The following is a 56,950-nucleotide window of genomic DNA, read 5'->3' as shown; positions in this document are numbered from 1 at the left end:
AGGAATGTCAAACTCGAACATAACCTACCTTTCAGTAGACCAACAAAAATATGCTCTTGTGATGGACCCCTTTGTGTTATGTCAGCCTTTGTGTTGTGTAGTATTTATCACCCTCTCATTGTTCTGTCACTCCATTTCTTTCTCTAGATGTATGCAAAACGGGCCACGCTATGCCCACAAAACCAATTTTGTTTATGAGTCATGCATTGTGTAGTGTTACATTCTGAGAGGAAGGACATTATGGGGATTGTTTTGCATGCGAGGATGTTGCTCCTACCTAACTCTTCTATGTTACATTTGAATTGTCTCCAGCAATGTTCCATCCCAAAAATGTAGGCACTGAGCAAATTTCATGTCTGCTGAGTGTACATTTGAATGTTGTGAAAAGTCTGTGCAACTTCCAGCGCTTCGTTTACTTTGAACACTGAGGCTTGTACCCACTTTATGTTACACTTTTTACAGTGGCCAAGTATTTGATCATAATGTGGGCCTACCAGAGTGGCCTACCATAAAAAACAATGCATCCCATAACATTTGAACATGGAAATAGCTGTTTTATCAGTCAGCCTACATTAGCAGCCAATGTGTGGTGTTCAATGTAGGCCTACATTCCATAAGATTTTTTTAAAAACATGCAGGGCTTGACATGGTCCACTTGTCCTTCAGACATGGTGACTGAACATTTTGTTGTGTTGTTCGATGCAAGAAACCATTTTACAAAACAAAATGCATTATTTCCATAGCATTATTACAGAGAATCAGACAAGTTATGCTACCCTCTGCCTATTGGCTACTTAGCTTATTCACGCCTGTCTCAAAATACAACACTGCCCCTTTAAGAAAAAGAAAAGCTCTTTACCTGACTCGCTTTTCAAAGATATCTAGAAATGCACATATTATGCTCTCGTAGGCAGCAATCTCTTCCCTATTGCTGACTACAAACGATCTATAACTGGGTTAATAACTCACTACCTAGCAAAGGATATGAAATAAATGTGCACACGTGGCTACATACAGTTTTTACTTTGATCTGAAAACAAGCACATCTTCTCACGACCGCTCATGCTATAAACACAGTCCAGTTCCAAGTAAATGGCACAGATCCATTGATAGAGGAATTCTAAATTCCTTTATGCTTTAATTGCCAAAATCAATTAGCACTCATTTCTAATTCATTAATGAATTGTAAGTTCATTAATTATGCATGAAGTAGATCGAGACCAGTCTTAAAAGCCAGGTAAAGAGTGTTTCATTCCAGAGAGTACTGAATGCTTACACACATTTCCACAGGTTATAAACTGAAAATGACGTCAGCGTTTTCCAAACGTTCCGTTTCACAAACAGAGGGCCCCTCTTAACTCTCAAGCCTCCACGTTATCAGCACGAAGTCAAGGCCAGTCAGCATAAATCAACATTCCCGACCATTTGGAGATGGCCCGTTCCCACCACCTGGAGATTTGTACAACTGAATGAACTAAGGAACAGACCTATATTGTTACTAACTCCTGACTACATTATATACAATTGGGAAAGGGAGCAAGAGGGAAAACTCACATGTACCGTACATTATAGCATTTGGACTAGTCAGTTTCTGATTGGAATGTATACATAATTAGTCATTTCAACCATATTTTCCTCTATCAATCCTCCCTTTGATCAAATATTATACATTCAAATCTACAAAATAAAAATATTATTATAAATGTTTACCCGACTCTTCACCCATCATTAATCAAATCTAACCTTAACTCCAACTGTTTTTAAAGCTACATCAGAATCATAACTCCTCTTTCAGGATTTTTTTTTCTTTTTACAATCTTTATTAAAAAACAGTTTAATCATTGAAACAAATTACAATCTAATTCCCCTTCATCTCAACACTATTCTCATCAAACATAAATTCCCCACAAATGACAGATCCAGATTCGTCCACTTCCTCTGTAGACATGCCTTCAGTCCTCCATGGGTCAGAACCTGGAATCGGCCCATAACGCACCATCTGTAGTGTCATTGATCTCTCCAGAGTCCTGGAAACAATAACTTTCATACATACATGCAATCAACCACGTACGTACAAGACTAACACAGTCACACCGGTTAAGGTGGCCCATAACACCACATTTTTCCATAAATACTGTCTACCCAATTTAGTTCAGAGAATTATCCACCCCAGAGTTTCTGCCAACCCGTGAGCCAGGGTGGTCAAACCAGCTGAGGCTTCGGGCACTGATTCGTCCGGAGCCGTGCTACCTGGGATGTAAGACATGGTCCTGATTACCACGCCCACTTCCTCCTTTTATCTAATGCAATTCTATTCTGTCAGGTCTTCCAGCTGATTGCTTCAGTCTGTTCTACAAACCCTTTAATAACCCTTCTGGTAACTATAATTAATCCAGTCTACATTCTTATTGAGAGTAGACCACTCTAATCCTGCCAGTATCTGATTTCTTGCCTTGAACTCATCCGGCACACCTCGTGGAACCCCAATGTTATCAATATATACTCTTTCGCCAAAAGACCTAGATGGAGCATCTCTTCTCTCTCGTTTTGGCTAACTTCATGTCTTGGTGTTGTATGAGTGTAAAAGGCATTCCTAACCAGTCCAATCAGTCGGCAATACTGCACAAACTCATTCCCCCGCACAACCACCAGATGTCGACACTGGCCCATTTTATTTGATTGAAGTCCCCAGAGTTCAACCAGCCTGTCAATTCAGACATGGTCTCGTCAGTGGTCATATTCTCTGTACCAACTTGGTTCCTGGGGATATAAATAGTGCAAATCAATACAACTGTCATTATTTGGCATTCCTGCTTTCATGAACAGCTTTACCATACATGCCATTCCCTTAGGGGAATTAATTCCGTTCAGTGGAAAAGGGATAGTTGTTAACTGGGGTTTAGCGTTCGCACAGGCATAACATTCTTCTTTAGCCACTGATCTGGCCGTATATTGAATCCATTCCAACCATAAGTTGGACTCCCCAAACCCAGTCTCCACCTCTATAACTTAACTGGTTGAAGCCCACATACCATAACCCGAGGTCCTGAGTATTGACCGCCTTAATGTTAATTCGCACCTTTATACAATACTTCCTTTGCTCGGGAACACAGTCCAAAACGCCAACCCTTACTATACTCCACCTGATCCCACATTGAGTGTATGGGTTTACGTAGCCATCCCTTTCAGTGTGAGCTATGACCTGTGTCCACGATCAATATGGGAACCTGCACTGATATCTCTTCTATTTTGGAACAAAATCCTCACTGTCTAAACCATGGGTCAAATTACCACTCTCCGCATCTCTAGTAGGGCGTGCTGTATCAGGAATACGTCACCCACGATAAGACAGCTCAGACGAACAGCTTCCATGTGAGCTTGATGCCTTGATAAGCTCCTTTCCTGAGGACGGCTCACCTCTCACAGTTCTGGGCGACTTTAACCTCCCCACGTCTACCTTTGACTCATTCCTCTCTGCCTCCTTCTTTCCACTCCTCTCCTCTTTTGACCTCTCCCTCTCACCTGCCCCCCCTACTCACAAGGCAGGCAATACGCTCGACCTCATCTTTACTAGATGCTGTTCTTCCACTAACCTCATTGCAACTCCCCTCCAAGTCTCCGACCACTACCTTGTATCCTTTTCCCTCTCGCTCTCATCCAACACTTCCCACACTGCCCCTACTCGGATGGTATCGCGCCGTCCCAACCTTTGCTCTCTCCCCCGCTACTCTCTCCTCTTCCATCCTATCATCTCTTCCCTCTGCTCAAACCTTCTCCAACCTATCTCCTGATTCTGCCTCCTCAACCCTCCTCTCCTCCCTTTCTGCATCCTTTGACTCTCTATGTCCCCTATCCTCCAGGCCGGCTCGGTCCTCCCCTCCCGCTCCGTGGCTCGACGACTCATTGCGAGCTCACAGAACAGGGTTCCGGGCAGCCGAGCGGAAATGGAGGAAAACTCGCCTCCCTGCGGACCTGGCCTTGGCATCCTTTCACTCCTCCTCTCTACATTTTCCTCTTCTGCCTCTAACCCTGCTCTTTGCCACTTTCTACCACTCTAAATTCCAAGCATCTGCCACCCCTTCTGCAAAAAACCATTTTACACTCGATCCCTTTGCGATGTCAACAACTACAGACCAGTATCCCTTCTTTCTTTTTTCTCTCCAGAAAACCCTTGAACGTGCCGTCCTTGGCCAGCTCTCCTCGCTCTACTCATCTCTCAGAATGACCTTCTTGATCCAAATCAGTCAGGTTTCAAGACTAGTCATTCAACTGAGACTGCTCTTCTCTGTATCACGGAGGCGCTCTGCACTGCTAAAGCTAACTCTCTCTCCTCTGCTCTCATCCTTCTAGACCTATCGGCTGCCTTCGATACTGTGAACCATCAAATCCTCCTCTCCACCCTCTCCGAGTTGGGCATCTCCGGCGCGGCCCACGCTTGGATTGCGTCCTACCTGACAGGTCGCTCCTACCAGGTGGCGTGGCGAGAATCCGTCTCCTCACCACGTGCTCTCACCACTGGTGTCCCCCAGGGCTCTGTTCTAGGCCCTCTCCTATTCTCGCTATACACCAAGTCACTTGGCTCTGTCATAACCTCACATGGTCTCTCCTATCATTGCTATGCAGACGACACACAATTAATCTTCTCCTTTCCCCCTTCTGATGACCAGGTGGCGAATCGCATCTCTGCATGTCTGGCAGACATATCAGTGTGGATGACGGATCACCACCTCAAGCTGAACCTCGGCAAGACGGAGCTGCTCTTCCTCCCGGGAAGGACTGCCCGTTCCATGATCTCGCCATCACGGTTGACAACTCCACTGTGTCCTCCTCCCAGAGCGCTAAGAACCTTGGCGTGATCCTGGACAACACCCTGTCGTTCTCAACTAACATCAAGGCGGTGGCCCGTTCCTGTAGGTTCATGCTCTACAACATCCGCAGAGTACGACCCTGCCTCACACAGGAAGCGGCGCAGGTCCTAATCCAGGCATTTGTCATCTCCCGTCTGGATTACTGCAACTCGCTGTTGGCTGGGCTCCCTGCCTGTGCCATTAAACCCCTACAACTCATCCAGAACGCCGCAGCCCGTCTGGTGTTCAACCTTCCCAAGTTCTCTCACGTCACCCCGCTCCTCCGTTCTCTCCACTGGCTTCCAGTTGAAGCTCGCATCCGCTACAAGACCATGGTGCTTGCCTACGGAGCTGTGAGGGGAACGGCACCTCAGTACCTCCAGGCTCTGATCAGGCCCTACACCCAAACAAGGGCACTGCGTTCATCCACCTCTGGCCTGCTCGCCTCCCTACCACTGAGGAAGTACAGTTCCCGCTCAGCCCAGTCAAAACTGTTCGCTGCTCTGGCCCCCAATGGTGGAACAAACTCCCTCACGACGCCAGGACAGCGGAGTCAATCACCACCTTCCGGAGACACCTGAAACCCCACCTCTTTAAGGAATACCTAGGATAGGATAAAGTAATCCCTCTCACCCCCCCTCCCCCTGAAAAGATTTAGATGCACTATTGTAAAGTGGCTGCTCCACTGGATGTCATAAGGTGAATGCACCAATTTGTAAGTCGCTCTGGATAAGAGCGTCTGCTAAATGACTTAAATGTAAATGTAAATGTAAACCCCACCCTTTCCCCGAGAACACATCACTTAGCAAGAGCCAGATACATCTTCACTTCTATGAACACAAACAGGGGTGATAGGACAGGGAGGGTTACTTCATTCGAGAGATGGCCCCCGGAATTCTGTTAATTCCAGTTCTCCTCCCGAACACTGTTTATTTGTTCGACAGTGATATGTATCTTACCCCCCCGCAGTGCGATATGAATCCGGGTGGCCCACGGGACTGGATTGAGTGTCTTCACCTGTAGTTCACCTGTAGTGCATAAACTCTTGGACATACAGGTTTGGTTAATAAAACAGTTTCTTATTCGTCAAACCAATTAACATTTTTTATTTTTTATTAGTTAATTATCCCGTAGGTCACATCCTATTCTAGAACACTATTTACCCATCCCCCTTGTGTTACCTGGCTCTGCCCAGGTAACAACCTTGCCTTATTCTTATACAATGACTTAGATAAGATTTAGTGAATTATCCTTATGTCTGAAATTCCATTTAGGAGTGTCCCTTTCATTTTCCACATGTCCAATTCTCACTTTTGTCTCCACTCAGTAACTTATCTACCCACTATGTTATCTTTGCTCGTCCTGGCCCCCCTTCTAAAACTTCTCTGCACTCCAACCTTCAAGGTCTCTGCAGTGCGGGGGAGGGCTCCTCTGTATGTTTCTCATGTTTTCCAAATTTGAACTACATGTCTCACTGTTTGGCTCCATCCAAACCCATGGACCCTCTTTTAGAAAAAAAAACATGTCTATGAGCGGCTTTTCTCCAAATTCCTTAATCAATCTATCTTAATCCTAACAATAATCCTAACTCCTCATAGATGTCCTATATTCCTGTTAAATATAATACTATTTAAAAACTTATAATCTAATAAATGCTAACCATATTAAAATCCTTCCTACACTAACAAGCCCTCTCCTTGGGGACCCTCAGTATTCTATCTGACAATAACATGGATTTAATGTGTTGCAAAGTGTGGAATAAAACTTTGGTCCTGTAAAACAGAGTAAAGCAGAACAAAGCATTCTTATAACCCATCTGGTCCTCTCAGCTATTCTTATCCAGCACCAGGTGGGCACCATGCCACCCTTCACGACAGGGAGAACAAACATACATGGGTCATCCTCAGTCAGTCTTATCCTCCCCTCAAAGCATGCTTCACCTCAGCCTCTCCAACTGGAGCATCAAGCAAAGGCATCATGCCTGAAGCCTTCACCACATCTGTAACAGACTTCTTAAAACACGGTATGATGCAAGCAGCACATCACATCAATAACAAATAATACAAGAATTAGGGTCAGAAATCCAGTAACCACCATACCAGTATACTTACCAAACCAGGCTCCCCACCAAGAGGACAGTCAGACTCCTCTACCCCCGCCATGGTCCTCATCTCAGCAGATCATCAAGCCCATTAAGGCCCTTAGATATACTACCGAACATCTTGCAGACTCCCCCCTGACTAGCAAGAAGCATCCCCTAAGCAAGTCTATTCTGTATAAGACAGCCACAATTTGTCCCTACCATCAAAACCAGTCTCCGTGCCTAATTGATCAATAGCTGAATAGTCTAACATTAATTACCTGAATGGGATTTTTAACACAGTGGTGGCAGGTTCGGTCCAGGGGTGGTAGAGGAGTGTGTCTGGCCCCCTGGCTCGTCTGAGACCTCTGTTTTTGGCAGTACCTTAATAGAAAACACACCCACCGTGTCTGTCCCGGTCCTTTGTAGTCCGGGGGTGTAAGTGCCTGCATCAGAGAACTTAATAGTTTTGATGGTTAGTAGGATTTCATCACCTTTACAAAGTTCAACAGTACTCCCAGGTTTCCCCCATATCATGGGAAACCTATCCACCTTGTGGGATTCCCTATGCCATAAGGATATCCTCTTCTCCAGTCCCAGAACTGTCCCAAGTTGGTTATCATGTAATCCCCATACGGACACCCTCCCCCATTACACAGGTAATGTCCCCCGTCTTTTGACACTCCTGTACACGGGTGTTAAAATCAAACAAAAATACCTCAATTCCTTCCCTGCCCTGTTGGCTCAAAATATGTTATCTTCCCCTATTTATTCTCAATGATGAATATGACTTTCTCTCTGTTACAATACCAACTCCCTAATAGCCCATTCAAAAAAAAACTTCACAGCTAATGTTATAAGACAGAATCCTGAACCACTTTCTCATTTGCGGTTCAAACAGTAATTCTAAACCCTCAACCAAAACTGCTTCATTTCTAATGAATTTACCTTAAAACTAGTAACTCAATATGACTCCATTCATTATACAAATGACTCTCCCCTGAGGCTGATCAGACCTCAGAAGCCAGTATAAGGTCAAAAGGCCATACCATATTAGACATAAAGATCCCTTTATCCTTACAATAGAAATAGTCACCTGTATGATTCAAACCCATAAAAAAACATCTCATAAGGTTCCATATGTGAGCGTGCCTCTTTAAAATCTCCTTGCACTAAAACAAATCGTTCTAACAGTTGTTTTATATATATAATTTGCAGACCTTTTTCAATTTGGTCGTTTAAAGCTGCACTCTCCCCCAAAATTATAATCCCAGGAGGCCTCTAAAAGTGAGCCACCACATCCCTAACTATCATTCACTAATGCTACCTCGAATCAGAAACTCAATAAGTGAACTATAACTAAAACCTAATGATAATTCCCCTTTGACTCAAATCAATAATCATAAGTTTTAAACATCGTCTACGGATATGTTTACTTAAATGACCATGCTACCTTTAGATACAATTCACCCGATAACATTATTATCCAATGCATTACTTTTTCTCTCTGCCGCAAATGTCGTACATTTCACAGTGTAAGGAATCCGTAATTTAATCCCCGATATTTAATAAATATGCATTCGCATTTCTCTCATGGCTCCTTTAATTTACTTATTTTGGTTAACTCTCATCCGTTCCGGAACAAAGAGTTCTACCTAAACCCGCCAGAACACACTGTTCAACTAAATTAAATCAAACCCTAAAATTGACTATAACCAATAAACAAATAAACAAAACACTTTTATCTCAACTTCTGAAAGGTTACTCGAAGCCTCGATACACACACTAACAGCCATACAGTTTGCTCCGTTATTCCCAGTCTCTGGTGACAAAAGTGTCTCGCTAGTGACGTCATCATCAAGCGCTCAACCTGCCAATTCGTAGCGACTTCAAATGGATTGTAAATAATTCTTGTTCGATTAACCAAACCTAATTTATCACATCTGTTCTAATCCTGAATTATAATTTACCACCCCAACCAACATCTCTAAATTCGCCAATTTTATAAAAGCTTTTCGATGGGCATAAATCATAATTGTCTCTTTGTTATCATTTAGAATCCATTTTGCTCTAAATACCTGTCTCGTCTTTGACTTAGTATTTTAATTACAACTCTATTCCCAATAATTCTGATGATCCCTTCACATCGTTCGTTTTAAATCTCTTGATGTATCATGTAACTTATTTTTCTATCTTCGAATTGTCGTCCCACAATATTTTTTTCCACTGTCATGCACTCAAACCACTGTGATTACCGTGCACTGTCCCTTTAAGATAAGACATTTTATTTGTTCCCCGCAATGAGGACGGAATTCAGATAATTTTTAGAATACGTTACTTTTTGTTCAAATTCACTGGTGTTACCTTAACCAAAAATCAATAATCAGAAAAACAATCACAACTTCTTACGATTAAACTATTCTTACCTAATTTATAGTCCAAAGCGTTGCACTATATAGCCCCATTGAGTGTCTAGCAATTCCGTTGCTTGGCTATAGACACAAATCTGCCCGCCTTTGTAAAACCACACGATCACTTTTCACTATCAAGAACACTGACTACTAAAAACCGGGAAAGACCCCCCCATACATACATCGCTCGATCTCCCGTCAGTTCTGGGGCTTCTTTCGAGGCATTTCTCCCCATTCTTAATCCTTACCGTTACTAGTAGCTATGGTCTTTAAACACTTATCTATGCCCTTCTATATAATTTTAAATTCTATGTGCGTGCAGTTCTATAAATTTGTAATTTACCGTTACTTAGTTACTTCTAGTTACTATTCTGTCTGACTACGTGTGTGTCCCTTTAAAAATAATCAGTATGTATTTCCCATCCTGTGAACCGCGTCCATAGAAGACTTTTGATCGGACATCACATTTTCCCCATAGGATATTCCTTCTAGGACTTTCAACGTTAAATGTCTCGAATCTCACTTCTCTAGACTAAGTTGACCTCTCCTGTGAACCACGTCTATAGAAGACTTTTGATCGGACATTCAATTTCACCCGTAGGATATTCCTTTTGGGACTTTCAACGTAAAATGTCTCAAATCTCACTACTCTAGACTAATCACGTATCATTTGATATTAATTTCTTTCAGCATTGTACAGGTTCATTTATTCTGTTCGCCTAGAATTACCCTGCCTTCTCACCAAGCCTAATTTATCCTCACCTGTTTTAACATATCTATCTGCTACTTTCCACAGTCAGTTTCCCATATACAGATAGACTATTAGGTAAAAACTTTATTTAGGTATGTTTATTGAATTATTGGCCATCCTATTTGTACGGAACAAGCGTCCTAATTCTCCAATGCGTACTATATCACTCCTTAATAATCCTTGGCTTGCAAAACCAGGCCGTATTAAGCTCTAGTTTATTTGTTGGTAGCGCACCTTACCTCAGGTCAATTTCGGACCTGCTTCCATTTTATCGATATCCTGGTTAATACCCCCGGTAGAAACCCATTTTATTTGTTCGGAATATTCAAGCACCTATTATTGATCAAATTCAACTCCTTCATAACATTTTAATCAATAAATATCCTAAATAATCCCTCCCAAATTCGAGAATAAAGGCTACTTTACCTGCTGCCGACTGGGATAAGCATTGTTCGTTTGAATCTAGTCACCCTCTCTGTCCTCTGTGATAATACGCAGGCCTGTTTCAATTTTAACCTCAATTCAGAGGTCAGGTCTTTAGTAAAACGAGTCAAAACTCGTCCGTGCACGATTTTCCAGCGTACTACCTACAGGCACAGAGAGGGATATTTTAGATCCGGCTCGAAGGACCAAATTGATAGAGGAATTCTAAATTCCTTTATGCTTTAATTGCCAAAATCAATTAGCACTCATTTCTAATTCATTAATGAATTGTAAGTTCATTAATTATGCATGAAGTAGATCGAGACCAGTCTTAAAAGCCAGGTAAAGAGCGTTTCATTCCAGAGAGTACTGAATGCTTACACACATTTCCACAGGTTATAAACTGAAAATGACGTCAGCGTTTTCCAAACGTTCCGTTTCACAAACAGAGGGCCCCTCTTAACTCTCAAGCCTCCACGTTATCAGCACGAAGTCAAGGCCAGTCAGCATAAATCAACATTCCCTACCATTTGGAGATGGCCCGTTCCCACCACCTGGAGATTTGTACAACTGAATGAACTAAGGAACAGACCTATATTGTTACTAACTCCTGACTACATTATATACAATTGGGAAAAGGAGCAAGAGGGAAAACTCACATGTACCGTACATTATAGCATTTGGACTAGTCAGTTTCTGATTGGAATGTATACATAATTAGTCATTTCAACCATATTTTCCTCTATCATCCATATATGGCAATGGTCTATTTGCCGATTGACCTACTGCAGCACTGATTGCTTATGCCACACCGGTCTGTGTAAAGTACGGGCTGAGTTGTACAGGCTGAGTCTTACATGTCAATTCAATGAAATCATACTCCGATGCGTTCTGCCTACAACAAAATCTCTTGCATTATTCGTTTTGTTTCGGTATGTTGCATTGAAAGTAACTAATATTACATTGATTCGATCCAAATTGCCATAGTAAAGAGAAACGTTGAGAGTGTTAACATTTGAGGTTGGCTATATGATCACACCGGTAATAGGTCCATTGTTGTATTATTGAGAGAGCATACATTTCAATCATTTACTTCTTATTTTACTGGGCTGATGGTGCCTGCATCTGATGGTCAGTCTTAGCTGATGGAGAGATCAGCAGACTGAGGGTCCGCCTCTCAACATCCCTCCTCTCGTCCTTTCCTCCACTGACACTGACCAAAAAGGGACACCGTCTTCCAGTTGATGGCGAAACTCGAGTCGCACCGCACTATTTCTGCCTCATGCACAAATTCGTGTTGTTACTCCTATGAACAGAGAAAGTGAAATATGCCTCGATATTAAAAAGGACCCAAGCTGCTAATAATAACAACAACGCAAGCCTATCGTTACACTTTGCTACTCATTCATTACTGCTGCAGTGCGTGTTGTAGTGCTGAGCAGGGACGGACTGGGAGTAAAAAACGGCCCTGGACTTTAATCCGGACCGGCCCACCAGAACCGGTCCCTGAATAATCCACCACGGCCCCCTGCTAAAGCACGCACGTACACACACGACCAGCCCCTAATACAACCAGCTAGCTGCATCACAACCATTGATCACTATTGCAGTACTACTTTAACAAGGCTGCAGAACAAACACACAAACACTGCACATTATTATAAAACATATACAGAACACACACGGAATATGTCATGATTGAACTACCTCATATCACCTGAAGCCTAGAGTGGGGAAAAAAAGATGATTAAATACCCACAATTCTCGCTGAGACACAGAACTGTCTAACTGCTGCTTAGGGTCAGCTGGCTGGCTTCGAGTCATGGGAGTACACCTTCTGAAAAACAATGGTTGAACACCTCTCCAAAAATAGAACGTAACCTGTGACTTAGAGCAGCACAAGCCATCATGAGTCATGATTCATCTACATCACCTGAAGCCTAGAGTAACAAAGAGATGCTACAATATCCACAGTAATATCCACAGTACTGTGCAGCCGTCTTCATCAACCTGGCCAAGGCTTTCGACTCTTGTCAATCACCCTATTCTTATTGGCAGACTCAACAGCCTTGGTTTCTCTAATGACTGCCTCGCCTGGTTCACTTACTACTTCACAGATAGAGTTCAGTGTGTCAAATCGGAGGGCCTGTTGTCCGGACCTCTGGCAGTCTCTATGGGGGTGCCCTCTACAGGGTTTTCTCTGTATATATCAATGATGTCGCTCTTGCTGCTGGTGATTCTTTGATCCACCTCTACGCAGACGACACCATTCTGTATACATCTGGCCATTCTTTGGACACTGTGTTAACTAACCTCCAAACAAGCTTCAATGCCATACAAACTCCTTCCGTGGCCTCCAACTGCTCTTAAATGCTAGTAAAACGAAATGCATGCTCTTAACCGATCACTCCCCGCACCCGCCTGCCCGACTAGCATCACTATTCTGGACGGCTTTGAATATGTGGACAACTATAAATACCTAGGTGTCTGGCTAGACTGTAAACTCTCCTTCCAGACTCATATTAATCCAATCCATATCATATCTCCAATCCGAAATTAAATCTAGAATCAGCTTCCTATTTCACAACAAAGCCTCCTTCACTTATGCTGCCAAACATACCCTCATAAAACTGACTATCCTACCGATCCTTGACTTTGGCGATGTCATTTACAAAATAGCCTCCAACACTCTACTCAGCAAATTAGATGCTGTCTTTCACAGTGCCATCCGTTTTGTCACCAAAGCCCCACCACTGCGACCTGTATGCTCTCGTTGGCTGGACCTCGCTACATATTCGTCGCCAAACCCACTGGCTCCAGGTCATCTATAAGTATTTGCTAGGTAAAGCTCACCATAGCAACACCCACACATAGGACGTGCTCCAGCAGGTATATTTCACTGGTCATCCCCAAAGCCAACACCTAATTTTGGCCGCCTTTCCTTCCAGTTCTCTGCTGCCAATGACTGGAACGAATTGCATAAATCACTGAAGTTGGAGACTTACTGTATATCTCCCTTACTAACTTTAAGCATCAGCTATCAGAGCAGCTTACCGACCGCTGCAGCTGTACACAGCCCATCTGTAAATAGCCCATCCAACCAACTACCTACCTCATCCCCATATTTGCTTTTGTTTTCTGCTCTTTTGCACACTAGTATTTCTACTTGCACATCCTCATCTGCACATCTATCACTCCAGTGTTAATTGCTCAATTGTAACTACTTCGCCAATATGGCCTATTTATTGTATGTTATTTGGGAGACGTTTCTAGGGTCCAGAAGGGCTAGGTCAGCATATAGAGTGCCATGAGACAGAAATCGCCTGTGGATACTATCTGTAACTGTATACATACTTTGAATGTGGACTTGAACTTTATAGGCACTCTCTGCCTCTGTCAAAGCTTCATCTTGAGCCATCTTTCCAGACATTATTTCCTTCTTTCTTGCCCTTTTCTGTGGCAGAGTGGCTTCCACCTCCTCCAACTCTGTATCCTCATCCTGTTCGTTGATGTTCTTATTTGCAAACTGAACAGATGTGTCTGTAAAGACCTTCTTCAAAGCACTATCCTTAGCCCACCAGCGTGTTTCTCCGATTGAAGATAGGCGTCTGCGTCGCGTCTGCGTCCTTTGGTAGAATTCACGGAGTAACACAGCAATGTCGTCAAGGAGAGCAAACAGTGACCCACTTGCCAAGACAATTTCAGTTGTGTCGAAACCAGATTAAGGACATAGTGCATAGTACCAATAATGCACTTGATTGGGGGACTTTGAGGATAACAGAGTAGAGGAGCCCTTATATTTGCCCTGTATTTTGGATGCTCCATGTCAAATTTTAGATTATCCACGACGTCTGTCTACAACTGGACAAATTACTGTCCAGTGGATGCCTTACACTTTTCGCAACAGCCACAAGCCTCTCTTGTACAACATCTGTCACATATCTCACAATGACAGAGCACTGGTCTTGAGAAGTTATGTCCTGCGTTGTGTCGATCTGGACAGAGAGCATTCCAGCTGGCTCAATTTCACTTGACAATATTCTCTTGGATAATGCTCTGAATTGTGTGAATGACGGTGTTGACAGAATTTTTTTGAGAGGAGTGTGATTAGAGAACCTCTGCCTCTTGCCCCAGACTGATGTAGGTCCTTGCTTTTCTCAATGCATTCCGTGAGATGTTTTTTTTTTCTCTCACTTTTATTTAACCAGGTAGGCTAGTTGAGAACAAGTTCTCATTTACAACTGCGACCTGGCCAAGATAAAGCAAAGCAGTACGACACAAACAACAACGCAGAGTTACACACCGAGTAAAGAAACATACGGTCAATAACACAATAGAAAAAAGTCTATATACAGTGTGTGCTAATGAGGTATGTTTTTTTTTCAAGCAGACGTCATACTTTCCCAGCAGTATTTATCATCTCCAAGAAATGACCGAGATCGATACTGGTGTCCTCTAATGTATACGCAGCCTCAGACTGCATCCCCCTGTAACTGAGAGCCCCCTCTTTGCCAATGACTTTCACTCTGTCTACGACACGTTCCAGCACCTGACTTCTCCTGCGTACCTGCTCTCTGTGGGCAGACACCTGACTTGCCACTGAGCAGACTTTGAATGTCTGCTTTGGAGGACCATAAAAAAGCAGGCCTCAGCACTACTTCTGTGCAGGTTGCTCTTCTCGTGCTCCTCTACCCTTTGGTGAACATTTTTTCCAATCCCGTCATTCCACTCCTAAAAATACGGCTGTCGGTGGGCTTCGCAAAATGCCAGACAAATTGAACAGTGTAACGCATGGCTTTCTTCATTGTATGACAGCCATTTCCGATTGGTGCCGCCTTTAAAACCGAAAACCTTCTGTACCATTTCTACAAAGGGTGGAAACAAAAAAAATGTTTTTAGGTCATCTGACTTGGGTCTCTTGAAATAGTCAAAAGTTGGTCTGGCATCCTGGCCTTCCCTGACTCTCTTCCACTGACACTGGACTGGACCTATCATCAACCTAGATATGAATCAAATATATGAATTAACTACTGTAATAAAGGCCCAATTTTGAAAAAACAACAAAAACCACGGCAACAGCCCCACTGTTTCATATCAAGTGAATGAATGACAACGTTTGACAACGTTTTTTTGTATGGCTGCTCTCGCCATTCTCACCGGACTGTTGGCCTAATGATGAGTTTCAATGCATTGTCTAGTAAGAGGCGAAATGGTAGGAACCGTGGCGATGAGGATCATAGCTAGCAAATCACTGTAGCCATATTCTCCCGCACAAAATATGAATTTGAGAGGGAAAGGACTTGATTGGTTTTACAATATGTATACTATTTGCAACCAATGGCTGTATAGACATAAAATAAAATTAGCTAATTAACGTTTGTATATGTCTAATGCAATTTAACGTTTAGAACGACAAGGAAAAAGCAATTTGAATCAAATGAAAATGCTTATTTTAGCTAAGTAAAATTATACAACAGGAAATCACTGATACTCAAGTGATTGCCATTTCCCACAAAATCCCCACAGGACGGCGAAATCTAGGCATTCAGAGCTTTGCTAGGCATCAAATTTGAGTTTTTCCGCGAGCCGGTTTGAACACCCAGTTACTGTACATCTTTACCTCAATTCTTTCTTTCTGGTACATTTACACAGCAGTAGCTGACCAATAGTATTTGCATTTCACTCATAAATTCTGATATAACATGTTGTATTTGTAACACATTTAGGCACATACAGTGTGCAAACCTGGTCAAGAACTACAGGAAACGTATGATCTCTGTAATTGCAAACAAAGGTTTCTGTACCAAATATTACGTTCTGATTTTCTGATGTATCAAATACTTATGTCATGCAATAAAATGCAAATGAATTACTTAAAAATCATACAATGTGATTTTCGGGATTTTTGTTTTACACAGTTGAAGTGTACCTATGATAAAAATTACAGACCTCTACGTGCTTTGTAAGTAGGAAAACCTGCAAAATCGGCAGTGTATCAAATACTTGTTCTCCCCACTGTATCTACCGCTTCGGCTGCACTATCTTTGGCTTCGATGTCCTCTCCGTCTACTCTTTTTCCTGTGAACCGGGTTGTGGTATCTTCCTCTTGACAGTCTAGCACTGGTACTAGTACTACTACTACTACCGAATAAGTCGTTTAGCTTTTTACATTTACTTGCATTTGAGTGAAGACTTTTGACTCTTTTGTCTATTAACTTTTCAGCCCCCACTTACATTTTTTACTCTGCTTTTCCATTTTCTATTGTAGCTAGTTTTCGAGCTGTCACTGTCAGTGTCAATGTGTGTGTGAGTGTGAGCGAGACAAAGGGGGCTTTAGTTTAGTTTATTCATTCGACCATTTAAAAAAACAAGCACACATAAAATGTAAAAGCCATACATGCACATGGGCGGGGCTAAGGGTTGCATAGACGTTCGTTTGGAATAGACCAACGGGCCTGGGGGAAAGGGGGGGTTGACCCGTGTCGCTCAACTTTTTGCCAACCTTTTTATTAGTAGTACAAAAAAATGCCGTCCCAGAGGTTGACCAGCCCACCTGGAATTCTCCCGCTGCTCCTGGTGGCCAGTCCGCTACTGGTGCTGAGTGGAAATAGGAAGAATGCACATTTTATAGTATATAAAGGTGTTGAGTTACAAGGTGTTGACCGTGTTGAGTAAGAACTTACACATGAACTCCCTCAAAGAAACAGCAGCTCTTTGCTGTATTCGTTGACAGTCTTTCTCTAGTTATGAACTGTGTTCGAATACCCATACTAATACATAGTATATTGCATACTTAATGAGTATATACTCCATACTATTAGTTTATTTTAGTATACTGTAAACAAACGGTATCCTTTCAGTTTTTTGTAATGATATGCTATGCGGTTCGTAAGGCTAGCATATCTAACAAATTGTCAGCCAGTCAGTGTGACGTAACTTATTTGAAAAGTAATTACTTTATTACATTGCTTAACATTTTTTAAATATTAGTCATATTTAGTTAAAGTAATGACTTTGCATCCTCTCTCATCGGACTTCGGCTGCACATTTTCCGCCATTTTCTTCAAATCTGAAAATGTTGTGAAGCCAAGCCCATTTACTTAAGAATTGCATTATGGGCCCTAAAAGCTTGCTTACTTCGTATTTTGGAAAATGTACTACGACATCCGGGAACTTTTGGCATACTAACTATATATCCATACTATGACCAATAAGCAGTGGTGTAAAGTACCTAAGTAAAAATACTTTCAAGTACTACATAAGTCATTTTATGGGGTATCTGTACTTGACTTTACTATTTATATTATTGACAATTTATATTTTGCTTTTACTTCACTACATTCCGAAATAAAATATTTTACTTTTTACTCCATACATTTTCCCTGACAACCCAAAGTACTCGTTACATTTTGAATTCTTAGCAGAACAGGAAAATTGTGAAATTCACGCACTTATTAAGCGAACACGTGGTCATCCCTACTGCCTATGGTCTGGCGGACTCACTAAGCATAAATGCATCTTTTATAAATAATATCTGAGTGTTGGAGTGTGCCCCTGGCTATCCGTACATTTTAAAAACAGGAACTTGGTGCCATCGGCTTTGCTTAATATAAGGAATTTGAAATTATTTATACTTGTATTTTTACTTTTGATACATTTTAGCAATTGAATGTACTTTTGATACCTAAGTATATTTAAAACCAAATACTTTTAGATTTTTACTCAAGTAGTATTTTACTGGGTGACTTTCACTTTTACTTGAGTAACTTTTTATTAAGGTATCTTTACTTTTACTCAAGTATGACAATTGGGTACTTTTCTCACCACTGCCAATAAGCATACTACATACTTAATTAATGTCACAAATAGTATGGTTAGTGCGGTAAGTATGAGTATTCGAACACAGCTATGGTTTTAAACGTTTTGAAATCTCGCAGTTTCAACTTTGCTGTAGCTTTCTTTTAAGCCTGCTACTTTACTGCAGACATGATAATCTGAGCCATCCGATTGGCCAGCAGTAGGCCTATAGCGCACTTGATTTGCTCTCCCGGCCTGCTGGGAAGGCAGAGTTTGTACCTTCAGATAAATAAAATGGTTGAAAATGGCAACATTTTGCCTACCCGGGGAGCAGAGCAGCTGAATCGGGTGCACCTACCGGCAACAGCCCGAGACGAATAAAAAAAATATAGGAACACAAGGGTTTATCGTTGTAAGTTTAACAGAAATGTTTGCCGATTGACTAGGAATGTCTGGTAGATCGACCAGTCGATCATGATTACCAGTCTCGTGCTTCTCTCCGTGGGCCGATATTTCTTCTGTATGGCAGTCCCAGTGGAGCTGGAGGCAGTCTCTGAGCTACTGCATGCCCACGGAGGCGCGCATCTTAGAGGGATTATTGGTCTCCGGTAGATGTCGACTGATTCATCGGAATGACCGATTAATTAGGGCCGATTTAAAGTTTTCATTACAATCGGTAATCGGCATTTCTGGCCACCGATTGTGGCCGATTACATTGCACTCCATGAGGAGACTGCGTGGCAGGCTGACTACCTGTTACGCGAGTGCAGCAAGACGCCAAGGTAGGTTGCTAGCTAGCCTTAAACTTATCTTATAAAAACAATCAATCTTAACATAATCACTAGTTAACTACACATGGTTGATGATATTACTAGTTTATCTAGCTTCTCCTGCGTTGCATATAATCAATGCGGTGCCTGTTAATTACTCATCGAATCACAGCCTACTTCACCAAACGGGTGATGATTTAATGTGTGTACCTAACCATAAACATCAATGCTTTTCTTTAGAATCAATAAACAAGTATATATTTTTAAAACTGCATATTTAGTTAATATTGCCTGCTAACATGAATTTATTTTAACTAGGGAAATTGTGTCACTTTTCTTGCGTTCCGTGCAAGCAGTCAGGGTATATGCAGCAGGTTGGGCCGTCTGGCTCGTTGCGAACTGTGTGAAGAACATTTATTCCTAACAAAGACCGTAATTAATTTGCCAGAATTGTACATAATGTAACAGCAATATTTAGACTTAGGGAAGCCACCCATTAGATAAAATATGGAACCATTACGTATTTCACTGAAAGAATAAACGTTTTGTTTTCGAAATGATAGTTTCCGGATTTAACCATATTAATGACCTAAGGCTCGTATTTCTGTGTGTTATTATGTTATAATTAAGTCTATGATTTGATATTTGAGCAGTCTGACTGAGCATTGGTAGGCAGCAGCAGGCTCGTAAGCATTCATTCAAACAGCACTTTCGTGCGTTTGCCAGCAGCTCTTCGCTGTGCTTCAAGCATTGAGCTGTTCATGACTTCAAGCCTATCAACTCCCGATGTGAAATGGCTAGCTAGATAGCGGGGTGCGTGCTAATAGCGTTTCAATCGGTGATGTCACTCGCTCTGAGACCTTGAAGTAGTTGTTCCCCTTGCTCTGCAAGGGCCGTGGCTTTTGTGGATCGATGGGTAACAATGCTTCGAGGGTGGCTGTTGTCGATGTGTTCCTGGTTCGAGCCCAGGTGGGGGCGAGGAGAGGGATGGAAGCTACACTGTTACACTGTTTTTGTTTCACTGTCTACTCTCCTCTACCTTCTGTTTTCAGTTCCTCTTCTGTTTGTACCACCATCCTCCCTTTTCTCATCCTCCCTGCGGTCGTCTTGCCTGACTGCTCACCCTGAATTTATTTCCGCTGCTCTGATTCAGAGGGGTTGGGTTAAATTTAGGTTGAATGCATTCAGTTGTGCAACTGACTAGATATCCCCTTTCCCTTTCCCTCTATCAATCACTACATACATCCAGTGTGAAACTGCCACCCTAGATGTCGATTGTGTGAAGTCAAAATGAGGTGCATTGTAGAAAACATTGGAATTAGCGATTGAATGGTCTCTAATAAATCGAACCAATCAGAGTATCAAAAGCTCTGGCCCAACCCATTGGTTTCTTGGACCAATCAGAACGGTGTTAATGTGTTTGCGTTCTCCAAATCGTCGGGGAGGGAGGCGAATCCAGAATCATTGTGGAGAAGAACGTCAGTTGGCCGGAGCAATGTGGATGGGTAGCCAGGCAAGTGGTTGTACCCTCTGTCTGTCTATCCCTCCACCTGTCCCGTTGTCTCTTGTTTCAGATGGGAGCGTTGATCCCTGTGACTCATTATCCTGCCTATCAGACCTTAGTTTGCACCCAAAATCCTCCAATAATCAAGCCAGTCCCCTCTGTCACACACACAAGCAGGCACACACACACTCACTCACTCACTCACTCACTCACACACACACACACACACACACACACACACACACACACACACACACACACACACACACACACACACATACACACACATACACACACACACTCTGTCCCCTGAACCCCCTATTCACTATATAAGCCCTAGTCAGTTCTGTGCTCTCCCGCTCTTCTCTCATCGCCAGTAAGCACCATTGTCTTTTCCATCTTTATTCTTGGGGCTGGTAAGACTTCTCACCATTTTCATTGTTCTCACCATGCTGTGTTTGAATGTTGCTTCTTGTCAGGCCATAGCAACTGTAGCTCTGTCGCTAGAAGTACCTGAGAGTAAGTTATTCCCACAAGAACAGTATACGTCTGAGAAATTTGTCTGGTGTCGTGATTTAATATGTGGTGTTGATGCCGGCAATTGTTTTTTGTGGTTGAGCGCGATGTCTTTCCTGAAGTTACTTGGCATGGAAGTAGTTGGATGAGCTAAACAAAATATTGTAGGCCTATTTATGGAATGTTCCTTCAACCTCTAGCATCAGACTGGAAGCACTGTATGTGTTTTCTATGTTTACCAGTTTGTTACATGTATGTGCACCTAAAACAAAGGCCGGGATTTATTAATGGGCGTGTTGCAACGATGTTTGAGCCCGACATCGGGAGCGTTTGCCATTAATGCAATCTCATCGAACGTTGGGGAAATTGCCTTTCAAAGGCACATTTCCAGTAATGCAGTGTGCAGCACTGCAACAAGCCTTTGCATGAAACCTGGCACGGGTGTTTTACTGTAATGACATTCAAACCACTGTTGCTCTAAATTAGGGATGGGCAATTCCAGTCCTCGGGGGCCAGATTAGGGTCACACTTTTGCCCCAGCCCCAGCTAACACATCTGACTCCAATAATCAACTAATCATGATCTTCAGATTAGAATGCAATTAGTTTAATCAGCTGTGCTTTTTAGGGATGGGGAAAAAGTGTGACACCAGTCCGACCTCCGAGGACTGCAGTTGGCCATCCCTGCTCTAAGTGATTATTCACCTGGCTCTGTCTGTCTGAATGTCTTTCCATCTGTCAGTTTGTCTGTCTGTCAGTCTGTGTGTCTTTAACCGACTTAACACACTGAAATAACGAAGCAATGTGATGTGATCCTTCCCCAATCCTCTGTCTGTCGTTCGTTCCAGCACCATGTTTGTTCTGTCACACATACTGATCCATTGAGGTCAGGGCTAAATGCCAACTATAGAGGGATAGAAATGACTCAACCGGCTTGATACCTTGATCTTCCAAGTTAATGCTCTCAAAGGAAGTTGGTCTAGGCAGCTCTCCAGTTGTTGACTGTGGGTAATCTGGGGATGGTGTCAAAAAATGCTCTCATTGTTCTGCTGTCTGGTCTGCATTGGTCTGGATGTTTATGAATCATTAAATCTGTATAGGCTAGGCCTATATGAATGTTAATCTAATTTTGAATCTGACTACATACAGGATCTCCTACAGTATATAAAGTAGACTTTACATTCAAACCTATTGAAATAACAAATAACTGGGATATGAATTGGCTTCCAAATTGTGTTTAAAAGGGAGGAAATGCATGTGATATACAGTCAGGTCCTAAATTATTGGCACCCTTGAAAAGAATTAGCGAAAAAGACTGTATACAACTTAATAATACAAAAACGGAGCTATATTGTATGCTCCAAAAAATTACAAAATTATATTATTTTATACTAATACAATTTCTCAGGAAAAATAGATTTTGTTTAACAAGTATTCATGTTTTGTTTCTCAAAAATATATTGGCACCCCTGTTTTCAATAACTTGCGAGGATAACAGCACTGAGCTTTTTCTCAATTGTTTTATGAGATGGCCAAAGAGCTCTAATTTCATGTCATACGACCAGAGCACTGGTTCCAATCTAAGTGCCAATGTCGTTTAGCAAACTTCAGGCGTTTACATTTATTGGATGACATGAAAATGCAGCTCTTTGGTCACGCACACCAGTGGTGGGTTTGGTGTCAACATGATAATACATATGCAGAAAAGAAACCCATACATACTGTAAAATATGGTTGGTGGGTCATTGATGGTCCTGGGGCCCTCTTTAAGGTGAACCGCATCATGAGCATTACACAGTACAAGGACACCATTTTAGCCCAAAAAAACCTGGCTGAAACTTGTGGATCTTCCAGCAAGACAATAACCTCAAGCACACATAAAAATCCACAAATACAGTGCCTTGCAAAAGTATTCATCTCTCTTGGCGTTTTTCCTATTTTGTTGCATTACAACCTGGATTTAAATTGATTTTTATTTGGATTTCATGTAATGGACATACACAAAATAGTCCAAATTGGTGAAGTGAAATGAAAAAACGAACTTGTTCCAAAGAATTATAAAAACGAAAAAACGAAAAGTGGTGTGTGTGTGTGTGTGTATGTATTCACCCCCTTTTCTCTGACTCCCCTAAATATGATCTGGTGCAACCAATTACCTTCAGAAGTCACATAATTAGTTAAATAAAGTCCACCTGTGTGCAATCTAAGTGTCACATGATCTGTCACATGATCTCAGTATATATACAGCTGTTCTGAAAGGCCCCAGATTCTGCAACACCACTAAGCAAGGGGCACCACCAAGCATGCGGCAGTATGAAGACCAAGGAGCTCTCCAAACAGGTCAGGGATAAAGTTGTGGAGAAGTACAGATCAGGGTTGGGTTATAAAAAAATATCAGAAACTTTGAACATCCCACAGAGCACAATTAAATGCATTATTAAAAAATGGAAAGAATATGGCACCACAACAAACCTGACAACAGAGGGCTGCCCACCAAAACTCACGGACCAGGCAAGGAGGACATTAATCAGAGAGGCAACAAAAAGACCAAAGATAACCCTGAAGGAGCTGCAAAGCTCCACAGCGGAGATTGGAGTATCTGTCCATAGGACCACATTAAGCCGTACACTCCACAGAGCTGGGCTTTATGGAAGTGGCCAGAAAGTGCCATTGCTTAAAGAATAAAACAAGGAAACACGTTTGGTGTTCACCAAAAGGCATGCAGGAGACTTCCCAAACACATGGAATAAGGTACTCTGGTCAGATGAGACTAAAATTGAGCTGTTTGGCCATCAAGGAAAACGCTATATCTGGCGCAAACACAACACCTCTCATCACCCCGAGAACACCATTCCCACAGGGAAGCATGGTGGTGGCAGCATCATGCTGTGGGGAAGTTTTTCATCAGCAGAGACTGGGAAACTGGTCAGAATTGAAGGAATGATGGATGGCACTAAATACAGGGAAATTCTTTAGGGAAACCTGTTTTAGTCTTCCAGAGAATAGTTAGGCACGCTCAAGTTTTCAGTTTTTTTGCCTTATATAAAACATATTTTGCATCTTCAAAGTGGTAGGCATGTTGTGTAAAATGTTTTAAAAAATGCCAAGGGGGGAGGAATAGTAAATGGTTAATTGACCACAAAATTAACATTTTGCAATAGCCATCTCAGTCTCCGGACTTTAACCCCATTGAAATCCTGTGCTTTGCATTGAAGAGGGCAGTCTATAGGTGCAGATGAATGATCTCAAGGATCTGGAAAGATTCTGTATGGAGGATAAGATCCCTCCCAATGTGTCAAGTGTTATTGAAGTGTTGTGGTTGCAGGTTCACTTGGCACGTCTAAAGGCTTTTCTTTTGGGGTGTTGCTATAGTCCACCAAGGGCTAACAGTCAGTATCTAAATAATATGTGTGAAATGCTTGATAGTGTACAGTATGTGATGTAAACAGAGAGGTCTACTTTCTTGGGGAGCTGAATATTGACTGGTTTTCATCAAGCTGTCCGCTCAAGAGGAAGCTTCTCACTGTAACCAGTACCTGTAATCTGGTTCAGAGTATTAATCAACCTACCAGGGTGTTTACAAACACTACAGGAAAAAGGTCATCAACATGTATCGGTCACATTTTTACTAATACTGAAGAACTTTGTTCTAAAGCTGTATCCGTACCCATTGGAGGCAGTGATCACAATGTGGTGGCTAAATACAGGAACGCCAAAGTTCCAAATGCTGGGCCTAAAATAGTATATAAGAGATCATACAAAATATTTTGCTGTGACTCTTATGTGGATGGTGTTAAAAATATTTGTTGGTCTGATGTGATTAATAAGGAGCAGCCAGACACTGCACTAAATAATCTGACTGTTAGAACTGTTAAGGCTCCATGGATTGATGAGGAATTGAAAAACTGTATGATTGAAAGAGATGGCTAATAAGTCTGGTTGCATATCTGACTGGCTGACCTACTGCAAATTGAGAAAAAGAAGAAGAAACTGTATTATGATGCCAAGATCAATGATATAAAGAATGATGTAAAAAAAACTTTGGAGTACTTTAAATTAAATTATGCGTAGAAAGACAAATTCAACTCCATCTTTCAACGAATCAGATGGCTTATTCATCACAAAACCATTTGATGTTGCCAATTATTTGAATGATTACTTCATTGGCAAAGTGGGCAAACTTAGGCAGGAAATGCCAACAACGAACAGTGAGCCATCATATTCATGCATAAAAAAAACAAATAATGAAAGAAAAGCATTGCAAGTTTGAACTGTGGGAGGGAGAGGTGTCAAAAGTATTGTTATCAATCAAATTATTGTTAATGACAAACCTCGCATTGACAACTTAGATGGAAAGCTACTGAGGATGGTCGCTGACTCTATAGCCACCCCTCTCTGTCATATCGTTAATCTGAGCCTAGAGGAAAGTCTTTGTCCTCAGGCCTGGAGGGAAGCCAAAGTAATTCCACTACCCAAGAGTGGTAAAGCGGCCTTTATTGGTTCTAACAGCAGACCTATAAGCTTGCTGCCAGCTCTTAGCAAACTGTTGGAAAGAATTGTGTTCGACCAAATGCAATGCTATTTCTCTGTAAACAAATTGACAACAGACTTTCAGCATGCTTATAGCATGCTTATAGAGAATGCTTATAGATGCTTATAGAGAAGATTATAGAGAAGATAGATCTATCTATCTATCTATCTATCTATCTATCTATCTATCTATCTATCTATCTATCTATCTATCTATCTATCTATCTATCTATCTATCTATAGCTCAGTATTTGTAGAATTCATTTTATACAGTCTTTTTTGCTCATCTTTATCGAGGGTGTAAATCATTTTGGACCTGACTGTATCATAGCAATACAGGTCTTGTTTACATTGTGACTTTATGTGTTTAAGCTATCTCCACAATCCAGCCCGGTGCAAGGCGATAAAGTTATCATAATTGACTTGGCTAGTGTAAATCGTGGCATGGGGCCCATCCAAATCTCTCCATCTTGCCGTCACTCTTGTAAATTAAATCAACTGAGTGGAAATTCAGCGGCTGATGCCCCTCTTATCCCGGGCAACTTGATACCGCCACAACCTCACCCTCTCTGTCCCCTTCTATTCCATTATTTACAGTGGTCTTTCCCTCATCTCGACCTCGCAATAAAAAACATCTTCCCACGTTTACCTGGCTACTCATTTCACCCACTGCTAAAACAGTTAATTCAGTCACTTTACAGTGAGGTCGTGATCCTTTGCTTAGTTAAATGCTTTAGTTTCTCCTAATGGTCATCTGAGGCTTGTACATTTTGTTTAATGTGTTTATGGTTTCTCTCTCTCTCTCTCTCTCTCTCTCTCTCTCCAGAGAAACTATGTCTGATGTAGAGGAAGAGAATGAGTGAGTAATCGTCAACTATTCTAATTCAAAGAACTGTTAGTGATATTCTATAACTACATTTTAATACTCTGTTGTGCATATGTATTTAAAACTGATAATGCATCTTTTCTCTTTTTTTTTAAGGGATCAGCGGGAGGGTAAGGGCATTTTCTGTCACGTGTCTTGTTTCGTTGTCTCAATGTCACCCATTCCTCTCTTATCTGTTATTTTCTTCTCACCTACTCGCTCCACAGAGGACGAGAAGGAAGGAGGTGAGTCACGACTTTATGTCAACGTGATCCTTGATATTACACATCCTCCCAATATTATTACTCCATTTAGACCCCCCGAAGCATGACAGTGAATGCCCTCAACCAATCTCTCTAGAAGGGACATATGATTGTGACTCTGCTTCTTGCTGCTGGCCCTGCCCATGGGAGGGGTGAACATAATAATCCTCCTTGAATATGTTAAAACAAAGGGCCTGCTCATACACTTTACCACCATGTTGAATCCACTATCTGGAAACTCAGAGACATAGTATTTTGCTCTGTCTGTCAACCTCATATTCAGGGACAGCGAATAATAGCACCCATCGATCGTGGAGGGTTAGTGAGTAATGAACTCAATGGTAGAGTTTCATGAACATTCCCCCACATAAGTTATTTTTGTGTCCCCTGGATTCGTTCATGGCTGCCCCCTGTTTCTCCCTCTCCCCCGTCTCTCCCTGGGCCTGGTGTTGATCCTGGGGAACAGAGCCAGAGCATTTAGAGTACAGAGAGTGTCAGGTATTGTACACCAGTAGTGGTGCGTGGGTAAAATCCCAGAGGAAGGGGGGGGGGATCAATATTACAACCTGCTGTATGTGTTGTGATCATTGTGTTGTTTGCTCTTCAACCTGTTAGTTCATATGCCTTTCCACCATGATATATTGGCCTAAGACTGAGACAATAAGAAGACACACCTTTTGTTTCAGAGCAAAATCTGTCCGGTGAAGTCCACAAAGCATATTGCATGTAGCAAACAGTTACATGACCTACAACATGGTCAAGAAAGTTCATGTTTATGACATTTTCGGACTATTAAAAGAATATGGATTTAGAACCACGGAGAGTTACCGCAAGTCCAGTCTGTGTCACAACCGGCCGTGATTGGGCGTCCCATAGGGCAGCGTCGCCTGGGTTTGCCCGGTGTAGGCCGTCATTGTAAATAAGAATTTGTTCTTAGCTGACTTGCCTAGTTAAAGGTTAAATTAAAAAATATATTTAAAAATTGCAAAGAAAACAGGCGCTGCCTCCATTATTCCAGCGCCCTTTCAACTTCAACATTTCCACATCATCTAATCACGTATGCTGCTTAGTCTAATACAATGACAACTAAAAGATACCAAAAACTATTTACTACAATCAATGTAAGCTAAATATGATGTGGCTGTCCATGTTATTGATTTCCGTGTGTGTGTGTGTCTGTGGTGTGTGTGTGTGATTGGAAGTAGAAAATCATGCTGACTGACCCTACTTGTAGAGAAACGCCAATGCCATCCACCTCTTTCATGTTCTCTAAACAGGCTATGACTCTGTCATACAGTACATGCTTTTAGTTTTTGTTGTGCTAGGCTATCTGGCTAAAATGCTTGCTCGCTAACCTAACTTCATTTCATGAGCAACGATGCGCCAGGCCAGCTAGTTAGTAACCGGAAGGTTGCAAGTTCAAACCCCCGAGCTGACAAGGTACAAATCTGTCGTTCTGCCCCTGAACAGGCAGTTAACCCACTGTTCCTAGGCCGTCATTGAAAATAAGAATTTGTTATTAACTGACTTGCCTAGTTAAATAAAGGTAAAATAAAAATAAATATCATTAGTCTACCATCTAGATACGTGTTGAACTGCCATCCTCTAAGGCCAGGGGCACAATGTATGAATTTATGGTTGGATCAGAATCGCCATTATAATCATTGGCCAGTATGTAGAATAAAGTAAAACCACAAGCTCAAATCATTATCTCCATCCATGGCTAATTTAAGAAAGGGACGATTTGAGCTCGCTAGCCACCGGAGGACATAGACACAACAAGACGCAACAATTCTAGTTTTTTTCTGTCAATGATGTTTGGCTTCAAACTGGTTTCCCTTGACTCCTTTTTTTTGGTGCGCCAGGACCATTCACACTCAGTTTAACTCATTGGCTGATTGGCTATTATTTTATACTTTTTTGCTCGCTGGCTTCCCTTGCATTCAATGCTACGGGCAGCAACAATGTCATACTATTTTTGACCAGAGAGCATCAGATAGATGGGCTACACATACTGAAACAGAGGGCCGCTCTTATGTTCGCTCGTATGCTTTCACCTGGTGCGAAACAGCCTCTTGTGAATTGAAGAACATTTATGAAACACATTGAGACGAAAGATAAGTTATTGTGTATGTTTTTTTTTATCTTGGTCAATTTTTTGGGGAAGCTAAGCTTCCCTTGGCACCCATGACTACACGCCACAGTTGTGCACAAACATACCTGCCTGACTTCAAGTATCTTCTAACGCTGTCGGACTTTCCCTTTCTCCCCTCCTACCTATTTTGTAATAGTTTGTTCACCATTGTAAACATGTTAATTATTGGTGTGTAATATCTGTTTCTCATTTATTTCTCATTTGAAAAAACGAATTTGAAGGATGATATCCCCAGTCCCACTCAACCCACTTACCTACAAGGAAGTTGAAATCGACCATCGCAAACTATTAGTTGTGTTTTGGTTCGATATTGATTTTCTCTGTCATTTCTTCCACTCCATGTACTAAGAAGAAGAGGAGCGTCCTAAATACAAGTATGCTTGTCTTCACAAATCAACAGTTGCTGCGAAATTTGTGAATTAAGTCGTGTTTCTTTTTCTTTTGAGGATTTGCTCTGTCATGACACAGAACACTTGGGGCCGGTTTCCCAGACAGATTAGGCCTAGTGCTGGACAACAAAAATATTCTCAATGGAGAATCTTCATTGAAAGCAACTTTTAGTACAGGACTAGGCCTCATTTGTATCTGGTAAAACCGTCTATTGAAGTTTGATTTCATATTGTACCTGAATACAAAGCATATAATTAAATAGAACAATTTGAATTGAATGTATCTTTACAGTACAAAGTACAACATGCACAGTTTATCAAAGGCAAATACTTTAGTAGCAATTTAAGTATATTTAGTAGTTTGGCATTTAGGTGGTCAGTGTGTTTAATCCTGATGTAACTCATTTACTTCATCTTGTTTTACAGGCCCATGGTCTCCCAGCTCGCTGCCCCCAAAAATCCTGAGGGGGATAGGGTGGACTTTGACGTGAGCCTACATGTGGGTTTTATCTCTGTGTTTTTGTTTTACTTTTCTGATCACACTTACGGACAGTTTCCCAGACCCAGATTAATCATAGTCCTGATCTAAAAAGCATTCTCCATAGTCTCCAATGAAAAAGCTTATTAGTCCGGGAGTTAACTTAACCCGGGTTGTGGAAAATGGTGCCTTATATGTGTATATATAGACCATTTAATTGATTTACTACTTGTATTCATTAACTCTGGTTTGTGACAGGACATCCACAGGAAAAGAATGGAGAAGGATCTTCTGGAGCTGCAGACCCTGATCGACGTCCATTTTGACCAGAGGAAGAAAGAAGAGGAAGAGCTCATTGGACTCAAGGACAGGATTGTAGGTCAATCATCCCATCCCATCGCTCTCTCTCACTAGCTCTCTCTCCTCTATCCTATATGTTTTGTTTAATGTTTCATTTAATGTGCTTGTTGCAGGCATCTCTCTCTCTCTAGTGTATACAGTATATACATTGATTCTCCATGGACAAGTCTATGTCTGAGAATAATGTATGTGTATGTGTTTAGGGAAAGGCTGATATGTGATTAGTGTAGTGGTATGTATAAATTAAGGAATTAATGGCTATTACGAGGCGAGTCTGCACTCGGTTTCTGTTCCAGGACAACCGCAGATCAGAGAGAGCGGAGCAGCAGCGCTTGCGAGCAGAAAAGGAACGGGACAGGCAGACGAGAATTGCGGTAGGCCTAAGTCGCAATACAGAGCAACTGCTTAAGCTAGCACTGTCGAGGCACCTGTTGTAAATGTGCATTGGCAGTCAAAAACAATTAGTCACAGAAATCAATTGAATACGTGTCGATATGATAAAACTATTGTAAAAAGATTCGACTTTTGTTACTCAGGAAGAGCGGCAGAGGAAAGAGGACGAGGAAGCCAAGAAAAGGGCGGATGACGAAGCCAAGAAGAAGAAAGTGCTCTCTAACATGGGGGCTCACTTTGGGGGTTTCTTGGCAAAGGTCAGAATGCTAATGATATTGCAGAGACAAAGTGGAATAGCTGTTAAGCATAATCTTTACCAATGCTTACACTTTGTTGGTTGTAAGCGTTTACAGTATACTGAAGGTGCTTTAGTTTGTGTGTGTGTGTGTATGTGTAAGAGGGAAAATGTGTGTGAAAAATGTGTAAACTGAATTAACCCTCGTAGTACTGGTTTATTCACTGATCAAGTTGTGGGTGATGATGTCTCTCCCCCCCCCCAGGCAGAGCAGAGGAGAGGGAAGAGGCAAACAGGGAGAGAGATCAAGAAGAAAACACTGGCGGAGAGGCGCAAACCCCTCGCCATTGACAACCTGAGAGAGGACGGCCTGAGGTCAGTGATGTTCTTTTCGGACTACTGAGCCGAGCCAAGCTGAGCCGAGCTGGACTGCGCTGGCCTGGTTACGCATCTGCCATAGGTCCTGGACCGTGCTGTTTAAGATTAAAATACAATTTGAAAAGAAAAGAACTGAGTTAGCCCAGTAGTTTGGGTTAGGATGATAGTATGAAAAGGGAATTCATGCCCTCTTAGAGATTAGAATGTATTATTTGTTGTTGAAGCAGTGAAAGGGGATACTTAAAATCGGAGTCAGAGCCTTCTGTCATGCCTGCTCCTGCTCCCCCTCCCTGGCACTTAAAGGTGCCAGGCTCCCCAGCATTATGCACTCCTGCCACCATCATTACGCACACCTGCCTTCCCCCGTCACGCGCATCAGCAATTATTGGACTCACCTGGACTCAATCACCCGTGTCATTACCTCCCCTATATCTGTCTGTTCCCAAACTCTGTTCCCTGCTTCCGGATTAATGTTCGTACGTCGTTACGGTACCCGGTGCTGACGCTGGTCAATGTCTGTGCTATATTAAATGTTGACTCCCTGTACCTGCTTCTCATCTCCAAGCGTTGGAATAGTAGGCTTCAATGAACTTCACTTGCATGATCTGATGATGAGTCCTTGTTCTCCTGAGTGAGCAGCGATTGAGAGTACAAGTCCCCCTTCTCTGACTCCTAATGCTCTGTGTCTTCTCAGGGAGAGAGCTAAAGAGATGTGGGAGTGGATTTACCAGCTTGAGTCAGACACATTTGACCTGACTGAAAAGACGAGACGACAGAAATACGAGGTGAGGAGACTGCGATTGTACACCACAGTTATTTACGTTAACGTTTCAGTGTAGTTTTCCCCCCTGGAATGTCTTCTTTAGTCTGGTTAGCCCTTAAAATATTTGGTATGTGTGTCGAAATGCCTTTTATATTATTTTTTGCAGATAAACGTTCTTCTGAATAGAATTTCTCATGCCCAGAAATTGTAAGTGTATTTCTCCAATTCTGTCTGCCTTAGCACTGAATGATTATAGCACTGAATGATTATATACATACATTAAAATCAGCTGCCAATAAGAAAACAAAATATTTTAGCGTTCTTTGCAGGTTATATGACAATTTGCATGCTGTGCCAACTCCTCAAACTTTGAATGTGTCCTCTAATACCTGAAAGCAGAATAGGGTTAGGACAGGAAATGTAGGTTATGTAAGGACATATAATGCAGTACCAGTAAAGTTTGGGCACATCTACTCATTCAAGGGTTTCTTTATTTTGACCATTTTCTACATTGTCGAATAATAGTGAAGACATCAAAACAATGAAATAACACATATCGAATCATGTAGTGACTAAAAAAGTGTTAAACAAGTCTATGTTTTTTGAGATTATTCAAAGTAGCCACCCTTTGCCTTGATGACAGCTTTGCACACTCTTGGCATTCTCTCAACCAGCTCCATGAGGTAGTCATCTGGAATGCAATTCAATTAACAGGTGTGCCTTGTGAAATTGCTTTCCTTAATGCTTTTGAGTCAATCAGTTGTGTTTTGACAAGGTAGGGGTGGTGTATAGAAGTTGGCCCTATTTGGTAAAAGACCAAGTCCATATTATGGCAAGAACAGCTCAAATAAGCAAAGAGAAACGACAGTCCATCATTATTTAAGACATGAAGGTCAGTCAATGCGGAACATTTCAAGAACTTGGAAGGTTTCTTCAAGTGCAGTCGCAAAAACCATCAAGAGCTATGATGAAACTAGCTCTCATGTGGATCGCCACAGGAAAGGAAGACCCAGAGTTACCTCTGCTGCAGAGGATAAGTTCATTAGAGTCACCAGCCTCAGAAATTGCATCTCAAGTAAATGCTACAGAATTCAAGTAACAGACACATCTCAACATCAACTGTTCAGAGGAAACTGCGTGCATTAGGCCTTCATGGTGAAATTGCTGCAAAGAAACCACTACTAAAGGACACCGATAAGAGACATGCCTGGGCCAAGAAACACGAGCAATGGACATTATACCGGTGGAAATCTGTCCTTTGGTCTGAGTCCAAATGTAAGATTTTTGGTTCCAACCGCCGTGTCTTTGTAAGATGCAGAGTAGGTGAACGGATGATCTCGTGTGTGGTTCCCACCTTGAAGCATCGAGGTGTGATGGTGCTTTGCTGGTGACACTGTCAGTGATTTTATTTAGAATTCAAGGCACACTTAACCAGCGTGGTGACCACAGCATTCTGCAGCGATACACCATCCCATCTGGTTGGCGCATAGTAGAACTATCATTTGTTTTTTAACAGGACAATGACCCAACACACCTCCAGGCGGTGTAAGGGCTATTTGAACAAGAAGGAGTGATAGTGCTGCATCCGATGACCTGGCCTCCACAATCACCCGACCTCAACCCAATTGAGATGGTTTGGGATAAGTTGGACCGCAGAGTGAAGGAAAAGCAGCCAGCAAGTGCTCAGCATATGTGGGAACTCCTTCAAGGCTGTTGGAAAAACATTCCAGGTGAAACTGCTTAAGATAATGTCAAGAGGGTGCAAAGCTGTCATCAAGGAAAAGGGTGGCTGCTTTTGAAGAATCTAAAATATATTTTGAATTGTTTATTAACACTTTTTTTTGGTTACTACATGATTCCATATGTTATAATATAGTTTTGATGTCTTCACTATTCTATAATGTAGAAAATAGTGCAAATAAAGAAACGCTTTAATGAGTAGGTGTGTCCAAACTTTTGACTGGTAGTGTATGTGTACTACCGTTCAAAAGTTTGGGGTCACAAAGAAATGTCCTTATTTTGAAAGAAAATCACATTCTTTTGTCCATTTAAAATAACATCAAATTGATCAGAAATAGTGTAGACATTGTTAATTTTGTAAATGACTATTGTAGCTGGAAACGGCAGATTTCTTAATGGAATATCTACATAGGTGTACAGAGGCCCATTATCAGCCCCCATCAATCCTGTGTTCCAATGGCACATTGTGTTAGCTAATCCAAGTTGATCATTTTAAAAGGCTAATTGATCATTAGAAAACCCTCTGCTTTTTTCACACCCAAGCTCCCTCTATCTCTGCAGTAAAAAGGTCCATGGTAAGGGAAAGGTTGGAGGTCGCTGGAAGTGAGCACACAGTGGAAGCAGTGAAGAAAGAAGACCATATATTCTGTTTCAGGAACGCTTTACAAGAACAATGTCTCAACACTTTTCCATTGAACCCATTGAGGTGACACGACTTACTGTGTGACATTAACTGAAACAGATTCTATGTATTACTGTACTCATTAAAACATGTCTATATTTAACAAAACACGTTACCTTTACTTCTTTAACACTAGAGGGAATTGGGTAGGCTACAAATGGGTACAACTCACCTACAGGTCCATGGAATCATTCGTGAAGCAGACATGCTCTCATTTAATAGGCAATTAACAGAATTAAGATCAAAACAGACGGACCAACAGGCCTAAAATGTGATTGAACTCTCACAAAATGCTACCTTTGTTTTCAATCAGCTATGAACAGAATTGTCTCGTCTGTACATATTTTCCGTATACAGCTCTGCCCCTCTTGCAGTACTGAAGACCGACCTAAAGTGTCAGAGGAGTAAAGCGTAGAGTGTCTGATGGAATAGAACACATTCACTCCTCCTGTAGCGCGAACGTGGCATAAACATCCCTCTTCTCCTCCTGTGAGGGCTCAAACCCCGCCTCTTTGGCGACGTCCCCGACTTTCTCAGCAAACCCCACCTCCTGCTCCTTGGTAAGATCCAAGAGGTACCTGAGACATATGGAGAGGACACAGTCACTGAACAGCCTCAAACACAGGAATAATTGATAGGAAAAATCGTGACCTGTCAATAGCAGCAAATCACCCGTTGACAATTTTTAAGTGTATATTCTTATGTTAATTGCAATTAAAAGTATGATATGCAGTTAAACAATTATTGTGTGGGTGAATGAATACAAACTGATTTGCAAACACAGTAAAATATAATGAGCATTGCACAATGAGTGAAATACAATAAGTAAATCTGTTTCGTCTAGATGTCCAGCCTGTTGCCATGGCAACAGTCACAAGTATGACAGAAACTCACTTGGCCAGCTCCACCACGAGGGCGGCTTTGGGTGCAGCAATCTGTCTCAGTGTCGGGCTCAAATGGTGCACCATACTTCACAGTGAAGAAGAGGAATGAGGAAGAGAGAGAGAGAGAGATACAGGCTATAAAACTCACTGGCAGCAGAACCGTGGAACCACAGTAACCCTCACTGCTCGAGTGAGGATCCCAAGAAGGGATTGAGTTTCACATAATACACTGTTCCTCATTCCAGGTCATGGAGTTCACAACAGTAATAGGTTTTTATAAATACGCTTGTGTGATAATCGATGTTTTGAAATGAATAGGGAACGTTGCTGGCGTACCTGGCAGCACAGTAGATGCTGTTGAAAAAGTGGGAGTATTTCTGTTTCTCTGGCAGTTTGGAGAGAGAGTCCAGGGGCAGAAAAGTCACTGTCACCCCATTCAGGTGCATGAGTTCTGAAATTGTTTTATTGTATAAGATAAAAATAAATATACATAATACAATTCATTTTATCGGATAAAATACATAGTGTAATAGTGGGTTGTACAGTATTTAACTGTGTCAGGTATTTGGTATAATACTTTGCAGTCAACACCAACTTTATAGGCTATATACTATAGCTTAGTGCAGTAGGACATAGTATACAACAGTGTTATTCAAGGCAATGTTCAGCATTGGGAGTTTTACCGTTGATTTGTGATTTGTGATGAGCCTCTGGTTGTGACACTGGCTCCAGTGCTACAAGCGCTTTCCCCTCCTCACTGCATGCCTGAGTAGGGGGAGTGCCCCCTCTACAGGACAAAGACTTGAACAGCGCCTGCACGTTCACATACGAGATATCCTGGGCTGTCTGTCAGCGATGGAGAGAAGGTTGCATGAGAGGGAGGGGGAAATAAATGGATACATTTTAAATCATATCTCTAGCTAGGTTTCCATTCATTTGTCAAAAGATTTTCAAGCCAAAATATTCTAATATTCGATAGATATGCACATTTTAAAGGTTTCCATCAAACTGTCTTTTTGCGAATACAAAACGGTGTGTAATGTTGTCGTGCACATTTAACAAAAATTTGCCACACAACTTTTAATTTACCCATCCCATCCCATGTTTAACTCTATCAATGGTTTTACCACAAAAAGTATTGCGATAAAACAGCAAATTAGCCCACTCTGGTCTGGAGAGTCATTGGTCACTATCTTCCTCCTCCTGTGCACTGAAACCACTGAAGTCATCTCCTTCGGTGTCGGAGTTGAATAGCCTCAGAATTGCTTCATCCGATGTTGGATCGTTTTCATTGTCGCTCTCGTCACTTTCATCCGGAGGCAAATACCCCGCTGAGCTCATGCTGCCCCTTCAACACGCAGCAGTCCAGCCTTTCGAAACCCGTTGATGATAGTGGATTTTTTGACAATGCTCCACGCTGTCAGGACCCACTGGCAGACTTGACCATAAGTTGCTCTTCGCATGCGGCCCGTTTTAGTGAAGGATTTCTCCCCACTTGTCATCCAAGCCTCCCACTGAACACGGAGCGCCACCTTAAATGCACGATTTACACTGATGTCGAGTGGCTGCAAATACTTTGGGCCATCTGCTTTTCTTCCCTCTGAAAGGTTTGTTGTCTTTTTGCACTGAGTCAGTTCCTCACGCTGCTGTTTACAAAGTCTTATAATAGACTCATTAAGGCCAAGCTCCCATGCAGCAGCTCTATTTCATTTTCCAACAGCCAGATCGATTGAAAGCTGCATCATATGCATTTCTCCGTGTCTTTGCCATGATGAGGGTGACAAAATTACTACCGTAATCAGAATGATGGGAAGTTTGAGCGCGCTCGATTTACGTCACATTATGTGACGGTGCTCAGTTTTTTGGCGGCATGAATCTTGTGAAAGCGGGAAAAAGCGAGGTTCAAAGTGTGGGAATAAAGTAGCGGCTTATAGTCCGGAAATTACGGTACATACAGCACCTGTCAAAAGTTTGGACACACCTACTCATTCAAGGCTTTTTCTTTATTTTTACCATTTTCTACATACATTCCTCATGAAGCTGGTTGAGAGAATGCCAACAGTGTGCAAAGCTGTCATCAAGGAAAAGGGTGGCTACTTTGGAGAATCTCAAATATAAAATATATTTTGATTTGTTTAACACTTTTTTATTACATAATTCCATATGTGTTATTTCATAGTTTTGATGTCTTCACTATTATTCTACAATGTAGACAATAGTAAAAAATAAAGAAAAGGCCTGGAATGAGTAGGTGTGTCCACACTTTCGACTGGTACTGTACATACATACAGAATAACAGGATAAAGACATAAAGCTTAATTATTTATGAGATTTAATATTTGGATTTACCTCAGGCATGATCTCCTCAATATCTTCCCTTTAACAATAAACACAATATTATTACAAGTTAATATAAAGAATTGCAATGTTTAGACAATGTTATTGCATGTTATTACCTTGACGTGTTGCCCATTCTGTTTCTGCAGCAGTTCCTCGTCATCTGTCTCGATGCCAAAGGAGAGGTAAGGACTGGACACAATGTCTCCCCAGTATCCCCTCAGTGCCATTTTGTCACCCCTCTACACACAGGCACACGCACACGCACACACACACACACACACACACACACACACACACACACACACACACACACACACACACACACACACACACACACACAAACACACACACAAGGAAGAAGAGGGTAATGATACACCACCATTCTTTACCCCAACATTGGCATTGACAAAATTGTCAAAATGATAGTTTTACCAAAGAAACAGTAACTTACATGACTGAATACTCTCGTAGAGAGTAAGCTCTCGTTGGCCATTTGATAGATGCCCTCCCTCATCTCAAAGGCCACGCCCCGCTCCCTCCACAGTTTGTAGTGCTGTTTGTTGATGACGCCACACTTATGTGAGGAGAGAGCGGGAAAGGGAAAGAACATGAGGACTTCAATATTCTGATTCACCGACAATCAGTGTGGTGTCAAAAGCATCCCCTTGATTGTGCTGCACTATGCCACATACCTAGCCTTGTCCCAAAATGTGCCAACTTCACTATCTTTGTCAGGCCATGTATGGGACCTGCAGGCTAACACATACATACCCCTTTCTGGTGAAGCTTCATGGTGAGGTCCCAGTCGAAGCAGCCCGCCCTGGAGTCATAGCGGGTGCCCAGGTGCTGCCGGACCCGGCCGTCCCAGGCCTTGGCTATTGATACATGGGCAGAACGTGAAGATGGGGGAGGGTGGATCCATTGTTTGAATATCCTGTCCAAATCGTCGCGCTCCTTGAACTGTTAAAGTTTAAAGGTAAAAGTGAAATGGGATTTATGGATGATGGATAATTGAAGCATTGGAAACGGTGGAAGAACACTGGTTTACAAGCTCAGCGGTCATTTATCAACATAAGATTCCTCATATTCACTCTGTCCCCAAATTTATTGTGATGGTAGATTTGTCCAATAATTGAAATGTAAACTCTGACAGACAGGTAGGCAGAAAGACGGACAGTTTCTCACTCTGAGATGAGTGGTGTCCAGGCAGGGATTTGTGGGTGTTTCTAGTGTCTCAGTGACTGAGAGAGACAGTTCTGTCGCCACGTGTCTCAGTGTCTCCTCTGTCTGACTGCGGACCTCACTGTTACCAAACAACTCCAGGAAAACCTCAGTCTTTTCTGGGAATACAGACACAGTATAATAAGCACACAAAGTACAATAGGATTTAAAGCCTACTTAACATACCACAAGGTCCGAATGTATTGCAACATGCATCAGAAAAGAATGTGGTTTTTGCATCCCATTAGTGGATATAAGGCTAGATTTTTCCATTGCAGTTTCCATCGATAGTCTATGGATTATCGCTATAAGGACTTACCGTGAAGTCCCATGCTCTCCTGGGGTGTCAGAGCCAGAAAGAGGAGCAGCAGTTGTCGAGCCACCACGTCCATGCTATTCTCTATCACCCATATCTGCCAGGAAACAGAGACAGGTGATAGTTTATTTGGCATTTTTTGCCGGAGTACGAAAAAGATAACCATAGACTTAATATTGGCGCTGCAAATTCAGTCCAACCACTGAAGACATGAAAGACTGAAATCCCTTGGTTTGGGCACTCAAGAGGCACATGCCATTATGTCACGTTCGTTATAAGGATAGGACCAAGGCGCAGCGTGGTATGTGTACATTCTTATTTATTTAAAAAATTAACACTGAACAAACTAACAAAATAACAAAGCGAAACGTGAATCTATACAAACGAGTGCTGACAGGCAACTACACATAGACATACAAAAACCCTAGATGACCCACCCTAGTCACTATCACGCCCCAACCAACACAGAGAAAAAAACAGCTTACTATGGTCAGGGCGTGACAGTACACCCCCCCAAAGGTGCGGACTCCAACCGCAAAACCTGACTCAATAGGGGAGGGTCCGGGTGGGCATCTAGGATGGATGACGCAGGGCGTCGCCGGAGGCTCCGGACCGTGGATCGTCTCAGGAGGTTCCGGACCGCAGACCGTCTCAGGAGGTTCCGGACCGCGGACCGTTGTCAGAGGTTCCGGACCGTGGACCGTAGTGGGAGGTTCCGGACCGTGAAACGTCGCCGGAGGTTGCGGACTGTGAAACGTCGCCGGAAGCTCTGGACTGGGAACTGTCGCCGGAAGCTCTGGACTGGGAACTGTCGCCGGAAGCTCTGGTGGTACTGGGCTGATGACATGCATCTCAGGGCGAGGAAGAGGCACAGGACGTACTGGACTGTGGAGGCGCACTGGAGGCCTGATGCGTGGTGCCGGCACTGGTGGTACCGGGCTGGTGACACGCACCTCAGGGCGCGTGCGGGGAAGAGGCACAGGATGTACTGGACTGCGAAGGCGCACTGGAGGTCTAATGCGTGGTGCCGGCACTTTAACACACATTTCAGGATGAGTACGGGGAGCTGACTCAGGTGGCACCAAACTGACAACAAGTTCCTTTATTCCAAATCCGTGCACCCTCCACCAACTCAACAACTCCCCCATTTCTCTCTCCTCCGAATTCTCCTTCTTCTCCCAGACTGGCTCTGGTTTACTCCTCGGCTCCGACGACTGCTCCATGTTCCCCCAAAGATTATGTGGCCTACCTCTCCGCCTTAACTCCTCGTATCGACGCCATTCCTCTCTCGCTGCCTCTATCTCCTCCTTCGGACGGCGACACTCCCCGACCTGCGTCCAGGGTCCTTTTCCATCCAGGATCTCCTCCCAAGTCCAATCCTCCTGGCCACGCTGCTTGGCCCATTTGTGGTGGGATCTTCTGTCACGTTCGTTATAAGGATAGGACCAAGGCGCAGCGTGGTATGAGTACATTCTTATTTATTTAAAGAATGAACACTGAACAAACTAACAAATTAACAAAACGAAACGTGAAGCTATACAAACGAGTGCTGACAGGCAACTACACATAGACATACAAATACCCTAGATGACCCACCCTAGTCACTATCATGCTCCAACCAACACAGAGAAAAAACAGCTTACTAAAACAGCTTACATTAACATAGCGCAGCGACGTTATGATGTTATTGTGTTACTAACAGGGACAGTCAGACATTAAGGTTACACATGGTGAAACTCACATGAAGGGTATCTGTGTCCCTCAGGCCAGCAATGGTCTTGAGTATGTGTCTTGGGTCGCCACTGCCCACCAGTAAAACATTTACCTCACCCTCCTGCCTCTCTGAGCCTGCGAGAGAGAGAGAGAGAGAGAGAGAGAGAGAGAGAGAGAGAGAGAGAGAGAGAGAGAGAGAGAGAGAGAGAGAGAGAGAGAGACTTCACCATTAATATGACAAGGGGATTGATTTACATTGGGATTAAAATGCAGCAATCTGCAATATTGTGGCTTATTATTGTTGCAAACAGCTGGCAAGACACCATGGCATCCCTTACCCAAGCTCACTCACAGTCACTACCAACTCGACATCTGTTCCACATTGGTTCAACGTAATTTCATTGAAATGACCCAGAAACAATGTTGATTCAACCAGTGTGTGCCCAATTGTTTTGGGTAAGGGATTCATTTTGCACTGGTTAAAACAAAAATACAACATAACATCTCACTTTGCCAAATAAGAAGATAAGCTTTTGAAGATGTAGCACTAACGATAATACTTCATGTTATCTGATAATGCCGTTGACATGACATCTCCTGCAAGTATTTTTCTATATGTATTAGCTATATTGTGGTATTTCTATTTTTTTTTTAAAGAACGTAGGTAAGAACAAGGTCAAGGCATGTCATCCTCACCTCTGCGCAGGAGGTCAAGCGCAGGACTGAATCCCCACCAGGTCACACAGCCCGCGCCCTCCATAGTGCGTCCTGTGCTCATTCTGAAGACGACATGTTGTAACGTTAAATGTTTTATTTCCACTGGGTAAATTGTAATGTATAATTTCCTCGTCGCGCTTCAATATATAAACCTGAAAACGCTTCCTCTGGTAGCTTGCAGTAATTTAGTTGATCAAGTTCAACGAAGCTTATTCCAAATAAGTATTAGCATGCTGTTAACAAGACAATTATAGCAATTAGTTAGTTAGATAGCTAACTTAGCTAGCTAACGTTACAGTAACTTTCTCAAGATGTCAGAATGACTTGACTGGCAATGTTGTTACCATGCATACAAACTCTTGAGCGAAGATAAATCATTTTCATCATGATGAATGGTGGAAAGGAAACACAAGTCAAATACAGTTATTTCGAATTCGGTGCTTCTTAAATTAGCTAGTGTCGTGACATTTGGATAAACTCACCTCTCTTGTCAGGCCACTTTCAAGCCAAACCTTTCTGTCTAGTTTATGTGTTGCTAAGCAACCCTTTTCAAATAAGGAAGAGTAGCGCCCTCTATGTCCCTCTTGTGTAACTGCAGCATTTTCCATAGTGGAGAGCAGATGCATGAGACGAAACCCAACACTTTTTTGAAATGATTATTTATTTTGTGTAGTTGAAGTCATTGAACAAAATCATTTCTAGGCAAAATAGGGAGCTTTATTTAGCACATTGACTTAGCACCTCACACTGCATTTTACTTGGTTACTAACATAAATATACTGCATCGATTTGACTAATTTTACTGAGTTACAGTTACAGTTCATATAATTAGTACATTCAAATAAATTCATTAGGCCCTAGTCTATGGATTTCACATGACTGGGCAGAGGCTCACCTACTTGGGAGCCAGGCCCAGCCAATCAGAATGAGGCTTTCCCCACAAAAGGACTTAATTACAGACATAAATACTCCTCAGTTTCATCAGCTGTCCGGGTGGCTGGTCTCAGACTATCATGCAGGTGAAGAAACCGGATGTGGAGGTGCTGGGCTGGCGTGGTTACACGTGGTCTGTTACAGTTGGACGTACTGCCAAATTCTCTAAAACTATGTTGGAGGCGGTTTATGGTAGAGAAATGAACATGAAATAATCTGATAACAGCTCTGGTGGACATGTGTAACAAAACTGCACATTTTAGAGTGGTCGTTTATTGTCCACAGCACAAGGTGCACCTGTGTAATGATCATGCTGTTTAATCAGTTTATTGATATGCCACACCTGTCAGGTTGATGGATTATCTTGGCAAAGGAGAAGTGCTCACTAACAGGGATGTAAACACATTTGTGCAAAATATTTGAGAGAAATGCATATGGAACATTTCTGGGATCTTTTATTTCAGCATATGAAACATGGGACCAACATTTTCCATGTTGTGTTTATATTTGGGTTCAGTATAGTTTAAGTATCTTACGACCAACAAGCAAAACATAATGCAATCTTAATTCTAACTATAACCACTGCCACTAATTATGTTTTTAATGTAGGCCTACATGACAGTTCACAAAATCAGAAGTAGTATATTTGTGCGGAATGGAAGGTTGTCAATGAGTCAAAAAACAATTGAATTCCTTCATCTGATTGTCTGTAGCCTATAAAGCCATATAACAAGGGTGCATATTTTACCTATTTGTTTGTAATATTTTTTTTTTTTTTACATCTAGGCCTACATTTAGAAACCAACAGAGGGATGTTTTATAAAACAACAAAATAACATAGTATGGGCTATAATCAGTCCTGAACATTCAGACAAATCAAATGCAGGTCATTTTAAAAACATCCAATGGCGTCAGAGACACAAACACATGAACGCTCATGCTGCAATGCGTGCACATGCACACACGTACAAACATACGTGTGCAAACACACACCCACTTAACAAAAAAAAGTATGCCAAAAAGAGATGACAGAAAAACAGACAGAGGCAAACATACAAAGAGGTCTTAATAACACTGAAAGACATATCAAAATGTTTTGCTTTCCTCGTGGATAACATTAATGATCCAAGGTTGTTGAGGGATCATTAACGAGGTGGGACCTTCAGAGCTGCATCCACCTCCTCCTCTGGGCAGAGGACATGCCATTGGGCAACTGGACGTCTGGGATTGGCCAACATTTCAGACCAATGTTTCAGACCAACTCCTGTGGCACCGTAACCCATGAAGGTCTTCCCGATTGCATCGTTGCTCCCAAGCTTGTCGTAGTCATACACTGTTATGACGACCTGCACTTTCTGAATAAGAAACACAGAAGATACATTGAAACACTTTACTATACTTCCAGACTACTGACCGGGTACTCTGCAACTACATATGGATTGATAAGGCAAAGATGCAATACCTGAATCTGCTCGAAGGGAATCTCAAAGCTGAAGCTCTCATTGAAGTAAGGGTTGAGTGTGTTCTTCTTGACAGTTGTCTTCTTCTTCTTGATTCGTTTCCCATTGTGCTGCAGAACAATCTTCACAAATGGATCTGAGGGAAGGGTGGATGAGAAGGGAGCAAGCCAATTTGTCAACGTTTTTTGGTAGACTTTGATCAGACAAAGCTGCATGCCGGACAGCTGGTAGACTCACGAGGGCCGATTTTTTACACATATGTCATTGGATGAATCTGCAATCGTGTGAACTGAAAACGTTGCTGATACATTTGCGAGGCCGCACAACCTTAGAGGGAATGAGAGAAGACCACTATTTGTTGAGAGATTTAAAATCACCTGATAAGCCACCAACATCCATCTTCTTTAGGTTCTTGGCCTCCATGATGTTGATCGTGAGTTTGCCAGCAGTAGGTACGTAGCGCAAGGAGATGCAGACATCACCCAGTTTCTCTGCCTTACAGGTGCACACCGGAACAACATGGTGTTAAACCACCAGCCAGAATCGGATCAAATAAGGAGGAATCTATTACATTAGGTTGTGAGCCTATCCATCATGCAAATGTGAGGGTGACTGGATGGATGACCAAAGGGTTAGTAATACCACATTACATCATACCTCTTCTTTTTCACTGTTCTCCAGGTCCCTCCAACATTGCATTGGTTGTCCCAGATCCACACTGTTCATGGGGATCTTTATCTCCCCAATCACATCATGCTTGGAGAAACGGTCAAAGTCGAAGACCTGCAACACCAGGATCTTCCCTCCCAACTCCGTGTATGGGATCTTGGAAGAAAGGCAGGGGCATTAGTCACAAGTGCATGTCTGGCCAACTGATGCTCCTCGATAGAGAGAGATTTATGTAATGCATTGTTGGCTCTTATTAAAAAACAGCATTGGTTAGTGCAGTTCTTAGTAGGTATATCAATGTTCGGCGGTTTTCCGGAATTGATCAAAAACAGTTCAATGTAAAATAATAAATATACAATAAAACCTAACGTGCCAACATATAAATACATATAACTAATATATAATATATAACATATAACTAACTAACAAATCCAGACAAACAAATGAAAACATGCATTGACAGGAGACAAGTAAAAATGCATTCTTAATTCTGCATTTTTAAAGTTGTTCGGGGATACCTTGACGGACGGCAATCAGAGTACGAGAGACAAACTACGAAGGGGAGCACGGACATGGGCTCGACTTCTGCCCACGTGAACTCAGAGACCAACAAGTGATACATCATCAACAACCTGGAACACCAACACAAGCTGCTACAGAGACAGAAAACAAACAAACAGACCCAGACATGAGACAAACAAACAAAACCACAAGGCCAAGACATCACGTAAACCTTGAAGATGAAGGTCTCGTTGAAAACCGGGCACAGGTTCTTGCGCTGGACCTTAGTTTCATGCTTCTTCTTTTTGTCTGGGAGCAGGTAGACTTTTACATAGGGGTCTGAGGTACCCCCCATATCCATGGCAGCTAGATCCTGAGCCTGGAGGATACCCACTATAAGCTTTGGAGAGAGAAGACCAAGAGGATGAGTCAGGATGATCAGGTGAAGATTAAATCGCCCAGAGGTTCAAGACATTTCTCCCAGAAAGTCTCAATTTCAGACATGGTTGATATTAAAACCTTATTGAACATATATAAAGTTACAGTCAAAAGTTTGGACACACCTACTCATTCCAGGGTTTTTCTTTATTTTTACTATTTTCTACATTGTAGAATAATAGTGAAGACATCAAAACATTGAAATAACCTATGGAATCATGTAGTAACCAAAAAAAAGTGTTAAACAAATCAAAATATATTTTATATTTGAGATTCTTCACATGTGGAGATCATCCGTTCACCAACTCTCCGTCTCACAAAGACACGGCGGTTGGAACTAAAAATATCAAATCAGACCAAAGGACAGATTTCCACTGGTCTAATGTCCTTGCTCGTGTTTCTTGGCCCAAGCAAATATCTTCTTCTTATTGATATCCTTTAGTAGTGGTTTCTTTGCAGCAATTCGACCATGAAGGCCTGATTCACACAGTGTCTTCTGAACAGTTAATGTTGAGATGTGTCTGTTACATCTAAACAAAAAACATTTATAAAATAAAAAATAAACATTTATTTTGGGCTGCAATTTCTGAGGCCGGTAACTCTAATGAACTTATCCTCTGCAGAAGAGGTAACTCTGTGCCACGACTTCCGCTGAAGTCGGTCCCTCTCCTAGTTCGGGCGGCGTTTGGCGGTCGACGTCATTTTCCATTGGTTTTGTCTCGTCTTCCCTCACACCTGGTTTCAATTCCATCAATTACATGTTGTGTATTTAACCCTCTGTTACCCCCCATGTCCTTGTCCGGAATTGTTTCTTGTAGTGCTTGTGTACCCTATGCTGGTGGATACCGGGTTTTGTTTGACCCACTCATTTATTGTTCTGTTTACGGTGGTTTTAATGTTTTTTTAAACGACACCGTTGTAAATCAGTTTTCGCTCCACTGCGCCTGACTTCTCTGCCGCCAGTACGCACACCGTTACACTCTGGGTCTTCCTTTCCTGTGGCGGTCCTCATGAGAGCCACTTTCATCATAGTGCTTGATAGTTTTCGCGACTGCACTTAAAGAAACTTTCAAAGTTCTTGACATTTTCCACATTGACTGACCTTCATGTCTTAAAGTAATGATGGACTGTCGTTTCTCTTTGCTTATTTGAGTTTTTCTAGCCACAATATGGACTTGGTATTTTACCAAATAGGGCTAGCTTCTGTATACCACCCCCACCTTGTCACAGCACAACTGATTGGCTCAAACACATTAAGAAGGAATGAAATTCCACATATTAACTTTAAACAAGGTACACCTGTTAATTGAAATGCATTCCATGTGACTACCTCATGAAGCTGTCTTCAAGGCAAAGGGTGGCTACTTTGAAGAATCTCAAATGTAAAATATATTTTATAACACTTTATATTTTATAACACTTTTTTGGTTACTACATGATTCCAAGTGTGAGAGACGCAGAGTTGGTGAACGGATGATCTCCAGATTGATGGAGTGCGGCATCAGATGACCAGGCCTCCACAATCACCTGACCTCAACCCAATTGAGATGGTTTGGGAGGAGTTGGACCGCAGAGTGAAGGAAAAGCAGCCAACAAGTGCTCAGCATATGTGGGAACTCCTTCAAGACTGTTGGAAAAGCAATCCTCATGAAGCTGGTCGAAAGAATGCTAAGAGTGTGAACAGCTGTCATCAAGGCAAAGTGTGGCTATTTTGAAGAATCTCAAATATGAAATATATTTTGATTTGTTTAACACTTTTTAGGTTACTACATGATTCCGTATGTTATTTCATAGTTTTAATGTCTTCACTATTATTCTACAATGTAAAAATAAAGAAAAACCCTGGAATCAGTAGGTGTGACCAAACTTTTGAGTGGTACTGTATATATAATCAGGGTTGGGTGGGTTACTTTCTAAATGTAATCCTTTACAGTTACTAGTTACCTGTCAAAAATTGTAATCAGTAACGTAACTTTTGGATTACCCAAAATCAGTGACGTAATCTGAGTACCTTCCGTTCCTTTTAGATTACTTTCCCCTTAAGAGGCATTAGAAGAAGACAAAAATGTATGTTACCAATTGATCTATTGCAGGATAAATCAATGTTAAAGTTTACATAGCTGGCCATAAATGGATGTTAAATTCTTATTTATGGGTTGGTTATGTCGGCTTCTTCTAACCCATCGCTTTCTACTACATGTAATAATACGATAAAATGATATCTTTACATTAAAAACCAAAGTCTATCAGAATTCCAGTCATTCCAATATACATTATACCCGTTGATCTTCAAGAATAGGACTTATGGAAGTATAGGTTAGCCAAATGATGTTACCGGAGCATGACCCTAAAACTAAGGATTTATTAGCCAGCCCTACTCTGTTGTTTATGATTTTGTTGTCATGGAGGACAGATTGGGCTCATTGATTCAAGTTGAAAATGAAATGCTGTGCTCATGGAATGGCATGCTATTTACATGTGAAGAATGAATGCCACATGCTACATTTTCTATAGGCCTATTGTTTATCTTTTTGTTGGTGACATTTTGATATCTTGATAATATGCAGCTGTTTAAAGGGCAAATCCACAGATGAAACAATACTGTCGCCCCGCCTCTGTTTTGGTAAAAAGCTGAGGGATGGGCCTGGAGAAATGTAACCACTCTCAGATAAATAGACAGGGCTCTGGATGCAAGGACTGACCATCCATGATATTAAAATGATTGTTTTAACCATGTTATGAGGCTACACAGTGTTTGTTTACATTTACAATGTTTACAAACATTGGAATAAAACAAGTTCATATTTTGGGTTCTCATGGAGTGTGACAGTTCAACTAAAATCATGAGGCATTTATAAGTTATATTCTTCAAGAATCAATGGATATATATATATATATATATATATATATATATATATATATATATATACATATATATTTAATTTATAAGTCCAAAAATGGCTGTAGCAAATACAGATTGCCCATTTAAGTCTATCAGAAGTGTGCAAGTTTGAGCATGTGTCCATTAGGCCTATGGATTATTATTTTTTATCAGTATGAATTACATTGAGCAATAAAAGCATCACTTTTATTCCAGAGGCTGGGATCCGCACTATGCAGCTGTTGGAAGAGCATATTTTTTACTGGCTGTCCACTGGTTTCAAAACCAATGATTGATAGGCAGCTTAAACTTATTGAACTCAACCATTATTGGGTTCAAATACACATTTAGATTTGTGAACAACAAGGTGAAACAAAATTTAATTTGCACCTTTTTTCAATGCTGATTTGAATGTCATTGAGAAAACGAAGAAGTGTCAAAGATTTCTTTTCCGCAAACATCCTTTCTGAATTTAAAAGTACTCCTCTAAGTAATCATCTAGTTTTTCAAAAGTATCTGTAATCCGATTACAATTTCTTGTCTGGTAATGTAACAGATTAGTTACCGGTTTTTTATAATCCCTTAAATTGTAATCCCCACCCCCCACCACCCCATTTGTTATGTACACTGCTGCTACTCGCTGTTTATCATCTATGCATAGTCACTTCACCCCTACCTTCATGTACAAATTACCCCAACTAACCTGTACCCCCGCACACTGACTCGGTACCGGTACCATCTGTATATAGCCTCGTTATTGTTATTTTACTGTGTTACTTTGTATTATTTTTTACTTTAGTTTATTTGGTAAATATTTTCTTAACAGTTCTTGAACGACACTGTTGGTTAAGGGCTTGTAAGTAAGCATTTCACAGTAAGGTCTACACTTGTATTTGACTCATGTGACAAATAAAGTTTGATTTGATGTAACAGATTACATGCAATCCGTTACTCCCCAACCCTGTATATATTATACACACACTACATGGCCAAAAGTATGTGGTCACCTTCTCATTGAACATCTCATTCCAAAATCATGGGCATTAATATGGAGTCCTTTGCTGCTATAACAGCCTCCACCCTTCTGGGAAGGCTTTCCACTAGATGTTGGATCATTGCTGCAGGGACTTGCTTCCATTCAGCCACGAGAGCATTAGTGAGGTCGGGCACTGATGTTGGGCGATTAGGCCTGGCTCGCAGTCGCCGTTCCAATTCATCCAAAAGCTGTTTGATGGGGTTGAGGTCAGGGCTCTGCAGACCAGTCAAGTTCTTCCACACCGATCTTGACAAACCATTTCTGTATGGTCCTCGCTTTGTGCACGGGGGCATTGTCATGCTGAAACAGGAAAAGGCCTTCCCCAAACTGTTGCCACAAAGTTTTAAGCACAGAATTGTCTAGAATGTCTTTGTATGCTGTAGCGTTAAGATTTCCCTTCACTAGAACTAAGGGGCCTAGCCTGAAGCGTGAAAAACATCCCCAAACCATTATTCCTCCTCCACCAAGCTTTACAATTGGCACTATGCAATCGGGCAGGTAGCGTTCTCCTGGTATCTGCCAAACCCAGATTCGTCCGTCAGACTGCCAGCTGATGAAGCGTGATTGATCACTCCAGAGAACACATTTCCACTGCTCCAGAGTCCAATAGCGGTGAGCTTTACACCACTCCAGCCAACGTTTGGCATTGTGCATGGTGATCTTTTGCAGCTGATCGGCCATGGAAACCCATTTCATGAAGCCCCTGACAACAGTTCTTGTGCTGACGTTGCTTCCAGAGGCCGTTTGGAACTCGGTAGTGAGTGTTGCAACCGGGAACAGACTATTTTTACGAGCTCGCGCATCAGCACTTGTCGGGTCCCTTTCTGTGAGCTTGTGTGGCCTACCACTTAGTGGCTGTGCCGTTGTTGCTCCTAGACATTTCCACTTCACAATAACAGCATTTACAGTTGATCGGGGCAGCTCTAGCAGGGCAGAAATTTGACGAACTGACTTGTTGGAAAGGTGGCATCATATGACAGTACCACGTTAAATGTCACTGAGCTCTTCAGTAAGGCCATTCTACAGCCAATGTTTGTCTATAGAGATTGCATGGCTGTGTGCTCGATTTTATACACGTGTAAGCAAGTGTATAGGCTGAAATAGTCAATTACACTAATTTGAAGGGATGCCCACATACTTAACTAATGTCACACACCAGTTAGGTTAGTATTTAGCTGTTTTACATCTTTGCTAAGTGTATGTACTGATTGTAAGTTGCTCTGGAGAATAGCATCTGCTTCAGTAAATAACAGAATTGGAACAAAAGTGCTGTGCTGTCATGTATAAGGCACTGTGTTTTGCGCAGTCATGAGACATAGCAAGACTATCCCGAAATGGGAATTGCACAAAAAAATGTAAATAATTGTCTGAGGATGGTGCTGGACCATCTGAGGTAAAAAGAAAAGGGGACTGTTTGATGGAAAAAGCTTTAAATAAAGGTTCAAATCCAGGCCATGTGACATGATTGTGCAAAACGCAGGGCGCTAGTCATACAGTATTAGTACAGGGGCCTCTTTTGACAAAGTATCGTACCATACAACAAGAGGACTTGGCACTACCTGGGCATCTGTGAAGTTGTAGTCCAAGGAGAACTCCAGTTTCCCCAGCTTCTCCTGCTCCTTCTCCTCTCCTTCCCCTTCTTTCTTATCCCCTTCTTCCTGAAAAATAGAGCGCAGACACATATTTTCTGTGTTTGTTTGATACTGCATGGCACTGTCTATGTTCCTCACGTTCATGGGAAATGTGTGTGTTTCATCCCTTCCCCATCTTTCCCCTGTATCCATCTCACCTTATCGCCACCCTCTCCTCCTCCTTCGTTGTCTGCCTTCCTCCGGCGGCCAGCCTTCCTCTCCCTCACTTTCTTAGTTTTTTTCTTTTTCCCAAAGCATTTTTTGAAGAGGCAGAAGGTGCAGCATCCTACCAACACCAGCACCACTACGACGATGGCCACAACTGCCCACATAGGGACTACAGAAGAAAGAGGCAACACAATTTTACATCTAATGACGTACTGTCTATCTTAACATATGACAAACTATACCAAGATACTTGAAGCAGGGAGGGAAGCATAAAATATACCAGGACAAGTTGGAAGTCTATTCTTTCACCCTAACGTGCTCGATGTTGACTAGTGGATCACATCTGAATAAGGGACGAGGTTTGTTAATGACAGCGAAAAACACATCTTAAATGAAAACATAATTGATATGGACTTTGATGGGGTTGTAATGTCACAATGTACACAGGAGAAGGGAGGCTGTACCAATATACAGTTGCAGTCAAATATTTGTGGCACCGTTGCACGATTCACTATTTCTTCTCAAATAAGTTGAAATGTAAAAATAAAAATAAAAAAACGTTGGTGTATTTGTTTGATTTACATCTGCACAGGAACAACATCAAAACTGACATATTGCCTTTTCTCAACGAGGTAAAACAATAAAAAATGTCCTGGGCTAAATTATGAAAAATTCAAATTCATTTGATTGGAGGCAAGTCATTCTTGTTTACGGTGTAATTTATGTCAGCTGTGGTAAGTTGTAGGTGCCTACAGGGCAACAATCGTCATTCAAGCAGTTTTGAAAGACTAAACAGACATTTCTTCTCCATTGCACTCCATGATAAAGTGCAGAGGTGCCAATATATTTGTCCGCAACTGTAGGTATATTCAAAGTAAATGCACATGGAGAATGAAAACGTTATTACTTCTTTGAATCATTCCTGTGAGAAAAGAGGAATGATATTATAAAAGGAAGATGATGAAGTGACATTGTGGATTCCGTGTTCCATTCCATAGTTCTAACATCTGTCATGGCTTATATGTACGGTCCTATAGCTCTTATTCTATTTTTGTCACCAACTCTCACTCAGTCCCTCCACCCTAAACAATCCACGAGAGATTTAAATTGCCACATCCAGGATCAGGACTCAAGCAGATTTCAACCTTCCACGATAGCTACAGAGATGACATAAAAGTTAGGAAAACAGCATCTGTGTAGTTCTCAGTCTTGTCCAATTCCATCTACATGCCAGGAACTACTTACGTGGCAGATGGCCAATCTCATTCATGAACTTGTTCTTCATGTGGTCATAGTTGTGGTGGCCGGGGTGGTGTGCTGGAGGGACGTGGGCAGCTGGCTCCTCTACTTGCTCTGGCTCTTTTTCAGGTTCAGGTTCTGGTTCTGCCGGCTCCGCAGCCCGACGGGCCCGGAACTGCACACTGGCCATCCTCATTCCAGCTGATAAATAGCAGGTACAGGGAAAGGAAGCATAGGGTTAATTGGCCCCAAACAAATTCTTGTTGACCAGGCCATGTTGACACAGATAATGATGATTGATAGAATAAGATCATTCGTTGTCTCATGTGTTTACATGATCATATGGATGGTTCAGAACATCCAGGTTTCTAGTTGCAGTGTGTGAATTCCAGTAGGCTAAACGTGTATGTATTACCCAAAAGTGTGTGAGCGTCACCTCCTTCAGAGAGCACCGGACAATAAACCAGAAGCTCAACCAGGCTGACCTTAATCCCTCTTCCTCTCATCCCACCCCTCCCCATAACCCACCATGTCCCCCCTCTCACTCCCCTTCACTCCCTCTCTCGCCATATCTATCTACCCCTCTATCTATCTATCCCTCTATCACTCTCTCTCTCTGCTGACAAATAACTGGATTACTACAGTATTAATCCAAAATCCCAGACCCCTGATGCTTAACTAAGAGGTGGTTTACCCCCTCCCATTCCCCCGCCCTCCCAAGCCACAGTCCCAGCATCTCCTCTCTCTCATAACTGCCACTGGTTTCAGGAGTATTGGGTCTATATCTAGTCATTTCAGAGGATAATGTTCAATGGAATGTACTGTGAAAGCTTAATCACCAGCTTTACATAACATTTCCTTGGTTTGTCCATCCTCCTTCCTTACAATTCTGCCTATTTCTAGACCATCTTTAAAATGCAATAGATGCATCTAGCGCTTCACCATGAATACATATGAAAATTTGAGGAAGATAAAAAAAATATTAAGATTATACAGCTGTACAGCTAATGGTGATTGCTTCATGAAAGCATTGTATGAAGAGGAGGAAAATAGGTAGATGAACTGAATGCGTGTGTCAGACATTTTCAGGTTCAATTACGTATTTTCATATCTCTGCTCTGCACCTCACCCCTTTTTTAGATGTGACATATTCACTACAAAAGTATGTGGACACCTGCTCGTCAAACATCTCATTCCAAAATCATGGGTATTAATATGGAGTTGGTCCCCCGCCTTCCTCCACCAAACTTTACAGTTGGCACTATGCATTAAGGCAGATAGCATTCTTCTGGCATCTAAGGCTTGTGTGCGGTTGCTTGGCCATGGAAACCCATTTCGTGAAGCTCCAGACGAACACTTCTGCTGACATTGCTTCCAGAAGCAGTTTGGAACTCAGTAGTGAGTGTTAGAAAATAAAATAAAATGTTATTTGTCACATGCGCCGAATACAACAGGTCTTACAGTGAAATGCGTACTTACAAGCCCTTAGCCAACAATGCAGTTTAAGAAAAAGAAGTGTTAAGCAAAACATTTAAAATAAAAGTAACAAATAATTAGAGAGCAGCAGTAAAATAACAATAGCGAGGCTATATACAGGGGGTACCGGTACAGTGTCAAATGTGCACCGGTTAGTCAAGGTAATTGAGGTAATATGTATATGCAGGTTGAGTTAAAGTGACTATTCATAGATAATAAACAGAGAGTAGCAGCAGTGTAAAAGGGGGGCAATGCAAAAAGTCTGAGTAGCCATTTGATTAGCTGTCCAGGAGTCTTATGGCTGAGCAGTTGCCATACCAGTGATGCAACCAGTTGCTCTCGATGGTGCAGATGTAGAACTTTCTGAGGAACTGGGGAGCCATGCCAAATCTATTCAGTCTCCCGAGGGAGAATAGGCTGTGTCATGCCCTCTTCACGACTGTCTTGGTGTGTTTGGACCATGATAGTTTGTTGGTGACACCTAGCAACTTGAAGCTCTCAACCTGCTCCACTACAGCCTGTCGATGAGAATGGGGGTGTGCTAGTCCACAATCATCTCCTTTGTCTTGATCACGCTGAGAGAGAGGTTGTTGTCCTGCCACCACACGGCCATGTCTCTAACCTCCACCCTATAGGCTATAGGTCTCATTGTTGTCGGTGATCAGTGTCATCGGCAAACTCAATAACGGTGTTGGAGTCGTGCCTGACCGTGCAGTCATGAGTGAACAGGGAGTACAGGAGGGGACTGAGCACGCATCCCTGAGGGGCCCCCCATGTTGAGGATCAGCGTGGCGGATGTGTTGTTACCTGAAAAACTCCCCGGTCCTTAACGATTACAAGCATACCCATAACATGAGGCAGCCACCACTATGATTGAAAATATGGAGTGTTCAGTAATGTGCTGTAATGGATTTGCCACAAACATAACACTTTGTATTCAGGACAAAAATGTAATTGCTTTGCCACATTTTTTGCAGTATTACTTCAGCATTTTGTTGCAAACAGGATGCATGTTTTGGAATATTTTATACTGTACAGGCCTTCTTTTCACTCTTTCAATTAGGTTAGTATTGTGGAGTAACTTGAATGTTGTTGATCCATCCTTAGTTTTTTCATATCACAGCCATTAAACTCTGTAACTGTTTTAAGGTCGCCAATGGACTCAAGTTGAAATCCCTGAGTGGTTGCCTTCCTTTCCTGCAACTGAGTTAGGAAGGAGGCCTGTAGTGACTTGGTATATTGATACACCATCCAAAGAATAACTTCACCATGCTTAAAACAATATTCAATGTCTGTTTTTGTGTGTTTTTTTTACCCACCTACTAATAGTTGCCTTTCTTTGAGAGGCATTTGAAACCTCCCTGGTCTTTGTGGTTGAATCGGTGTTTAAAATTCACCGAGGGACCTTACAGATAATTGTATGTATGGGGTACAGACATTAGGTAGTCATTCAAAAAATGATTTTAGATACTATTATTTCACTCAGAATGAGTCCATGCAACTTATTATATGAATTGTGAATCAAATATTTACTTCAGAAAGTATTTAGGCTTGCTCTAACAAAGGGGTTGAATACTTATTGACTCAAGACCTTTCAGATTTTCATTTGTAATTGATTTGTGAACATTTCTTAAAACCTAATTCCATTTACAAATGATGGAGTATTGTGTGTCGGCCAGTGACAAAATATCTCAATTGAATTATTTTTCAATTCAGGCTGTAACACAACAAAATGTGGAAAAAAGTCCAGGGGGTGTGAGTACTTTCTGAAGGCAATGTACCTCTTTATTTAGGTTGATTGTATGACGTTGAAACAATGACATTCATTCAAACAAAACGTTTTACTATCTACATTGAAACAAGGTAAAAAAATAACATGTCTAATCAAATATGGAATTAATCTTCTTTTCAACCACCCCAATATATTATACACTGAGTGTACGAAACATTAGGAACACCTGCTATGTCCATGACAGACTGACCAGATGAAGCCAGATGAAGCCAGGTGAAAGCTATGATCCCTTATTGATGTCACTTGTTAAAATCACTTCAATCAGTGTAGCTGAAGGGGCGGAGACAGGTTAAAGAAGGATTTTTAAACCTTAAAATAAATATGTTTCTGTGTGGAATTTCCTACATCATTTTAAACGCATACATAGTTATGATTTTTATGTTGAAATTAGATTGATGAAACAACCTGTTAGTCATGTTAAGTCATTGTATTTAAGTTAAAGTTTTACCCAAATGTCAATGTTTACAACGCTGGTTGAAAAGAGATGAGAACAGTACTGATGACTTTTTACAAATCCATGTTGGTTCCACGTCACAAATGGCTATGAAACGACATTGATTCAATAAGTGTGTTCCCAGTGGGAAAAGCAATTCTCGTCTATGCATCTGTTAACAATTCTTAGTGAGCTTCAAGAGATTTCAGATGATGATTATGAAATGAAATCGCATTGGGCTTACCTGTTAATATTTTCCCCTCTGTCTTTTAGATCATCAATTTGGAATAAACCACTTTTGTGTCAAAATGGCCCATGGGAACCCTCACACACCCATCGTTCCTTCCTTCGTGAATATTCCAGTGACTATTATGCCTGTCAGCTTGCCCCCCGCCCCCATCCCCCCTCCCTTCTAAGCTAAAGCGCTGTCAAATCACTAAAGCAGCCCTTGACGTTAATCTCGCTCTCCCCCACCCTCCCTATTGGGGTATGTCAACAACACATCTGTTGCTCTATCTCTTGGTTTAAATTGAAATTCCATAAGAGCAACAGTCGTAGCCTTTTATTTAACTTCCCTCACTTTGGAGGGAGATCAAACTCATTGATCAGTCTGTGGTTCTCGCAGTGAGAGTGGAAGAGTGCCTGTTCGATCATTAGATTGAAGTGGTGGTTTTGTTTATCCATCAAAGCTGAGATTGAAGTGCATCCCTCATCTCCCTCCACTAATCCTCAGGACATAGCTATCCTCTCAGTCAATCATCTATCTGGGGAGT

The 56,950-nt window shown here is 41.9% G+C and overlaps 3 protein-coding genes across 5 annotated transcripts; 1 reads left to right on the top strand and 2 right to left on the bottom strand.

Moving 5' to 3' along the window:
- Nucleotides 1-20,848: 20,848 nt before the first annotated feature.
- LOC115106618 (troponin T, slow skeletal muscle) lies at nt 20,849-34,437 on the top strand. 2 transcript variants are annotated; one of them, XM_065008011.1, is made up of 12 exons: nt 20,849-20,999; nt 26,455-26,487; nt 26,611-26,738; nt 29,261-29,285; nt 29,727-29,799; nt 30,037-30,153; nt 30,435-30,512; nt 30,675-30,788; nt 31,032-31,141; nt 31,839-31,929; nt 32,074-32,114; nt 34,209-34,437. In XM_065008011.1, exons 2-12 carry the CDS (start codon nt 26,462-26,464, stop codon nt 34,252-34,254), a joined length of 849 nt encoding a protein of 282 aa, XP_064864083.1. In that variant the 5' UTR covers nt 20,849-20,999; nt 26,455-26,461; the 3' UTR covers nt 34,255-34,437. The 2 variants fall into 2 exon arrangements, with proteins under 2 accessions (XP_064864083.1, XP_064864084.1); XM_065008012.1 differs by lacking the exon at nt 32,074-32,114.
- On the bottom strand, nt 33,701-42,058 carry LOC115106617 (dynein axonemal assembly factor 3). Of its 2 annotated transcripts, XM_029629519.2 has the most exons (12): nt 42,003-42,058; nt 41,500-41,582; nt 40,832-40,938; nt 39,094-39,187; nt 38,739-38,893; nt 38,325-38,513; nt 38,005-38,127; nt 37,670-37,792; nt 35,897-36,059; nt 35,550-35,664; nt 35,224-35,298; nt 33,701-34,907 (listed from the first exon to the last, which is right to left on the bottom strand). In XM_029629519.2, exons 2-12 carry the CDS (start codon nt 41,579-41,581, stop codon nt 34,769-34,771), a joined length of 1,365 nt encoding a protein of 454 aa, XP_029485379.2. In that variant the 5' UTR covers nt 41,582; nt 42,003-42,058; the 3' UTR covers nt 33,701-34,768. The 2 variants fall into 2 exon arrangements, with proteins under 2 accessions (XP_029485379.2, XP_064864082.1); XM_065008010.1 differs by lacking the exon at nt 42,003-42,058 and having other exon boundaries at nt 41,500-41,960.
- A 130-nt stretch (nt 42,059-42,188) lies between these two features.
- syt5b (synaptotagmin Vb) lies at nt 42,189-56,534 on the bottom strand. Its single transcript, XM_029628764.2, has 9 exons — nt 56,422-56,534; nt 52,483-52,677; nt 51,228-51,406; nt 50,998-51,096; nt 45,316-45,483; nt 44,571-44,738; nt 44,291-44,408; nt 43,916-44,049; nt 42,189-43,808 (listed from the first exon to the last, which is right to left on the bottom strand). The coding sequence occupies exons 2-9, from the start codon at nt 52,670-52,672 to the stop codon at nt 43,599-43,601; spliced, it is 1,266 nt and encodes a 421-aa protein (XP_029484624.1). The 5' UTR covers nt 52,673-52,677; nt 56,422-56,534; the 3' UTR covers nt 42,189-43,598.
- Nucleotides 56,535-56,950: the final 416 nt, after the last annotated feature.

Source organism: Oncorhynchus nerka, linkage group LG23 (genome assembly GCF_034236695.1).
Source record: "Oncorhynchus nerka isolate Pitt River linkage group LG23, Oner_Uvic_2.0, whole genome shotgun sequence".
Taxonomy (NCBI): Eukaryota; Metazoa; Chordata; class Actinopteri; order Salmoniformes; family Salmonidae; genus Oncorhynchus; species Oncorhynchus nerka.
The sequence above is the reverse complement of the archived record's forward strand: the minus strand, read 5'-3'. Positions and strand labels throughout refer to the sequence as shown.

Coding starts and splice junctions, on each gene's coding strand:
- LOC115106618 (XM_065008011.1), top strand. CDS start 26,462: ATGTCTGATGTAGAGGAAGAGAATGA. Junction 29,800..30,036: donor ACTTTGACGTGAGCCTACAT/GTGGGTTTTATC, acceptor GGTTTGTGACAG/GACATCCACAGGAAAAGAAT. Junction 31,142..31,838: donor CTGAGAGAGGACGGCCTGAG/GTCAGTGATGTT, acceptor GTGTCTTCTCAG/GGAGAGAGCTAAAGAGATGT.
- LOC115106617 (XM_029629519.2), bottom strand. CDS start 41,581: ATGAGCACAGGACGCACTATGGAGGGCGCGGGCTGTGTGACCTGGTGG. Junction 38,128..38,324: donor TGAAGCTTCACCAGAAAGGG/GTATGTATGTGT, acceptor TCCTCACATAAG/TGTGGCGTCATCAACAAACA. Junction 36,060..37,669: donor AGAATGGGCAACACGTCAAG/GTAATAACATGC, acceptor CATCGCTGACAG/ACAGCCCAGGATATCTCGTA.
- syt5b (XM_029628764.2), bottom strand. CDS start 52,672: ATGAGGATGGCCAGTGTGCAGTTCCGGGCCCGTCGGGCTGCGGAGCCG. Junction 51,407..52,482: donor TGAGATTGGCCATCTGCCAC/GTAAGTAGTTCC, acceptor TTTCTTCTGTAG/TCCCTATGTGGGCAGTTGTG. Junction 43,809..43,915: donor TTCCCTTCGAGCAGATTCAG/GTATTGCATCTT, acceptor TTTCTTATTCAG/AAAGTGCAGGTCGTCATAAC.